Source organism: Phoenix dactylifera, unplaced genomic scaffold (genome assembly GCF_009389715.1).
Source record: "Phoenix dactylifera cultivar Barhee BC4 unplaced genomic scaffold, palm_55x_up_171113_PBpolish2nd_filt_p 000263F, whole genome shotgun sequence".
NCBI lineage: Eukaryota > Viridiplantae > Streptophyta > Magnoliopsida > Arecales > Arecaceae > Phoenix > Phoenix dactylifera.
In genome coordinates, this window is record NW_024067753.1 from 184,182 (window position 1) to 256,270 (window position 72,089).

General features: G+C 39.1%; 1 protein-coding gene and 1 long non-coding RNA gene across 5 annotated transcripts; both read left to right on the plus strand.

The window, feature by feature from the left end:
• The first annotated feature begins 785 nt into the window (after positions 1–785).
• On the plus strand, positions 786–8,221 carry LOC120105337. Its single transcript, XM_039117708.1, has 4 exons — positions 786–917; positions 3,413–3,444; positions 4,215–4,339; positions 7,253–8,221. Coding segments are annotated over exons 1-4 (297 nt in total). The 5' UTR covers positions 786–915; the 3' UTR covers positions 7,391–8,221.
• A 15,959-nt stretch (positions 8,222–24,180) lies between these two features.
• LOC113463501 lies at positions 24,181–33,116 on the plus strand. Of its 4 annotated transcripts, none has more exons than XR_003387833.2 (5): positions 24,181–26,124; positions 26,295–27,209; positions 27,295–27,507; positions 29,821–31,221; positions 31,360–33,116. It is a non-coding gene; the product is annotated as an uncharacterized LOC113463501 (long non-coding RNA). The 4 variants fall into 4 exon arrangements; XR_003387835.2 differs by having other exon boundaries at positions 31,190–31,221; XR_003387834.2 differs by having other exon boundaries at positions 27,290–27,507; positions 29,821–33,116.
• The last annotated feature ends 38,973 nt before the right edge of the window (positions 33,117–72,089 follow it).

Here is a 72,089-nt window from a genome sequence, read left to right on the forward strand (position 1 = left end):
ATTTGCATGTGGGGATTGATTTTGTTATGCCATATGAATCAACTGTTTAACCTTCTAAATTACTTTGGTCATGCAGGTCCACTTATATTTTTTCTCTGTTCTCTTATTCCAAGAAAAATGCATCTTGATCTTTTTAGTGATGCTTTGTCAGAACATACATTACTGCCTAGTTGCCACAATTAAGCTCAAAGAAAGTCGAATCTCAATTGTATTAGCACCTAAAATCTTATAGAATGAGTAATCTCAACTTAAGCAAAACTTTCTTTCTGCTTTCTAAAGATGGCTTTCTGGGAACTTATATTTTTGCTGATAAAAGTAAATAATAGGCATTTGTATAATGGATTCTTATGTTCTGCATATCATTGTGGAATACGTTCATATGAGTATGTCTATTGATTTTTTCCCTGGTTTTGTAGTCTGTGCAGGTCATTTTGTTAGTACTAACTACATCAAGCACTATGCACTTCGTAATGCATAAAGTGACAGCTGACACTATTAAAAATCTTTTCTCAACATGAGTTTTACTTATGTGCGTTCAGTCATGTTTGCTAGGTTTGTTGATCACATAATTCAATCATGCCATAATATTTACATTGTCTATTGCAAATTTAAAACTTTCAGAAAATATATATGATATACTTCATATATACTCCAAACCTCATTATTCGAGTGAAAATATACTTACGCTATACTTGCTGCGTAGATTTATGCCTCGGGTTTAGATAATATTAGGGCGTTTCTCCCTTTGATTTTTTTATTCTTGTATCTTCTTAGGATACTGTGACTTTTTATGCTTGCTTATTTCAAGACAAATACATGTGGACCTGGAAGACTCTTGTGGAATGAATCCTCTGCATGTGGCTGCTGGTTGTGGACAAGAATCTACTACAAAGATTTTGTTGAATCACAAAGCAGATGTAATGTTCTATGTTCCATTATCATCAATATGTCTTTGATGTTCGTTTCCATGGTCAAAATTCTTTTGCTTATTACGTGGACTATATCACTATCTCTAGTTTGAATCATCTAAATTTATGTGCTTGTAAGCAGCATATTTCTGTAGATGTGTGGAATGAATGGGGGATACATCATTTTTTTAACTGAGGATCTCAAGACTTCAATCAATGCTCATGATAGAACAAGTAGACAATTGGATTGATCTATATGGCGTATTGTTTCATGATTACTGTGACTTATGCCAAATTTTCTTGCTCTGCCACGGTGCCACCAGTTTTCCACAAATTGTTTGTCACCACATCTTACTTCTCCATCATTGTCTCTTTCCTTGAAAATGCAATTCAATGCTTGAAACCTTCATCCTCCTACATATTGGGAAATACGCATCTTCACAACTGAGGTAGCTTTCAATTTTCAAACATATACTCCTAGTCCTAAAGTAGGGTTAAAGCTATAGTCTAAGAAAGTCAATTAAGCGCATTGGAATTGAGGTGGATGAAGGCAAATGAATTGTAGTTTATAGATTATGCTCATTTGGCAACAAAAGGAAGCTGACTTTCCAAAAGAGCATTTTTGGTGCTAGTATGCTTTTTGGGGTTAGTGTTCTCCTGTAATTGATGGCAGAGTTGTATTCTTGAGATTGAATATGAAAATCAAGTTGTATCCAGGTGCTTGCAAGTTATAATATTTGGACCTTAAAGATGAAACATGAAGGTCTGTGGCAAATTTATAGTTTGTGGGTCATTTCGCAGAAAAGTGTGGTCCTTCCTAGCTGGTCAACATGGATAAACGCATACAACATCCGAGGCTGGAGGCAAGTTTTATACTTTTTTGTCCGTTAAAGCTGAAGAGAACAAGAATGTTGACATACAAGATGATTGAACTACTAATAAAAACATGTATTTGTTATGCACATGTGATTCAAATCATTGAAAAGCTTACCATATAGGCTTTTCAGTGTGTTGTGATAGGTCATTCAAATTTGAGCTTGTATCGAGGTAATAATTAAAGTTTGAACATAGTTGGAACAATTTTTGGGTCTGATACAGGAAACAACTATGTTGGCTATAACTTTAACATGGATTTCTTAATTTGACCCACTGGAATTAACTTAAATTCATGTTTTTATTGGATATATCTCCTACCCCTTTATGGAATCCAATACAAGTTTAGTGGGATAGGTTTATAAATTCAATCGGTGACAAATGACTTTTATAATTCAACTCAAGGTTTTTGATTTCTTTTCCTTTGTCCCTCTTTTCTTTCTTCTTTTCAGCTCAATATAATGAGAATGACAAATTCATGAAGGTACAACTGATATTCTTGTATTTTTTTCAATTAAATGAAGTATCAGACTTTTCACTAAAATTCTTAGATGAGGCATCACATGCCTCCTCAATTTATTCTTCTTCATTTACCTAATTCATTATTCCACTCTTTTTATAGATCTTTGCAATGATGTTATCTGATTTCTTGATTTTTACATAAATTGTTACTATTAGGTAGGACCTCGTAAATAAGGATGAATTAAGTCAAAGCATTCCGAAGGCTTTATCATGAATAGAAGATAAGGGTAAGGCCAAGTGCTTCACTAATGAGAATTCCACAGAATGTGGTACAACAAGACTCTCTTGAGGCTACTAGCAGAAAATATTGTGATCTCCTTGTAGTTATTTAATTTTGTTTGGTAGTTGTTCCCTTGTATGACTTTCCTTTCTTGACCGACCTGTGTGAGGTATAATTGCCCAAGTTCATGCCTTTGTGATTATTATCATTTAATCATTGACTATATTTTGGTTGACTCATCATTTGATCAAGTATCTTGGTTGATATTTGGCTGATGTGTGGTGCAAACAGTTCAACCTAGTCAAGGCATAATCTTCTTGCTTGTATGAATTTCTGAGCAAAGATAAGATGGCGAGAACAAACTGGTAGACCAACATTAGCAAGCTTGCTAACAAACAGTAATTTTTCCACACCCAAAAAGAAAGTACAATTTCCCAGATCAGCATGAAGCACAAGAAACATGCATTATTGCAAGTGGCTGATAGAATGGGGGTGTATTATTGGTTGCTCCTGATAGATAGTCAGGGTATCACAAATGGCATGAGTTATCAAACTTGCCTTGACAGAAAGAAGTTCTGGTAATCCTTCAGATCAGATATGGTATTTTTTGTCCTATGTGGCAATTTCTCTTTGGGGCTTACTTCTGTTACCATCTTGCCTGTTTTTGCTATTACATATGTAACTAGTTATGTGGAAGGACACGATATATGCAGCATGGTGTAGTTCTTGTACCTTAGACATTATTCTACAACAGAGGATCTTTGTTATATTTTACTTTTGTTGGAGTTATTAGCCATTTTTTTTTTTTACTTCATCTTGCTTCTATATTTCCAGCCCAAGAAGGTTTCACACAATGGCTTTACACCATTGATGATGTCTGTTCTTGCAGGCTCACTGCAATGCATGGAGGAACTGATCGAGGTAAACAAGTTTGTTGGCCATATGTGCTTTAATATCTCATAGTGGGCACATTTCTGGTTTTTGACTGAGGTATAATTGAAAAATCATCTACCATTGATCGGGATCATTGTTTGTTTCTATGAAATTTCTTGCTGATGCTGGATTGCAGGCTTCATGGATTTTGACAGATGATATATCCAGCAAATCTTATTTAGACAAATCTGGATGATATCCAGTAATCACACACCAGTTTCCAGAATTTGCAAATTAATTCCTTTTGCTACGTCTACTTTTGCGTGTACTATCTCATCTTCATTTCTTCTGATTGATATTTAAGGCCTAGAAAGAAAATGTCCACCATGTAGCTGATCCATTGAGCTTTAATATTACCTATCTAAACGGCATGAAGATGATTATATGAAAGTAAGCCTGGATCTTTCATCATCTTAATGACCATAATGTTCACTTAGGAGTGACTACAAAGAACTTCAGGAAATGAAGGAATTAATAAGATGATCTGCTATTCTTAGGATCTTGATTGAAAAAAATTTGGAGAATTTCACACCTTTGGCCTGGCAGCAGCCTGCTTTCTAGTCAAGTGGCTCAGAGAAGCCCTATAAAAGAATCGTCAATGTAATATCATTGCTCATGAAATTTCTCAAACAAATTATAAAATGTGGTAGGACTACAAAAAAACAAATTTTATCGGAGAGAGCAAAGAGACCTCTCACTTCTGAGATGCGAAGAATTTTTCTAAACAATTTATTATGTATTTCTGTTCATGTACGCAGGCGCTGATGTGAATGGTAATATTTCCATTGGAGCAACTCCCTTTGGATTGGCAGCTCGTGGTGGCTTGACTGGGATTATTAAATGCTTACTGAAAGCTGGGGCTGATGCGAATATGCCTAATAAAGTAAGTGCTCATATCTTTGCCTTGTTTATTTTTCTGGCTGTTTTTGGCTCTCTAAAATTCTTATATCAGTTTAGCAGAAGCCACAGAAAGCATACGTGATGATGAACTTCATACTGATAGCAAAGTAAATACTAGCATGTCACACTACTATGCTGTAGCTTTGATGTCATTCTTTCTCTTTGATTGATCCTCACAATGTCCATTCTATGAACTTTACAATGCACGTGGGAACTTTCTCTTTTTATATTGTCATCTCACGAACTTTGCAGCCAACAGGGTTTACACAAGAAATAGATGTCATGTACAACATACCATGAGGTGGTATAAAAGGTAATGGTAATTATTGGCTCTATGAAAAACTGGTGTGTGGTGCCAATTGATGGAACGAAGTCAGCATCATTATTGTCAAAAACTCGAGCGCCAAGAACAATATGTTTTCATTTTTGGGAGACCGTGCGATCTGAATCCTGGATTTTTATCAACAAGGGGACTCCACTTTAAGTTGATTCCTCCTCCCCCGCCCTTTTCCATTTTACTCCTGCAACTCCCTTGTGCTTGAATACCAGCAGATTACTAACATGTTGAGAAACATTGTTGCCCTGTACAGAGTGTACGATGATGTTGCAAGCCTTATGAAACTCATCTTTCTCATGTTCTTTTGCTGCAGTATTTGGTAAGCAACAAGATGTTAAAATCCTTTTCCCTTCAACATCCCCCATTTCAAGTGTGCCAGACTGGAGCATTGATGGAATTATTACTGATCTAAAATCGAAAGTTTCCAAACGACTGGTGTGCAATCCCGGAATACCAGAAGAAAAACTCTACGTAGTTTCCCCACTGCCCCCTACCCACAATCCTGGAAAAAAAGACAGAGAGAGAAAGAAGAAAAGAAAACCACCACTATCTCTCTCATATGTATTATTATCTTACAGATTTCATTCTGAAATACTTGATCCATGCATCAAGGTCTCATTTATATTTACAAAACGGAATACCTGCTTCAAGAAATGATTATTATTTAAGATTTATGATGTCAAATCTTCAGTGGCACATTGCATCAAATTGCATAAATTATTGAAACTGAAAAAGGAAGAACTTAAACTTGATCTTTTTCTACCAATCCAATATTCTGTACTATTTTGAATGCTTACATCTGCAGATAAGGCACTAGAAAGGTTCAAAAGTTCTATTATTTAACTGAGGTCAAAGAAAAATATACATCTATACAGTCTGAACTAGTATTACCTAGATATGTAGCAGTGGGAGTTACAGAATAACAAGTGCCCAACATATTTGTCACGCCCCCGCCTGCGCGAGGCACGTGAGGCACCTAGTGCCCACGTGGGGGCCACATGAGGGGGGACCGCGGGGCTCCCCTGCCAGATATTGTCCGGTTCTGGGGCTTCACGCAAGCGTCCTTCACCCCTCCCCGGTTTTGTTTTCCACCCAAAACGCGTCTGCAGGATTAGGAGACACCCGCCTCATATGCCCAGGCTCTGGAACGAGTCTTTCCGATGTGGGGCTATTGGGCCTCACACCCTTCCCACCATCGGACAAGAGCCGTCCTCGGCTCTGATACCAAATGCAATAGCCCCACATCGGAAAGACTCGTTCCAGAGCCTGGGCATATGAGGCGGGTGTCTCCTAATCCTGCAGACGCGTTTTGGGTGGAAAACAAAACCGGGGAGGGGTGAAGGACGCTTGCGTGAAGCCCCAGAACCGGACAATATCTGGCAGGGGAGCCCCGTGTTCCTCCCTCATGTGGCCCCCACGTGGGCACTAGGTGCCTCACGTGCCTCGCAGAGGCGGGGGGCGTGACATTTGGTATCAGAGCCGAGGACGGCTCTTGTCCGATGGTGGGAAGGGTGTGAGGCCCAATAGCCCCACATCGGAAAGACTCGTTCCAGAGCCTGGGCATATGAGGCGGGTGTCTCCTAATCCTGCAGACGCGTTTTGGGTGGAAAACAAAACCGGGGAGGGGTGAAGGACGCTTGCGTGAAGCCCCAGAACCGGACAATATCTGGCAGGGGAGCCCCGCGGTCCCCCCTCATGTGGCCCCCACGTGGGCACTAGGTGCCTCACGTGCCTCGCAGAGGCGGGGGCGTGACAATATTAGTTTGTGAAAATCCAATGGGAGGCTTTCAAGAAACACTACTTTATATATCTCTAGATAACAGAAGTTATTTGTGATTCTATATTCTTATTAATGATGAAGTATCAAATGTAGCTGTCAATTTCTGTTTCAATAAGTATGATATATGCTTCCTGAGTTAACTTGCCAAAAATGACGAAAAGATACTAATCAAATCATAGATTCTGAAGTCCTTGACTACAGTAGCTACAATAAACATTTACAGAATCAACACGATGCCATTATTACTATTAGAGTCTTAATAATGTTGTCAACTTGCTTACTTTTTGCTGTACAGTTACATATTCATTGCCAAGTTGTGCAGAACCCTGCTTTGGAATACTAGTTGCAGAGTTCTGATTCACATGTGAGTAGGAATGATATGATGGGTTTATAGAGACATGAATACATTTTGGGGAATCTGGTCCAGTGGCTGGTTTCCTAGAAATCTCCCACAGCAAGGGTTTCAAAACAATATTTCCAGATGTGATGCAAGATATTTCTAACTGTTGGGCTTAAGTAGAGGTCAATTTTGCATAGTATTATTGCCTTTATTTGTTATTTCCTTCGAAATTTTCTTATTCTTTAATCGTTTTGTTCATGTACTTGTTCCATTTTATCTTCAACATTTTTCCTCATCAATTTCTAGGTTGTCTCAGGAACATCTTATAAAGTGCCACATCTTTGCTTAACCATTCTATAGGCTATGTCTGATAGTGGTGACTAGTTATTGTATGATAAATTTGATCTCATTTACTAACTCAAATTGACTTAATGGATAGATTAAATGTCAAGATAAAAAGACATTCTCAGATTGGAATGAATGCAGAAGAAAAGCAGTTGGTGAAACAGAATATCTTTCAGCAATGATTTTTTACACTATGGTAATTCCTGAACTCATAACCACTTTTGATACTTAAGCATTTTGTTTGTTGATGTAGTGTTTGAGTGTTTCACTTATATATATTTAGTATAAGATAATGACAGCCCCTTAGCATTTTTTCCTCATTTTATTCTTGATTTGCCTTTGCATTTTATCTTTTCATTGATTGGGCTGGGATTTAGTGAAGTCTCTAGCATGAGCTTTTAAGTTAGGCTGTCCTTTTGTAAACTACAAGTGGTGGTTTTATAGCATGGGTATGGAGTGTAGCATGCTGACCTAGTACCATAGTGGAATAATTCAGAGGCTTGATACAGCACTATACTGACACATGGTACAGTTGTTGTGCCGACTCCAGCAGTGCGCCATATGTTTATGCATGGGTATATTGTTTGAACTGACCTATACAAATAAGCTACTGGAATGGTCCGTGGTACCGAGAATGCTAACATTGGTTTGAAGATTATTGTTGGTTTTACTAGATTACATTAAGGATTCTAAGCTCTTTTTTGTTTTATGTTAGTGATCCGTGACAATACTGAAATTGATGCACAATAAAAATGGTAGAAGCAAACAAGATTATGGAAGAAATGAGAATTTTGAGATAGATGTATAATAAAACTAGGAAGGAGAAAGTGAGAAACAAGACTACTGTAGGAGATATAGGATATCTACGTGTGGTAAAGAATCTGTGTTTAGAGAAAGTATTTATCAGCATATAGTGTTTTGTACCCCTTAGTTCCCGTTTTTGTTGTAATATGTCAACCATTTGTTGGTACAAGACTGCAAGTATCATAAATTCATTTTCTTTTAGGTTACTTCTTTAGTATGTCTATGGGAAGGAGTAGCACATTGTTGGCCAAGAAGACAACCCAAGAGGGGGGGTGAATTGGGTTTGGATTAAAGCCGACCAATTAAAAACTATGATTAGTAATTAACTAAATCTATTGCAAGCAAACTAGTTAAGTTACTAGATGAAGTGAATGAAGAGAGAGAGAGAGAGAGTACAGCAGCCAACACAAACACAAACCAATTTATAGTGGTTCGGAGCTAACCCTTGCTCCTACGTCCACTCCCCAAGCTTCACTTGGGAGTTTACTATAATTCCTTGGATTACAGCCGGTTGTTTTACAAGTTCACAACCCAACTTGTTTTCGCGAGATCACAGCGAACTCGGTCGGTTTTCATAGGCTCACCGACTAGAACCACCCGATTGTTTTTTCGGGATGACAATCGAACCCTTACACTGTTGGTTTTAACCTTGGCTCACCAACAAACCTTACAACCCTTGATTCAATCCCCTGATTGAATCAAGTAAGAAAATAATTTGGAAAAAGTTACAAGGAAAGCTTCTTAATAAGCAAATATTAACCAATATGAATAGAGTAGAGTTAGAAGCCCTCACACAGATTTTGGAAGAGGAAGAAGGGGCTTCTCGAACTCTGAGTCTTCTCTTTGAGTGCACTGAAGATCTGATGTCAGAGGAAGAGCCTTGAATGCGAAGGGAAGACTTCTAGGAATGTATTGAATGCGTTTCTTCCTTCTTTTGCTTGTCTTTTCTCTCAATAGACTCTTGGTAGATGGAAAACACTTAATGCACAAATGGAGTAACTCTCTTCGTGTCTACTACTGTTCAATCAGGCTATTTAAACAGTCCCACTTGAGAAATAGCCGTTAGACACTGATTTATGGCGGTTCTGCACAGTCTGCACCTCCTGACAATGTATCCGTTGGGGTCGGAGTCGACTCGCTCGATCTGGAGTCGACTCGGCTGTTGCTGGAGTCGACTCTTGCTTTACTGGAGACGACTCGCCCACTGTACAGGATTTGAATTAAAGTGCTGTCCCGTTCTGGAGTCGACTCGGCCAAACCTGGAGTCGACTCGCCAATATCCGGAGATGACTCGGCACTTTTGGAGACGGCTCGTTCTCAGGGTTCCAGAGATCTATATTTCTACATTTCTTTCTCGAGTCGACTCGGATCATCTTGGAGTCGACTCGGCTCTCAGAGCCTGAAAACTGATCCTCTGTCTTTGGAGTTGAACTGCCTTGGAGTCGACTCGGATTATCTTGGAGTCGACTCGGCTCTCATAGTCCGCAAAGTGATCCTCTGTCTTTCGAGTTGCACTGCCTCGGAGTCGACTTGTACTTTGTTGGGGTCGACTCGGCTGACTTGGGGTCGACTCTCGTATTCTCGGAGTCGACTCGTTCACAGAGTCACTTTGTTTGGTTTTCTGCCTTTTAGTCTGCTTTCCTCTGAGAGTCGACTCTTGCATGTTTAGGAGTCGACTCGCCAAACTTCGGAGTCGACTCGTAACCTTCTGGAGTTGACTCGGTAACAGAGTCCAATAAACCATCGTTCTGTCTTTCTGTCTGTTACCCTTTGGAGTCGACTCGAAACTGTCGGGAGTCGACTCGGCAAGCACTGGAGTCGACTCGAAATCGTCGGAGTCGACTCGGTGACAGGGTCTGAAATTCATCTTTCTGTCCTTCTGTCTGTTCTCAGTCGGAGTCGACTCGTAGTGTACCGGAGTCGACTCGAGCTTGTGCCAGAACCTCTGAAACACTTGGAGTCGACTCGCAAGCTTCACTCGAGCTTCAGATTTTGGCTTAATTGTGTTCAACACTTAGCCAAATAAAGTTGAACAAAAGCTCGATGCTCTTAAAGATAAATTCACATATATTTGTCTGAAATACTAGATTGAATTCATTAGTACAACATGAAATATATTCAAATGCTTTGAGCTCATCAAAATCAAATAGGGGTATAACCAATCACTCCACAATCTTTCCCTTTTTGATGATGACAAAACATTGAGTATTTGTAAAGTGAATTTCTCAACCAAAAGGTGATTTATAGTAAATTTTTGAAATAAATTCAAATGTCTAGTCATTTAATTTATCCAAAATTGAAAGGTATGAATCAGTAAATCCTGAAATTAGAGCTCCCCCTTTCATTTGGAATTATATAAGCCTTCATATCATGCAATCAATTGTTTGGCTTATATGTGTTTAATGAATTTGCTTTAAGATTTCAGATTCTCCCCCTCAACATATGCATTCAATTTTGTTTAGGTTCTCTGAATTTTCTTTTAATGTCATGAAGCTTTTGAGCTTAAATTTTTACTTTCAGAGAAAAAATCTGTTAATTTGTTCTTGAGTATGATTCAACTAATCTCCGAATATCCCTTGAATAGATTCTGGAGATTACTCCTTGAGGAGCTCCAACAGAGAGATAATGAGCCTCGAGGTATCGAATCCACTAAGAACAAATTACATTTCTTTTTAGGTATCGAATCCAACAGAGAGACTGTACATCAAAAAAGAATACACTAAGGTTTCTTTGTAGTGGAGGATGTGGCTCCCGTACTCAGTCTAGTATGTTTCATGACCATGCTTAGCCCCTCAGAGACGTTCCCTAGTTGTGCGATGATTTCTGAGGTGGCCCTAGACTGTATCGAAGTGAACTGTGTCAGACTTTCTTGGAGGGTGTCAAGTTTGGAGATCAAGGCATGTGCTAGCCTTTCTGCACCCTGACTTTGGCTACCAAGTTCATTTCTGATGCTGTCTCGCATCTTCCTCGTGTCATCCTTTACGTCGCTCATATTCCAATATTGAGCTTGGACAAGGCTCCTGATGTTGTAGATTTCCTCCTTCAGGTCTGCAACCATCTTGGACACGGCTGCTAAGGAGGGAACAACTTCAGAGGAGGGAGTACTGAGTGGACCTCGGAGCTCTCTCAGCAAGTCATCTCTCAGCTCCCTCACAATCTCCTGTCTCATCTCCCGGAGTTGCTCAGAGCTGATCCGGACTTCCAGGGGCTGCTGAGGTGGTGGTGCAGTAGAGGGTCCAGCTGAAGTGGATGGGAATGATGGACCAGATGTGGAAGGAAAAGTGGGAGGAGCTATGTAGTGGTCCTGGTCATGATCAGGACTAGGTGAGTGATGAGTGGTTGGGTCGGATGGAGTGGATGAAGAAGTTTTTCTAACCCAGACATTGTCTACTTTATGGAACCCTATTCTGTGGAGAGTCCCCTCACCCATGTGATCAGTATTTCTAAGTGAACGAGAGGGTTCTCCCTCAGAAATAGGGACCTCTAACTCCCTAAAGAAGAGTGTGAATAGCATGCCATAAGGGAGACTCAATCTAGGTATATCTAGGGGTTCACAGATGTATTTGTAGATGAGTTTTGGGAAGTTGATGGGAGTGTCTTGGAGAATGTGGAACATCAATGCTAGGTCTCTCTCGGAGATGAAGTCAAACCTACCTGTTTTGGGAAAGAGAGTCCTAGAAATGATACTTAGGAGGAGCCGCATTTCAGCTGAAAGCTGATTTGCAAACACCTCCTCTATTGAGGATTGAGGTGGGCTCCCTAAGACAGCCGTAAGGGCCTTAGTCCTATTATGGGGATGAGTAGGAAAAATCCCCTCTCGGGAGAGATGGAGGATTCGAGCAATGAAGTCCTCCGAAATAAAAACAGGGACACCTGCTACGGTTCCGTGGATACCACCACTACCTCGGGCTACAGTCCCATAAAATTCCCTAACTAATCCTGGGTAGGTAGGGAGGTCTAAAGAACAGAACAACTCTAACCCTTGAGCCCTAAGATGATGCCCTAGGGTGAACCCTTCGTGGGAGAGGAAGTCAAAGTTGACTTTCCTCCCGGTAGAGATTGCCCTCCCGGTGCATGGACGCGAGGGAACCGGCCTAGGCGGGGAAGGAACCGAAGGTGGTGGCCTCATGGGTTCGTTCCGTGCCTTGGACCGTCGCTCGGCGCCGCTCGCGGAGAGAGGTCTCTTCCGGCTCGGGACAACGACTTTCCTACGCATTTTGACCTACAAACCGAGGGATGGACAAGAGAAATGGAAGAAAACTCGAGGGAGAGGACCTAGAACGGGTCGGAGACGAGGTCGGAGACGACTCTAGGGCTTTGGAACAGTGGCGGCCGAGAATAGAAGTGAGGAATAAACGTTTCGATAGGGTTAAAAATCGGATTCCTGACCTCGAGTCGACTCCGATAAGTCGCGAGTCGCGAGTCGACTCCTAAATATACGCGAGTCGACTCGCCCACGAGCCGACTCTAAAAATCTATTCGAGTCGACTCGAACTCTGGCACATAACCAACAAACTTGTTATTACCGTGCCAAAGGAGAGAGCTATGGACATATCTAAGATTTAAGAACTGATTTGATGACCATAGATAAGAAATCCTATCTCTAACATAAGCTAATTATCAAAATCAATCAATTAGAGGGGAGTATCATAAGAATGGATCAATCACTCCTAACCCTCTTCTAAGAATACAAAATCGATCTTCACATAAGGATTTAGTGAAGATATCAGCAAGTTGATCATCAGTGCAAACAAATTCAAGCATTACATCACCATTTAACACATGATCTCTTATGAAGTGATGTCTTATCTCAATATGTTTAGTTCTTGAGTGCTGAATTGGATTTTTAGTTAGATTTATGGCACTTGTATTATCACAATTTATGAAAATCTTATCTTGTTTAATGCCATAATCTTCAAGTTGTTGCTTGATCCATAAAATTTGAGCACAACAACTCCCGGCAGCAACATATTCGGCTTCAGTCGTAGATAGTGCAATCGAGTTTTGTTTCTTGCTAAACCATGAAATTAAGTTTTCTCCTAAAAATTGACAAGACCCGCTGGTGCTTTTTCTATCAAGTTTACAACCAGCGAAGTCTAAATCAGTGTACCCTATTAAATTTATGCTTGATTCTTTAGAGTACCATAGACCTATGTTTTTTGTTCCTATGAGATATTTAAAAATTCTCTTAACTGCAATTAGGTGTGATTCTTTAGGATTAGATTGATATCTAGCACACATGCATACACTAAACATAATATCAGGTCTACTTGCTGTAAGATATAGTAAAGATCCTATCATACCTCTATACAGCTTTTGATCAACTGATTTACCTGATTCATCTTTGTCTAGTTTGCATGATGAGCTCATGGGGGTGCCAATTGACTTATTTCCATCCATATCAAACTTCTTTAGCATTTTCTTGATGTATTTAGCTTGATTGATGAAAATCCCTTCCTTGGATTGTTTGATTTGAAGTCCGAGGAAGTAGTTCAATTCTCCCATCATGCTCATCTCAAATTCACTCTGCATTAATTCAGTAAACTCTTCGCAAAGGCGATTGTTAGTAGCACCGAAAATAATATCTACATAAATCTGCACTACCAACATATTTTTGTTTTCCTTTTTCAAAAATAGAGTTGTATCAACATTTCCTCTAGAAAATTTATGGTCTAATAGAAATTTGCTAAGTCTTTCATACCATGCTCTAGGGGCTTGTTTTAGACCATAAAGTGCTTTATTTAGTTTATAAACATGATTGGGGTATTGATGATTCTCAAAATCAGGAGGTTGTTCTACATAAACTTCCTCATTAATATACCCATTTAAGAAGGCACTTTTTACATTCATTTGGAATAATTTGAAATCTTTATTGCATGCAAATACTAGTAACAATCTAATTGCCTCAAGTCTAGCTACAGGAGCAAAAGTCTCATCAAAATCTATACCTTTTTCTTGATTATAGCCCTTTGCTACTAATCTAGCCTTGTTCCTAATCACAATTCCATTTTCATCAAGTTTATTTTTGTATATCCATTTAGTTCCTATTATTGGGTATTCAGTGGGTCTTTCAACCAAGTTCCATACTTTATTTATTGTAAATTGGTTAAGTTCCTCTTGCATAGCATTTATCCAATTTACATCACTCTCAGCTTCTTCTATGTTTTTAGGTTCTAAATATGAAACAAATGCAAGATGATTATTTAAGTTCCTAAGAGAGGCTCTAGTTCTAACACGTTGAGATTGATCATCTAAGATTAATTCTTTAGGGTGACCATGAGCATACCTCCAAGCCTTAGTAAGCCTATGATCAACAATTGCCTCTTGGTTTGTTGATGTATCTCCAATCTGTTTCGGTTCATTTTCTTGTAATGTCATATCATTCATCTTTTCCTCAAGTATCCCTGCATCATCATCAAAAGCTACTCTCTTGCTAGAAGAGACATCATTGGTATCATCAAAAACAACATGTATAGACTCTTCAATAACAAGGGTTCTTTTGTTGAAGACTCTATAAGCTTTACTTGATGTAGAATATTCCAAAAAGATACCTTCATCAGATTTGGAATCAAATTTGCCTAAGTTATCTTTGCCATTATTATGAATGAAACACTTACACCCAAAAATATGAAAATAGTTTACTTTGGGCTTTCTATCTCTCCAAAGTTCATAAGGTGTTTTCTTTATAATTGGTCTCAATAAAACTTTATTTAATATATGACATGATGTGTTGATGGCTTCTCCCCAAAAATACTTAGGGAGGTTACTTTCACACAACATGGTTCTAGCCATTTTCTCTAGGGTTCTATTCTTTCTTTCCACAACTCCATTTTGTTGTGGTGTCCTAGGTGTAGAGAAATTATGAGTTATTCCCTTTTTACTACAGAATTCATCAAAAAGATGATTTTCAAATTCTGTTCTATGATCACTCCTAATAGCTATAACTGAAGTATTTCTTGAGTTGGTTACTTCCTTATGAAATTTCTTAAATACAGAAAATGCTTCATCTTTATGAGCTAAAAACATGACCCATGTGTATCTAGAAAAATCATCTACAATGATAAGACCATACTTGTTTCCACCAAGGCTGGTGGTTCTAGTTGGTCCAAAAAGATCCATGTGAAGTAGTTCAAGGGGTCTTGCAGTAGAGACACAATTTATGGATTTAAAGAAACTTCTAGATTGTTTGCCATATTGACATGCTTCATAAATTTTATTTTTCTCAAATTTTAGCTTTGGCAAAGCAATCACGGAATCTCTTTTAACTAATTTAGATATTGTATCCATGCTTGCATGACCTAATTTACGGTGCCATAACCAACTTGCATCACTAACCTTAGTATCATTAGCTACTAAGCAAGGACTATTTTTAGCAAGATCTTCAAGATCTACTACATAGACGTTACCACATCTAATTCCTTTAAATACTAAGCCATTGTCAATTGAGTTGGTTATGATGCATAAAGATGGCTTAAACAAAACATCAAAAACTCTATCACATAATTGACTAACGCTAAGTAAGTTATGCTTAAGACCATCTACAAATCGTACATTATCAACGAAGGTTGAAGAGGTGATTTGTACTTTACCTATACCAACGATGTGACCTTGGTTATTGTCTCCAAAAGTCACAGCACCTCCCTTTTTAGGCTCTAGGGTGAAGAATTGCTCCTTGTCACCCGTCATGTGTCTTGAGCAGCCACTATCCAAGTACCAACAGTTTTTGTCGACCTTGGCTGCAAGATACTCCTACACAAGAAAATCATTCAATTTTAGGTACCCAAGTTTTCTTGGGTCCTTCAAGGTTAGTAATGTTGGTTTCTTTTGGAACCCAAATTTTTTTAATCTTTTTTTTAATTTCAGGGCTTTTGTGGTTACACACATTGGCTATATGTCCTACTTTACCACAACGAAAACAAGTTGCATTTCTGGTTTTACTTTTTCCGGCTTTTACAAAGAAGTTTTTAAGAAATTTTTGTTTGTTGTTAGGCTTATACCCTAAGACGGCTTTACTAAATACAGCTCTTTGACTATTAAGTATCATGTCTAGTTTTTCAGAACTAAAGGTAAACTTCTCAACTATAGGTTTATACTTTTCAAGTTCTTTTGTTAAGTTTAGTTTTTCTATTTTTAGTAAATTTAGATCTTTTGTACAGTTATCTTTTAGAGTTCAGTTACTGTTTTTAAGTTCTGAAACTTCCTTAGTTAGTCTTTCGTTATCTTTATTTAAGGTATTAGTTTTTTGAGTTAGCATTTGGTTGCTTGTTTTAAGTTCTAAGTTTTCTTTGATGATAGAATTCTTGTCCTTAATTAATTTATCGTACTTATGAGTGTGAGATAGATTAGTTAGTTTTAATTTTTTATTTTTAAGGTTTATTGTCTTATATTTTTTCATTAGTTCATTAAAGGCATCATGCAATTCATCAAAGGTAAAATCTAAATGTGTTTCAGATATTACCTCATTATCATTTGCCATGAAGCAAAAATTTGCTTTTTTCTCTTGTTTCTCATCCGATGATGATGAAGATTGATCGGAGTCTGTCAAGGTGGAGACAAGAGCTTTCTTCTTTTTGTATTTTCTGCCCTTCTTCAGCAAAGGACAGTCGATTCTGAAATATCCCGGCTTCTTGCATTTATAGCAACCGATTTCCTCACTTTCCCTTTTCTTACCTTTGTCCTTGTTGTAAGAACTTGAGAAACTTCTCTTTTGATGAAAGGACTTCTTTCGGTTGATGAATCTTCTGAACTTTCGTACAAGAAATGCCTCATCTTCATCTCCCTCATTGTCTTCTTCTTCACTGCTGCTACTGCAAGAGGGATTCTTGTTAGAAGAAGTAGACTTAAGGGCAATTACCTTTTTCTTGTGGGAGGACTCTTCTTCACTGTGTTGTTTCATTGTGAGCTCGTGTCATCAAAGATCCAAGGAGCTCTTCGAGTGCCAGCTTGTTCAAGTCTTTGACTTCTTGGATCGCCGTTACCTTGGCTTCCCATGACCTTGGTAAAGATCGAAGAACTTTCCTGACAAGGTCACTGTTAGTATAACTTTTGCCAAGGCTTTTTAGGCCATTGACGATATTAGTAAATCTAGTAAACATGCAAGTGATAGTTTCATTAGATTCCATTTTGAATAGTTCATACTTATGAACTATCATGTTTATTTTGGATTCCTTGACTTGATTCGTGCCCTCGTGGGTCACTTCAAGTCTATCCCATATCTCTTTTGCAGAATTGCAAGTAGATATTCTATTGAATTCATTAGGGTCTAAGGCACAAAATAGCACATTCATTGCTTTGGCATTTAGTTGTGCCTTCCTTCTATCACTATCATCCCAATCTTTTTCAAGCTTGGGTATAGAAATGTTATCTACACAGATAGAAGGAATATATGGTCCATTAACTATGATACTCCAAACATCATAGTCTTGGGCTTGGATAAATATCCTCATTCTAGCCTTCCAATATATGTAGTTAGTTCCATTGAAGAATGGAGGCCTATTGGTGGATTGCCCCTCACTAAGAGAAGATCCAAAAGGGGTTGTCATTTTAATTTTTTACTCTTTTAATATAAGAGCTCCGGCTCTGATACCACTTGTTGCCCAAGAAGACAACCCAAGAGGGGGGTGAATTGGGTTTGGATTAAAGCCGACCAATTAAAAACTATGATTAGTAATTAACTAAATCTATTGCAAGCAAACTAGTTAAGTTACTAGATGAAGTGAATGAAGAGAGAGAGAGGGAGAGGACAGCAGCCAATACAAACACAAACCAATTTATAGTGGTTCGGAGCTAACCCTTGCTCGTACGTCCACTCACCAAGCTTCACTTGGGAGTTTACTATGATCCATTGGATTACAGCCGGTTGTTTTACAAGTTCACAACCCAACTTGTTGTTTTCGCGAGATCACAACGAACTCGGTCGGTTTTCACAGGCTCACTGACTAGAACCATCCGATTGTTTTTCCGGGATCACAATCGAACCCTTACACTGTTGGTTTTAACCTTGGCTCACCAACAAACCTTACAACCCTTGATTCAATCTCCTGATTGAATCAGTAAGAAAATAGTTTGGAAAAAGTTACAAGGAAAGCTTCTTAATAAGCAAATATTAACCAATATGAATAGAGTAGAGTTAGAAGCCCTCAAACAGATTTTGGAAGAGGAAGAAGGAGCTTCTCGAACTCTGAGTCTTCTCTTTGAGTGCACTGAAGATCTGATGTCAGAGGAAGAGCCTTGAATGCGAAGGGAAGACTTCTAGGAATGTATTGAATGTGTTTCTTCTTTTGCTTGTCTTTTCTCTCAATAGACTCTTGGTAGATGGAAAACACTTAATGCACAAATGGAGTAACTCTCTTCGTGTCTACTACTGTTCAATCAGGCTATTTAAACAGTCCCACTTGAGAAATAGCCGTTAGACACTGATTTATGGCGGTTCTGCACAGTCTGCACCTCCTGACAATGTATCCGTTGGGGTCGGAGTCGACTCGCTCGATCTGGAGTCGACTCGGCTGTTGCTGGAGTCGACTCTTGCTTTACTGGAGACGACTCGCCCACTGTACAGGATTTGAATTAAAGTGCTGTCCCGTTCTGGAGTCGACTCGGCCAAACCTGGAGTCGACTCGCCAATATCCGGAGATGACTCGACACTTTTGGAGACGGCTCGTTCTCAGGATTCCAGAGATCTATATTTCTGTATTTCTTTCTCGAGTCGACTCGGATCATCTTGGAGTCGACTCGGCTCTCAGAGCCCGAAAACTGATCCTCTGTCTTTGGAGTTGAACTGCCTTGGAGTTGACTCGGATTATCTTGGAGTCGACTCGACTCTCATAGTCTGCAAAGTGATCCTCTGTCTTTCGAGTTGCACTGCCTCGGAGTCGACTCGAACTTTGTTGGGGTCGACTCGGCTGACTTGGGGTCGACTCTCGTATTCTCGGAGTCGACTCGTTCACAGAGTCACTTTGTTTGGTTTTCTGCCTTTCAGTCTGCTTTCCTCTGAGAGTCGACTCTTGCATGTTTAGGAGTCGACTCGCCAAACTTCGGAGTCGACTCGTAACCTTCTGGAGTTGACTCGGTAACAGGGTCCAAAAAACCATCGTTCTGTCTTTTTGTCTGTTACCCTTTGGAGTCGACTCGAAACTGTCGGGAGTCGACTCGGCAAGCATCGGAGTCGACTCGAAATCGTCGGAGTCGACTTGGTGACAGGGTCTGAAATTCATCTTTCTGTCCTTCTGTCTGTTCTCAGTCGGAGTCGACTCATAGTGTACCGGAGTCAACTCGAGCTTATGCCAGAACCTCTGAAACACTTGGAGTCGACTCGCAAGCTTCCGGAGTCGACTCGAGCTTCAGATTTTGGCTTAATTGTGTTCAACACTTAGCCAAATAATCTTGAACAAAAGCTCGATGCTCTTGAAGATAAATTCATATATATTTGCTTGAAACATTAGATTGAATTCATTAGTACAACATGAAATATACTCAAATGCTTTGAGCTCATCAAAATCAAATAGGGGTATAACCAATCACTCCACACACATATCCACTGACATCATGTTTTTTTGGCAAAAGCATAAATCAAATAAGCTAATTTGAAGAGGATCTAAGTTCTCATATCTTCACAAGTTGATAATCCATGACTTAAATTGTTCGGGTATTTGAAATTCCGCTCCTATAGTCATCTAACAGTCGAACCATGGATCAGTGACTTGCCTCTCCACTCAAATGGGTGGTTATGAGGAGGTTTTCTTGTTCAGCACAGGCTTCGGAATTTTGGGGGCCAACGCCTTGACTATACCATGTTGGTCTTGTTTGAAAAAAATCTCATATGTGACATGATGCCTCAAAAAAGGGATAAGTTGCATTCTTGCCTTGAAAGATCAACATAATTCCATGAAAAAGTCAGCTTTCAATAGTAAAGTAATTTGTTTCCCTGTCAGTTTGCTGCATTCCAATTCGACAACAATGTATTACTACTGTGTACAATCATTGGGGTTGGTCTCTGGTCATTAATTTTAGAACTTTCCTCTATTACAAATGTGGTAATGAAAATGGATAAATAAATGTGTTCTCATTGTTGGGACGAGTTCTCCATGTGTTAGTCTTGGGTATTACATTTTGGTAGAGAACGAGAAAGAATGTATATCTTGAATATCTTGAAAGAACTACAGTTGAAGTATTGCCTGAAGATATATGCATAGACAAAATGCAAAGTTTGGGTTCAGCCCGTACCGAACCGGTGCCGATAGGCACCGGTACGGTACAGCATATAGAAACCGGTGCCGACAGGCCCAAATGCATTTTTTCCGCGCGCCCATGCTCAGGGAAGAGCGCCTGCGCGTGGGGCAGCGAACCTCGCGCGTGGGGAAAAGTGCCCACGCGGGCTCCAGTACCGGTGCGGACGCGTGCGGATGCATAGTGATTTTTTTTTAAGCACATCAGAAGCAAATAGCTGTTGTCTTGCCAGAATTTCAAGGAAATGGAATATATATTTCTGTTTATTTTCTATTTATGCTTTTAACATGCCCGAACAAAAAAAGATCATGCCGCCTTACTTTGATTTCATTAAAACATTACAAAGTAATTGAAATGCACCATTAAGAATTTTTTGGAAATGTTAAAAATTAGTTATTTCAACAATTTTTTTGCATATATTTCCTATAACCACAAAATCACAAGTTACAATTTACATTTGGTATCTTTATGGTTTGCTAGCTTGTATTTTCCATTTTTACTTTTCAGTTTCTGGTTCTTTTTAGCAATATTTTAGACTCGAGATTCAGGTCTGACAACCATACATGGCAACCCAAAAAATGAGTTTACTAAAAACTTGTGCAAATATAAACCAGTTGTCTTCTATCAATTTTTAAGATTTCCTAATCCTTTTTGTAAATTTTAAATTTGAGTTGAAACTAAAACTATAATTTTTAAAAATTGAACCCATCGACAGAATTGTAGTAAGATCGTAAACTAAGCTTTTAAACTTTGCATGTAATGAATTGGTTTTCCTTTCTTTTATGGTAAGGAGTTTGTAAATAATTGGCATCTGTCATATATGAAATTAATTCAAGACATCCCTTGCCTTTGTGTCTTAATAACTCCATTTTTTATATGAGTTTGTACTAATTGTCCATGTTGTGATCTTGCTAATTGTGCTTACTGCAAGGAAACTATAGAAAAAGCTTTTGGAGAGAATTCTTAGAATTTTATTATTAGTTTGAGTCCTAGATGTTCCAATTTAATCATCCATTTTGAATACAAAATGTCCTTCGTAGGGCTAATAGAAGAGTACTGTACGATATAAGAGTAGTTATGTATGTTTAAACCCCTTGTCAATAATGGTAGCATGACATGCCTTACTTGAAATCATTCACTTGCCTGGTCTAATTGTTTGACTCGTTGGATGTCAAATGACAGCACTTTTGTCATGTTTTAATATTGATCAACGCCTTAAATCTTTTTTGCAAATATTCGAAGGAAAATGATCATACATAGGCTCAACATAGTTTAACGTTATCAAATATATAATTGCAAGGTCCATATTTTTCCTACTTATTATCTTTTTCTTTTCTTTTTTAATATCTAATTTGATATATCTGGGCTATCTAAATTGCATTCAAAAGCATGATTAGATATTATGCTCGCCAAACTAATGTAAACAACACGATACATGTAATTGAATAGGATATTATATCTTAGACTTTTGTATACAATCAAGATAGAATGACTAATTAACATGGAGGATTTGAAGTATATTGACATTTCCATAATATTAATGATCAACGTTTTCTCAACTATTCATTGTAGCTCCATTGGAAATTTTATTATTTATGATCCTCTATTGGTATGGCTAAGGAAGCAGCCTTAACCATGCCATTAACAAATGGTGACATCCGGCTTTAGCCTTCTTGCTATCATCAGATAATAAATAGAGATTTGGAGAGGTGGGCTCCTGGGTTCAAGGTGCCAGCTGACCATTTTGATAAATCCCACTTGGTATTCACAAGACTAGGAAAAGGTCATATTACAGACGATTACATGAAGTCCCTTGTCAAAACCCTTGAAATATGTGGTGTTAACTGCATTAAGGCTCTGTTTGGGATTGTTGTTGATAGTAGAGGGTTAGCTAGTTGAGCTTTTATCAAAAAACTGTTTGCTATTTGGTAATTACATTTAAAATGCCATAAAACTTATACGACTATTTGGTAACCAAATTAAGAAAGTGCTTTTAGCATGACTAATTGACAATAAAGAATATTGCGTAGTATTATATAGTATAATATAATATATTATTATATATTAAAATGTTATTGCATAAGTATAATAATATGACATGATATGATGTAACATAATATAATATAATAATATATTATTTAATATTAAAATATTATAACATATTAAAATATTATTTTATAGTATAGTACAATATAATATAATAAAATATTATTATAATATAATCTAATATAATATTGTATGGTATTGTACTATAATATAATAAGAAATGATATAAAAAAATTTAATTATATATTATTATATTATTATAATATTATAATACAACATAATACAGTACAGTACAATACAATGTGCTAGCTTGGGTATTTTGGTAACTACGATAATTTTGTTAAACCAAAAATAACTTTTCTATATCGGCCTAGTGGAGCTTTTAGGGAGAAGCTATAAAATGGAGTTTCTCCTAGGTAGACATTTTTTAGATTTTCAGTGAATTAGAAAACACTTCAAATTTTTTTGCCAAATGCTACTAGATGGCTCAAAAGTATTTTTGGAGGGTCAAAAGGCATTTTTTGGCTCTCCAAAAGTGCTCCCAAATTAGGCCGAGTTAATTTGGCCGCAAAATTTGCTCCTTGAATATGGTGGAATATGTCAAGGTTGTCAACAAACTTAACATATGTTGATTTAAAATGTGCTACATCCACTACCTTAATATTGAAAACAGGGGACAGTAGGGGGATATGGGTGGTGTTCTCAGCAGTGGAGTGGGATGAGGGATATGGAGGGTAGGATGCAAGAGTGGTGGTAGAGAAGAATGATAGGGATGGTAGTGCCACTGATGGTTGTCAAGGAGGCAAGCATCGTGACATGAATGGCATTACAGGAGCGAGTGGTAGTCTCCATTCTTGTTTCCTATTTCAAGTCTTGCTATTGGATGCAAAAGAGATAAATAATCTCTTGGATGAACATGTAGGCTTCACTAAAACATTGTGAATGAGATATCTGAGGCCCTAACCTAAGATCCTCTACAATGTGTGTTTTGCACTATACAAAGTTGTATAGCTCTGGATGGCTGTCACATCATCCAATCACAGAGACGGAAGGCTATCAAAAAAAATATTAGTGTATGACATACCCAATGCGTCGTATATGCCACACAATGCCTATCCTATTTGATAGTCATCCATCTTTGTGATTGGATGGCATGGCAGCCATCCAAGATTGTACCACTCAATGTTGTACATCACGCATTGCAGAGGATCTGAACTCGTGAGGCCCCTATCATTCAATATATAATGTATACCTTTGACTTAAGAATCTGATTTTGGTGATCGAAAAAAATATTAATAGCTCTCTTCCGTGCACCAACACCCCTTATGAACAACTGCAACTCCTAGGGTGCATGTGAAGGTCCTCAGGGATACAGATAGACATATGGTACCACTATGGATCCTAGTTGAAGGAGCAGTTGGAATGTCTTCAATGATCCGTATATGTTGTTGTTTCCACATCCATCAAGACTAATTGATGTCATACTAAAATCATAGTCCATAGGCCTTAGCAATATCTTTTAAATATTTAATTTAAGCATGTATTTTTTAATATTTTTAAACTGAATAAAAGGGTTTAGAAAGTTCAAGGTCTTGCTCAAAGCTCGAATTTTGAGTAAGTACCGAATTTGGGCCTGAAAGGCAGGCCCAAATTAAACGGATTAAACGGTTAAGCATTGCCATCTTCTCATCAGGAGGGCTTGTGCGGGTGTGAGGATATATCATGTGGCAACATGGCTTTTTATGGAGAGACAAAGGTCTGTAGAGGTGCTACTGTCATATCAAACTAACTGCAAATATATTTCCTAGTGTCAACTAGGGATTTTCTTTCAATATTCGGGTGATACATAAACACGTGTTAGCTTGCAAAAAATATTGCGTGGGCAATTCACTGGTCCTGTAGTAGATGAGGCATGAGCTCAAGCAGCATAGAAGGGTGCACTTGTTGGCATTAAAGTTCCGAAAAAATATTTGGGTTGTAACTTAGACCTATTAAACTTGGCAGCCAAACCCTACCTAGATCTGTAGAGGTTTGAGTTGAGACCCAAACCGGAATCCCAAACTTTTAGATAAGTAATGGGTCGGGTCAGTAGATGATCCAACCTTATTAGGCATGATTTGATTTATTGGTTTAGAATCATTGATTGGGTTTGAAAAATGATCTATTTGGTTGTTGGTTTATGTCATTGTTTCTTACATGATCTAGGATCAATTTGACATGATCTTATATAATGAAATATTGGATGATCTATCATTGCTTGATTTGATCTAACCCAAAACTCGATACTTACAAACCTATCATTCATAGGTTTGTAAGTTAGGGGCTATAGCTAGCACTTTGTAAGTTGAAGTCATAGTGAAGATTTAAACCAAATCCTAGTCAATGACAATAGTATTAACAATAATGATATTAGTGTAAACAATCTGCACTAAAACTCTCTTTTAGCATTTTCCATATATTAATTTTTGTAACTTTTGGTTGCCCTAAGAAAGATAGAATGAATTATATGGATATTTTAATGAATTTAAATATAATAAATAATGTATAATTCTTGAATATTACATCATACTCGAACTTGATATGGTTTGGATGACTCAAAAGTCAAAAAAAATTCTATAGGCAGCTGCACATGAGCGGCAAATGACAAGGTTCTATATCTAAAACTATGATCAGATAAAAATTTGATTAACTCATGATCATGATTACCTTGTTCCAAATCAAGCTTAGTTACATGACTATTTTATATTAATCATGTCAAAGCCAAGAAGTCCAAGCAGAAATTTGGTCTTAGATATGGGTCGGATTGGATGTTGCTTTGTGGATGGGGTCAAATCTTTGTGTTTTTTAGCCGTCCTTTTCATTAAACAAGTAAACCAACCTACATAACTTGTTTAATATATGGGTCGAAGTAGGTTAAATGGGTTAAGCGGGTTTAAACGAGTTAAATGAGTTTTAAACAGAATAAGTGGAACTCAAGTGAGTTAAACATGTCTTAAAGAGATCAGTCACGTGATTTGATCCAACTATTAAATGGATTAAAATAAGCTAAATGGATTAGAACTTCAAATCACTTATCATTTGTACATTAACTAATGATTCTTGATCATCAAGACTGATCAAATAAAGTGAGGTTCCCTTCCATTTCGGAGTTAGATTGGAGAGGGTCGGTTAGCCAGTCATGGCCATTCACGGAATTGGAACAAAGTCAAAGAAATCAGCTCCATTATGCACGGACAGGATATTGTTTGTTCTGGTGATCCTATGTTCCGAGCGGGAAAGCATGATCGAACGGCCCACATCAATTCTCCCTCCATACAGCCTCAATACCCTCCGTACTATAAATTTTACCCCCATTCCCTCGTCTCCCCTTGTCTTCCCATTTCTGCATCACGTCATGGCATCCGATACCCAACAATACCCAGGAGACGAAGAGCCAAGAAATCGAAAAACGAACCCCTTTCCCCCACTCCAATCTCCTTCCGCGGTACAAACCCTAGCTCCCATCTCCTTCAATCTCCTCTTCTGACACCGTTTCTTGATCTCTCTTCTCCATTCACTTCCAGCTCTGGACTGGCCCAAAGAGCTCCTCGAAGCTTCTTCCCATGGAGATCTCCCCGTTCTCAAGCGTACTCTCCGACCTTTCTAGGGTTTCTTCTTTTGGTCAGGATTCGATCTTTTGATCTCTTTTTTTGTTGTCACCCTCTCCCTATTCTGATGCAGAGGCGGTAGGAATGCTCGATGATGGAAGGGATTCAGTCGCAACCATCAGAGATGTGGAGAACGAGCTTGGCTGCGGAGCTTTCCATTTAGCTGCCATCGATGGGCAAAAGGAAGTGTGCAAGTATTTGGTTGAGGAGATCAAACTCGACATTAACTCTCTGTCCGACAAAGGTTTTCTTCTTCCTCCTTTTCTTCCTTCGTCTTCTTGAGCGGAAAATTTTGTATTATTGATTTGATCTTTTGGTATACGATTGCTTGTTATCATGATGCGAATTCTTGCGTGCTCAAGAACTCGCTTTTCTGAACTTTGCATTTTTTTTTCAATAATCCTCCTTTTTCAGATGAAACTCCAATTTACCTACAACTTTGCATGGAAAGCACGAGACCGCCACCTATCTTTTTCATCATGGCGCCAATCTTGCTATACAGAATAAATCGGGGATAACTCCTCTGCACCATGCCGTGGAAAAAGGTTTTTGAATTTTTCTTCATGGTCTTGGTGAAATACTCGTTATGGAAATTAAAAGGGGTATTTAACTTTGCAGATTTTATTTTCATATGCATCATAGGCTTTCTTTTTTCTATATGCTTACTTAAGTTGATAGATTCTTAGATATAATTCCTTTTGTCGTGTACTTGTGATTTTTTTTTTCCATCCATAGTTTGGTGGACGTTAGCTATAGCAATCACTTAAAATAGTTGTTCGTTGGAAATTTCCATCCATCTCTTGAACTTATTTTTCTGCTATAATCTTGATCACATTCATCACTTAAATTATCAGTGGTCTTACAATGCATAATACTAGTGGCAATGATTCTAATTGTGCAGTTATATAATTATTGATGAACTGTTCAACAAGAAGCTTTATGTTGGGTATTTAGCCCCAGCTTTGTTTTGGCCTGTTGTACTTGTAGTGTTGTCTCAGAAGCAGTAATATTGCATCTTGATTCTCTTTAATTGTGGTCTTCATGTTGACATGATATTTTCTCCTCTTTTCCTTTTAATGATCGTTCAAGTTGCCTAAACTGCAATTATGTCTATTTTCGTTATAGGCTTCACATCTAGGTTTCCAGGAAGTTTATTTAGAAAGAATGATTAGTGGAGTAAAAGATATTGGTCCTTTGAATTTATTTAATTTTGCAGATTTAAAGCTGACACTTGCTTTAAAATCTTGTTCTAAATAAAATGTCTGGTGAAGAGTACAGACAAGTGGTTTGATACAGACGCCAGAACCTGTGGCAGATATTGCTTCTTTGGTAACAACTGTTAATTATAACTTATTGTTTAACATAGCTTGTATAGAGATGGCATGCATACTGAATTTCTTATATAATAGTGCAGGAGATGGACAACTACCTCTTGAAGGTACAAGGAAGTCAAACCTGAATCACATGCACTTAATCTTGGTTCTCATAGATGCAGCAGATCTTTTGGATTGATATAGGATGAAAATTATGTAAATAATGGATGGGGGACGAAGAGATGAAAGAGCAAGGAGATCGGGAATATAAAAGGATAGGAAAAAGAGGAACACCAACACAATCAAGAAGAAAGGTAAAGAAAATTTTACATACAAATTTCAGACATGCATTTACTAACTTGTTAAGTGTATGAATGGTGGATATTCAGTAAATATTTTACAAAAATCTAGCTACTTATGCTTCATTTGCCATTAATAATCTGATCAGATTACTTGTACAACTAAGGTAAATTGGTGAAAGAACAAGCAGGTGGATGAGTTGAATGCACATGCCTCAATTAGTATAAATCTTAGGATCTATACTAGAAATTAATATGATTATCTTAAAATTCAAATTTTATTAAGAATGCAAAGCTGCTTTTTTGGAGTTATGAATGTGGGGACACGTCCATGTACGTGCATACTTGCGACATACAACATACACATGCATGTGCATGTTTTATTTGTGCATATCTACAGCTATATGTTTACATGCATAGGTTTGTATTTGCTATATGTTTACATGCATATGCATGTATTTATTTGATCTTTATCTGAGATTTTTATTCAAATGCTGTCTATTTAGCAGCTGAACGTTAATTTTGCAAAGCACATCAGACTATCATGAGAATTAGCCATGGCCAAAGGTTTGGTATTGTATATACAAAAGATGTTCATTACATGTGTGGGGACTGAAAGATAGGCTCAATTGCAAAAAAAAACAAACAAAGTTGGCCACGGGGGGTTGATATTTTAAGAAAGCAAGCCCAACAGCCTCATGCTTGGAACCAGCTGGAAAAAACTAAAGATTTAACATTAGATGGTTAAGCAGTTTTTTGATATAAAATTTTTCTTGAGAATGTCACAACAGTTCATGAAGCATTGAAGTTTGTAGCTTGGCAGTTAATATAATATTATATTTACATTCTAAGGGCTACCTATAGTTCTACATGTTGAATAATATATCATAAATAATATTTGACTTGTGAAAATATATTCTTCTAGATTTAGAATGCTGAAAGCCTGAAACATTAAGAAAAATGGATAATGAAGGGAAGAAAAGCTTTTTCTACCAAACAGCCAAGATTGCTTTATTGATAGAATTATACATCAGGCCAGATTGGGTCCACGATGCAATGGCTAACCTGTTAACCTACCATGACACACTTATATCAAATCTAGCATACTTAGTCTGATACTTACCCAATTAATCTATTGACCAATGTCAACCCACTAATTTAACATGTATTGAATCTGTCGCTATACATGATATTCCATATATGCAACTTTTTGTATATAGTAGTTAGTGTCCACACACAGTTAAGCATGTTGGTGTAGAATCACATTCAAGTTTGGGTCATAACTACCTAACCTACTCATTAAATGGGTCGATTCACATCAAGCAGGTCCAGTCTATAAACTTGAAAACTGCCCATTTGCTGAACTGGTTAGCTGGTCCAATTTGTTTATGACCCAAACCTGCTGTTGCCATATCGAAACGTGCTAATGTGATCCCATGTTGGCCAATCGGTTGAAGGGTTGCAACCCTTATAAACATTTCTGAAACTAAATTCTACTATTTACTTGCAAAACTTCAAATAACTAACAACAACATGTTAGTCAACCGACATTATCTTCCTAAGTGCCTTGAAATATCTATTTGCATGTGGGGGTTGATTTTGTTATACCATATGAATCGACTGTTTAACTTTCTAAATTACTTTGGTCATGCAGGTCCACTTATATTTTATCTCTGTTCTCTTATTCCAAGTAAAGTGCATCTTGATCTTTTCAGTGAGGCTTTGTCAAAACATACATTTCTGCCTAGTTGCCGCAATTAAGCTCGAAGAAAGTCGAATCTCAATTGTATTAGCACCTAAAATCTTCTAGAATGAGTAATCTCAACTTAAGCACAACTTTCTTTCTGCTTTCTAAGGAATGGCTTTCTAGGAACTTATATTTTGCCCAATAAAAGTAAATAATAGACATATTTGTATAGTGGATTCTTATGTTTCTGCATATCATTGTGGAGGTCATTTTGTTAGTACCAACTACATCAAGCACGATGCACTTCGTAATGCATAAAGTGACAGCTGAAACTATTAAAAATCTTTTCTCAACATGAGTTTTACTTATGTGAGTTCAGTCATGTTTGTTGATCACATAATTCAATCATGCCATAATATTTACATTGTCTATTACAAATTTGAAACTTTCAGAAAAAAAATATATAATATACTTCGTATATACTCCAAACTTCATTATTTGAGTGAAAATATACTTACGCTATACTTGCTGCATAGGATTATGCCTTGGCGTTAGGTAATATTAAGGCGTTTCTCCCTTTGATTTTTTTGTTCTTGTATCTTCTTAGCATACTGTGACTTTTTATGCTTGCTTATTTCAAGACAAATACATGTGGGCCTGGAACACTCTTGTGGAATGAATCCTCTGCATGTGGCTGCTGGTTGTGGACAAGAATCTAGTACAAAAATTTTGTTGAATCACAAAGCAGATGTAATGTTTTATGTTTCATTATCATCAATATGTCTTTGATGTTCGTTTCCATGGTCAAAATTCTTTTGCTTATTATGTGGACTTTATCACTACCTCTAGTTTGAATCATCTAAATTTATATGCTTATAAGCAGCATATTTCTCATATGACTCAGGGAGACATCAGTGTCTGTAGATGTATGGAATGAATGGGGGATACATCATTTTTTTTTAACTGAGGATCTTAAGACTTCAATCAATGCTCATGATAGAACAAGCGTGTAATTGGATTGATCTATATTGTGTATTGTATCATGAATATGTGTTTGTATGTCCACATATATATGACTGTATAAATAGATAAAAAATGGAGAACTCAAGCAAACTAGATGAAATAACTTGCCAAAATTTTCCTACTCTGCCACCAGTTTTCACAAATTGTTTGTCACCACATCTTACTTCTCCATCATTGTCTCTTTCCTTGAAAATGCAATTTAATGCTTTAAACCTTCATCCTTCTCCATGCTGGGAAATAGTCTTCTTCACAACTGAGGTAGCTTTCAATTTTCACACGTACTCCAAGTCCTAAAGTAGGGTTAAAGCTATAGTCTGAGAAGGTCAATTAAGCGCATTGAAATTGAGGTGGATGAAGGCAAATGAATTGTAGTTTAGAGTTGGCAACAGAAGGAAGTTGGCTTTCCAAAATAGCATTTTTGGTGCTAGTATTCTTTTTGGGGTCAGTGTTCTCCTGTAATTGATGGCAGTGTTGTTGTCTTGAGATTGAATATGAAAATCAAGTTGTATCCAAGTGCTTACAAGTTATAATATTTGGAACCTAGAGATGAAACATGAAGGTCTGTGGCAAATTTATAGTTTGTGGGTCATTTGCAGAAAAGTGTGGTCCTTCATAGCAGGTCAACATGGATGAACGCATACAACATCTGAGGTTGGGGGCAAGTTTCATACTTTTTTGTCTGTTAAAGCTCAAGAGAACAGGAAGGTTGACATACAAGATGATTGAACATATTTGGAACAATTTTTGGGTCTGATTCAGCAAACAACTATGTTGGCTATGACTTTAACATGGATTTCTTAATTTGGCCCAATGGAATTAACTTAAATTCATGTTTTGATTGGATATATCTCCTACCCTTTTATGGAATCCAATACAAGTTTAGTGGGATAGGTTTATTCATTCAATCGGTGGCAGATGATTTTAATAATTCAACTCAAGGTTTTTGATTTCTTTTCTTTTTTTCCCTCTTTTCTTTCTTCTTTTCAGCTCAACATAATGAGAATGACAAATTCATGAAGGTACAACTGATATTCTTGTATTTTTTTAAATTAAATGAAGTATCAGACCTTTCACTAAAATTCTTAGATGAGCCATCACAAGCCTCCTCAATTTATTCTTCTTCATTTACCTAATTCATTATTCTACTCTTTTTATAGATCTTTGCAGTGATGATATCAAACTTGCCTAAACAGAAAGAAGTTCTGGTAAGCTTTTTGGATCAGATATGGTATTTTTTTGTCCTATGAGATAATTTCTCTTTGGGACTTACTTCTGTTACCCTCTTGCCTGTTTTTGTTATTACATATGTAATTAGTTATTACATATGTAATTAGTTATATGGAAGGACACGATATATGCAGCATGGTGTAGTTCTTGTACCTTACACATTATTCTACAACACAAGATCTTTGTTATATTTTAGTTTTGTTGGAGGTATTAGTCAATTTTTTTTTTTACTTCAACTTGCTTCTATATTTCCATCCCAAGAAGTTTTTGTCCAATGGCTTTACACCATTGACGATGTCTGTTCTTGCTGGCTCACTGCAATGCATGGAGGAGCTGATCGAGTTAAACAAGTTGGTTGGCCATATGTGCTTTAATATCTCATAGTGAGCACATTTCTGGTTTTTGACTGAGGTATAATTAAAAAATCATCTACCATTGATCGGGATCATTGTTTGTTTCTATGAAATTTCTTGCTGACGCTGGATTGCAGGCTTCATGGATTTTGACAGATGATATATCCAGCAAATTTTGTTTAGACAAATCTGGATGACATTCAGTAATCACTCACCAGTTCCAGAATTTGCAAATTAATTCCTTTTGCTACGTCTACTTTTGCGTGTACTATCTCATCTTCATTTCTTCTGATTGATATTTAAGGCCTAGAAAGAAAATGTCCACCATGTAGCAGAATGGAAGTTCTTTGCTGATCCATTGTGCTTTGATATTACCTATCTAAACAGCATGAAGATGATTATTTGAAAGTAAGCCTGGATCTTTCATCATCTAAATGACCATAATGTTCACTTAATTAGGAGTGACCACAAAGAACTTCAGGAAATGAAGGAATTCATAAGATGATCTGCTATTCTTAAGATTTTCATTGAAAAAAAATTGGAGAATTTTACACCTTTGGCCTGGCAGCAGCCTGCTTTCTAATCAGGTGTCTCAGAGAAGCCCTATAAAAGAATCGTCAATGAAATATCTTTGCTCATGAAATTTCTCAAACAAATTATAAAATGTAGATGGACTACAAAAAAACAAAATTTATCAGAGAGAGCAAAGAGACCTCAAACTTCTGAGATGCGAAGAATTCTTCTAAACAATATATTATGTATTTCTGTTCATGTATGCGGGCGCTGATGTGAATGGTAATATTTCCATTGGAGTAACTCCCTTAGGATTGGCAGCTCATGGTGGCTTGACTGAGATTATTAAATGCTTACTGAAAGCTGGGGCTGATGCAAATATACTTAATAAAGTAAGTGCTCATATCTTTGCCTTGTTTATTTTTTTGGCTGTATTTGGCTCTCTAAAATTCTCATATCAGTTTAGCAGAAGCCACAGAAAGCATACGTGATGATGAACTTCATATTGACAGCAACGTTAATACTAGTATGCCACACTGCTATTGCGTAGCTTTGATGTTATGCTTTCTCTTTGATTGATCCTCAAAATGTCCATTCTATGAACTTTACAGTGCACGTGGGAACTCTCTTTATATTGTCATCTCACGAACTCAGAGGGTTTACACAACTAATAGATGTCATGTACAACATACCATGAGGTCAAGGTACACAGAACCGACCAAACCGATGTACCGGTACTGGTGCAGTACCAGTTCTGGCCAACCGAGAAAAAGAAATATTCCGCGACATGCGTGCGTGGATTTGTTTTACACAGAGCGTTTTTAAATTCCACTCTGTGGCATTAAATAACCGCGCGTCTACGACATACGCGCGCGCGGATGCGTTTTAGTCACAAAGTGTCTTTAAATATCACTATGTGGCATTAAATGCCCACACGGGGCTGCGTGGGTTCGTGCCCACACGTGGTGCTGCATGGGCTAGCTGCCCTATACGGAGAATCGCACGCGAGCGCTTGGAACCGCGTGCGGGCGTGGTTTCCTGCACAAGGAATCACGTGCGAGCGCGAGCGTTTCTTGCTCGTTGGTGCGCTGCCCCGCGCGTGGACTCCTTTTTTTTTCTTTTCCTTTTTTCTTTCCTTCTTCTTCCTCCTTTCCAAACTCTCTTCCTCTTCTTTCTTGATACATGATGCCTTTCATTGCTGCTCCATTGGAAATTTTATTATTTATGATCCTCTATTGGTATGGCTAAACAAGCAGCTTTAGCTATGCCGAACACTTCATGGTTGCCCATGGCAGCCCCCAGTAGCAACAAAACAACTGGAGGGGTCTGGGGCCGTCAGGCTGGGCGGTCGTCGGGTTGGACCGCCCCCCCCTGTGGTTCGAGCTAGCTCAGGGGGCTGAGCAAAGATCGGAGACGCCCCCCCCCACCGAATCTTCGAGGTGGAACTGGCGGCGCTTGAATCCTGCTTCTCACGGGTGGCAATGGTGTCGATGTAGTGATTGGAGTGGGCGAGGTCGGAATGGGAGGAGAAGGCGGTGATCGCAAGGAGTCTGAGGAGGCATCTGCCGCCGGAACTGGTGGCTCAGGAGATCAGAGGCAGGCCAAACTCTAGCACCCGGTGGATGTCGTCCCAATGGTGGAGGGCCTCATGATGATCCGGTTTGGGATCGGAGAGGAGCGTGCGACGGTGCTGGTGACCGGCCCATGGGTGGTGGCGGGCCAGCTTGTAACGATGGAGTGGGAGGCTGATGTCACCCTGGGAACCCAGATTGTGAGCCAGATAGTGGTCTGGGCTAGGCTACCAGGTCTCCCCTGAAAATTTGGGATAGCGCCTCCATCTTCGAGATCGTGGCGGTGGCGGGGCGGCCGGTGGAGCTTGACAGCTTCTCCAATGAGTGGGTGGCAGATTGGGTACGCCCGGGTGCGAGTGGAGTTCGAAGCCGGTAAGCCCTCGTTACTTAGTTCTTTTGTCCAGGAAAGCTTGAAGAGATTTTGGCAGGCCTTCAATGAAGACCTGCCAAGTCTCTGCTTCCTCTGCACCCACATCGGGCATGCGTAAGCGAATGCCGGCTCCATGGGTTGGAGAAGAAATTGGATCCGACAGCTGCCGGCGAGTCAGGTGGAGTTTCGGAGTGGGCGACAAGTGGATCAATAGGGCAGGGGCCAACGGTTTTTGTCCCATGGATGGAAACAACTCGAGCTCGGGTGCAACGGGGCGGCGACGCTAGGGTTGGCACGCGGATGAAGATGACTGAGATCGCTACCAAGTTGGCCCGGGGCCAGTCTCCACTGACTCGGTGCTGAGTCCGGCCAAGGAGTGGTCGTCGGCGCCCGAGTCTTTGCCGAACTTCGAGGGCTGGCAGAAGCCTAAGAAGTTAGCCTGCGACTTAGCCTGAGTTGACTTCGGGTCGCACTCGGCCGAACGGTGACCGAGCCCAAACTCGGGGGCTAGGCCTAGGCCCGAACCTCATTCCGAGCTGCGGTCGCGGGCCTGAATGCCCCAATGGGCCAACTTGAGGAGCAGGGTGGCGCAGGCTAGGCCTAAGCCCATGGCGGCAAGGAGGGCCCAGTTCCGGCGGGCTTGAGAAGTGGGCTTGGCTCAGTGAAACGGGTTTCACTAGGCCAGGAGCCCAACGAGGAGATGCGGGGCCAACTGGCCAGGTGACCACGGGTCGGCCCAGGCACTTGCGAAGCCCTTCGACCCTGCGACCGCTGTGCCACAGGTCTTTCCAAGCAGATGGTCGGGCGGGCGGCGGTGGAGGAGGTGGCGCCGACAGGCAGAGGGCCTCAATAGACCCCGGCACACGACGAGGAGCGCCGGCACGCGACGGGGCAACCATGCAAGGGCTACCGCCGCGGGTGGCAGCTGACCAAGGAGGGGAACCGGACGGGAGGGAGATGAGCAGGCACCAGTCGTGCCCAGAGGAGGTTGGATCCAACCCAAGCCGGACACAAGAGACCTGGGCATGCGAGCATAGGTCCATGTTAGAAGAAAGCTTTAGAAGCCAACGTGGCTGATGCATATTTGTAATCTGGGTATAAATTTGTAATTTGACTATTATTAATTAATAAGATTGGGCAATTTATTATTCATTAATATTTGTATATGTCCATGAATCATCCAAGAAATTAATAAGATGATGACACATATTCTAAAGGAGTTGAGAATTTGAGGCATGTGTCATTAGGGATTAATTTCTAAATGCTTTTGATCGATGGATCCATTACGAGGAACATTGATCGATCCATTGAGATTAGTGCACATATCACTTAGTCAGATGGATGAGTCTCGAGTCCACAGTGTAGGAACACTGGAGTGATTGTACAAGTACTTATTAGAGAATAAGTGTACTGAGCGTGATCAAAAAAAGTAGTCACATAGATGTCTATCTACTTGTTAGTTACCACTTATACTGTAGTTATATGACTGGTCCTTTGACCTACGATGCTTCAGCCATTCACTATGAGGTTGCTGTAGTTTGACGAGCATGTAAACTTGGGCCCTAGCCATTTGGGTCTTTGTGGTGTGGATTGGCTGCAATAGGTTCATTTTGGAATGGGGTTGCATCTAGATGGGATCTATCGACCTTGATAGATTAGGAGTGATCCTATGTAATTTATGAGACTAAGTTCGATAAATTTCTGGCCAGGTATTTTGAAGAGTTTTCTATATCTCGAACTGAAAGTCGAATAAATTTGACATATGACGGACGATGTGGTTTAACAAGTTATCCATAATCTCCATCCTGTCAGAATCTATGATAGATGAACTGTATCATACGCTAACTGCACCTAGAGCTTCAGACATTTCATTCTGCTAGGTTGCCACCACATACTGCTAGGTGTCACTAGTGAATTGTGAGACTCGAATGCATTCACTTGGTGATTAGTGAATCCTAAGAGTAGAATTGAAATTGTTTCAGTCCATTGAAAAGAGTTTCAGTGATATTGAGATAGGGATCTCATTATGTCTCACTACCAAACAGAATGGAACCTACGGGGTCACACACACATAGAGAATTTGATTAGTCAAATCATTATAATTGTGATTTAGAATCACAATTGGTGTCAATTATCAATATGATTGATGATTGAATTAACCCACTAAGTGTTTGTTAGTTAATGGAAGAAGAATTAAGTGGAATTAATTGCAATTGGATTGCAATTGGGCTGATTTGATGAGCCAAATCAAATTGGGTTCGACCCAAATTGAGTTTGGGTCATGATTGGGTCAACCTTGATTAGATCAGGGTATATGCCATAAGTCGTGTTCACACTATGCGAATTTTAAAGGCCACATGGCATCGTAGGATGAAAATGCATGAAGTCGTGTTCACACTATGCGGACTCTAAAGCCCACATGGCATCGTATGATGCATGGCGCCCCATCTAATTCTCCTAATATGATTAGGAGTTAGTCTAATTAAGAGACAAGTCCTAATTTGATTAGGACTCAACCATGGCGCCATGAAAAAGGTCCAAGCCCAATGTTATTAGGCTCAAATCTCTAGATCCAAGGATATATGTCATGCATTGATTTGAGGTGCCACCTAAGTGGATTCTAATCCACTTGATCATGCACCATGGATATTTGGCATTAATCCAAGGGTGGGCGGCAAAGGTAAAGTTTATCTCTGGTCATGATAAACCCTAAGCTACCTATTATAAATAAGGGGCATTGGACGTGTGTGAAGGCATTGGAAGCCTCTTCTTCTCCACGCCTCCTCCCTCTCGCTCTCCCTCTCCTTCTCTTCTCCCACGGCAACAAGGAGGAAGTATTCTTCCTCTTCCAAGGTGGTATTGAAGCGTGAGAAGAGAAATGAGAAGAGCCAACACGCCAAGAAAATAAGGGGTTCTTTCCTTCCCACGCCCAAGCTTCTTCCTCCTTCTTCACGGCAACAAGAGGGCTTCTTCTTCCTCTTCTTCCATAGAAGCAAGGCAAGGAAGATGCAAAGATCTACAAGTGGTTGCATGCTGAAAATTAAATAAAAAAACTTTTTCAAAACCCGTGGCTATACCATCACTTAATTAAGTGTAAGTTTATGAAAATTCAGATCATTGCATTATTCTTAATTATATATTAATTACAAAGTTTCAGTTTTTAAAACTTATTTTTAGATCTGAGATTTGCAATTAATCATGTTTAATTTAGATTTAATTCATATTTAAATCTTAGACGATTATGTTCGCATATCACATAGACAAACTAATATGAATTAACTTAAACAACATACATCATATGCATTTGTTTTCAGATTTGATTTGTTATACAAAATCAGAAAATAAATGAATCATAAATTTCATTTAGATCTAATCTATACAAGTTTATGATTTCAGATTTATTCATGTTCTCTATATCAAATATACTAACATGAATATACATCACATGCATCCAATTTTTCAGATCTAATTAATCATGCATAAACAACAACTAAATCATTCATAAAACTACTTTAGATCTAATTTAAACATATTCGTGAAAATGCAGCGAAAAGATCGAATTAAACATTTTAATTCTAGCATGCAAAAGAGATCATATCTCAAATATAAGGACCGTTTAAACAATTATGCAAAAACAACCATGATGATTAACATAAGTTTTGAAAGGAACAACCCTAGTTAAGTTCTAAACTTAACTAAGTTAGATTCAACTAATCTCTGAATGTGTCAATCAATCTCCGAATGCCCATTAAATAAGATCTGGAGATTACTCCGTGAGGAGCCCCAATAGAGGTATGAACCTTGGAGAATTGCACCCTATCAAATATTAGCACACAATTATCTCTAGATTCATACCTTTATGAAAACAGAGACAAATGGATCTGATGCTCGAGCTTCGCAGCCACACAATCGTCTGGCCTCTACAGATGATGCACGCGAAGCTCCGGATTGATCTTGTTTCTGCGGGAGTGCTAGCTAGCGCAGAACACTGTTTTGGCTGAAGATCTTTCTTGTTCTTGAAGTCACCAACACTTGATGCTTCAGGAAGGAAGAAGATGGAGGATTTGGAGAAGAGGAAGAAAACTTCACCGCCTCTGAAATCAGCAAGGGATGCACCACCCAAGAACACTTCTCAAGGGACCCTAAAACCTTAGGACGAAAATGGAATGCAAATACATCTTGTTTTTGTGTGTGTGACACCCCTAAGAAGACACCTTCTTATTGTTGCCCCATTCCACATTCTCCTCCACTTCCCACGCCTACAATTAGATTAGTTAGAGAACCATTGGGAGGTGGGTGGAGTTTGAATTCAAAATTCAAACTCAAAGGGAAGTGGGCGAGTGGGGTGCATGACATGTGTCATGGCGCCATGAAGTGAAAAGATTTGATCTTACCAAAACTTTTCATGATCTCATCCCTTCATGTCGCCCCATCAGATGAAGCTTCTTGATATTTGCCACATGTCCCATGCGCCATTAGTTTGAATTTAAATCTTAATCTCATTAAGATTAGTTCAATCATGGCGCCATGCTTGAGACAGTGATATGTGGACTTTGAGGTTCGAACGATTCGTATCAAACCCAATCCAATTGTGTTAAGTCCCATCAATAAGGCAAGCTCAATCTCCTTGGGTTGAACCTAATCCAATTAGGTCAAACCCTGTTTAAGCACAATCCTCTAGGGTTGAACTTAATCCGATTAGGTCAAACCCTGATGAAGCCCAAATTGAATCCAATTCAATTTGGCTCATTCCGATTCCAATTACTTAATCAAATTGAGTTCATTAGCAATCTAATTGCTAATAAATCTTCAAATAATTACTTTAATTATTTTATAGCAACATTTTACTTTGGATAATTTGTCAATCGAATTAATCAAATTGTCCTTGGATGGTTCTTAATCGTCCATCAGCCTTTATGATCAACCTTGAAAACTTCTATGCGTGTGACCCCATAAGTTCCAACCTAAGCCGGTAGCACAGGAATAACTTCCTATACTAATCGATGTGACCATATAGCAATGGTACCCGACGTCCGGATAGGCCGAATATATGCGAAGCAATATTTTGGAACCCTGGACTATGGTTACCGTATAATTCATCCTTATGACTTCTAATGCCAGGATGACATCAGAGTTCTGTCAACTCTATAATAGTACATTCACTCTGTGATTCAACTTTAGAAATCCTATGACTCCTAACAAGGGTTATCCTGGCCAAGGTTATGCTAAGTTGAATGCAAGGGTATTATCTCCTATCACTAGAAGGGGTCAATTCCATCTTGACTCACACACCGACTTCGCAAGTACTTGACTGCATTTAGTAACCTTTCATCCCTGAATTAGAAATTCAGCTAGTCCGATGCTAAAGTATAGTGAGTTGTTTGCTAATCAGGTCTGAGGGACATATATACCCATATCCACTCGAAACATCTCTCGACAGCAGAGCATTCCGGAATGGTCATATTTAGTAAAGTGTACTCCGATACTTCATCTGTGTGATATATCAGTGTCTCTACACTTTTTGGTTAAGAGGATAACCAACGTATATGGCATACAACGACCTAGTCTTGATAATGCTGTCGTCTTAGTAACAGCACATCATTTGGTTGTAAACTATTTTAAGGACTCGTAGATAAATCCTCCTTTATCATAAAAGAGTCTTAAGGACTTCATCACATAACAAGAATTCATTTGAAAATGTATAAATAAAATGATGAATAATACCAAATAACATTTTATTAATTAATCAATTGATATACAAATTCAATCATCAACAGGCTAATGATTGACTTTTAGGATATAATTGTTAGAAGTATGCCCTAGAAGCCAATTTGGCTGACACATTATTTTGTTCTGGGACATAATTTTATACTTGACCTAATAATGAATTTATTAGGATGAGCTTTCTTTTCATTCATGTTCTTATGTGTCCATGAATCGTCCAAGGAATTAATAAGATTATGACGCATATTCTTAAAAGTTGAGAATTTGAGGCATGTGTCATTGGTGATTAATTTCTGAATTGCTCCTGATCGATGGATGCATCACGAGGGACGGTGATCGATCCGCTGAGATTAGTGCACAGATCACTTAGTCAGATGGATGAGTCTTGAGTCTATAGTGTGGGGACACTGAAGTAATTGTGCAAGTGCTTGTTAGAGAACAAGGGTACTGAGCGTGACCAAAGCAAGTAGTCACTTGGATGTCTATCTACTCGTCAGTGACTTACTTAATGCTGCAGTTGTATGAGTGGTCGTTTGACCTGCGATGCTTCGGTTATTCATAGTGAGGTTGCTATAGTTTGACGAGCACATAAACATGGGCCCTATCCATTTGGATCCTTGTGGTGCAGATTGACTGTAGTAGGTTCATTGTAGAAGTAGGGGTGCATCTAGATGGAATCTATCGACCTTAATAGATTAGGAGAGATCTTATGTGATTTATGAGACTGAGTTCGTAAATTCTTGGCCAAGATAGTTTTTGGAAAAAGAGTTTTTCAATCTCGAACTAGAGTCGAATAAATTTTACATATGACAGATGATGGGGTTTGATGGATTATCCATGATCTCCATCCTGTCGGGATCCACGATAGAGGGACTGTATCATACGCTAACTGCACCTAGAGGTTTATCTATTCCATTCTGCTGGGTTGCCACTACATGCTGCTAAGTGTTACTGATGGATTGTGAGACTCAGAGGCATTCACTTGATGATCAGTGAACCCGAATGAGAAGAGTTTGAATTGTTCCAACCCATTGAAAGAAGTTTCAATGATATTGTGATAGGGATCACAATATATCTCACTATCAGACAGAATAGAACCTATAGGGTCACACACAATAGAGGATTTAATTTATTTAATGGTTGGATTGTGATTTGGAATCACAATAGTTTGTAATTGTCAATTTGATTGATAATTGGTTTAACCCACTAAGAGTTAGTGAGTTGAAGAAGGAATTAATTGCAATTTGATTGAATCAATTGGACTTAATTAATTGGACTCGATCTTATTTGATAAGGTTCAAGAGTCCTACTTGAAGTAGGACTCCTAGAGTTCTAATTAGATTAGGACTTCAAATTATTAGAGTCCTACTTGGAGTAGGATCCCTAAAAGTCCTAAATGGATTAGGACTAAAATTATATGAGTCTTCTTAGATTAGAATTTCTAGATTCCTAATTAATTTTGGTCAAATAGATAAAGATGACTCCTAATTAGATTAGGATTCATGTGAATCAAATAGGGAGACTAATTGGGTCCTACTTAAATTAGGATTCAATGAACCAAGGACCACCTAAATTCTAATTTGATTAGGATTAGAAGGAAGGGGCTCTTCCCCCTCCCTTCCTCGGATGCTCTCGGGTGATGGTGTGCGTGCAGAGGGCTAAGCATGAATTTCAAAAATTTTATGCGGAAAGAATGGGTTAAACATTTTAACCCAAAACATGCTTGATATTTTTAGATATTTTGACTCTGGCACCAGTCGAAGGCAGTTTTCAACTGCACGTCACAAGTGGCGCGGGTTCAGTCCCAATACATAGGTGACACCCGCGCGTGCCTATCAAAGCACTCATCATATGAGCCCCTGGGTGGAGAGTCACGCTTCGTCACACGATCACGCGTGAGAGTTTCCGAGAATCGGATAGTCTCCACTAATCCTTGGCTTTGACACCAAATATCACAAAGCCCTCAGACCCCGAGGATTGTGTGAATCAAATAAATATGCATAAATCACAACTTCTTGTGATTTGAAGATTGAGATCATGTCTCAACCATAAAAGAGATCAGATCTCTTACCTTTAGAAGGAGGTTCCTTTCAGGATGCTTCGCAGCCGCACAAGCGTCCGGCCTCGATGACTCGTCCATGCAAAGCTCCGGAATGATCAGCTTTCTGGAGAGTGCTAGCTCGCAGGGAGGCAGAAGGTTGGCTGAAAGGGAGAAGAAGGAAGAAGATGGACCTTCACAGCTCAAGAACTCCTTCTTGGGCTTTCACCTTCAGAGCTACTCTCTCCTCTCACTCTCTTTCTCTGGTGCTCTTCATGTCAAGAAGAAGGAAGAGGGGTGGCCTATTTATAGGCCAAGAAGAAGGTGAGGTGTCGCTATGAGGTGTCCTGTGAGGTGTCCTGCCAGGACACATGTCACACATGCAAGAAAAAGAGGAGTCCTGCTCCGCCACGTGTCACGCATGCAAAGGGGTGAGGTGGCCTGGAGGGTGATGTCATGGATGACCTCATGAAGCAGATGAGGTCATGGATGACATCAGGAGGAGTGTGAGGTGTCCAAGCCCGCCACATGTCACACATGCAAGCAAAAGAGGTATCCTGCTCCGCCACGTGTCACGCATGCAAGCAAAAGGTGTCCTGCTCCGCCACATATCACGCATGCAAAGGGGTGAGGTGGCCTGGACGGCGATCGGGATGTGGGTCCCAGATACAGTATGTGGGTCCCACCTAAGCAGGACGTGGGTCCCACATACCGTATGTGAGTCCCACCTAAGCAAGACGTGGGTCCCACATACAGTAAGTGGGTCCCACATAGGGAAGGAAGTCCTAGTCATACTAGGATCATAATTGATTTTAATCCAATTTGACTCAAGCCAAATCTGATTTGGTTGGGGGCAAATTAGATATTTTTACCAAACCAATTTTGGTGTCAGTTACGGTTTTACCAATTTCAAATCATATTTGAATTTGGTCAAGCCCAATCTCTATTACTCAATCAAATTGAGTCTAATCAGTGATCCAATCACCAATTAACTTCTCTAAGCAACAATTTCTTAGGGCAATCAGTCAATCACATTGACTATTTTACCTCTAAACGATTCTCAATCGTCAATCAGCCATTTGATCAATCCAGAAACTTCTAAGTGTGTGACCTCACAGGTTCGAACCTAAGCTGGTAGTACAAGAACACTTCCTGCACTAATCGAAGTAACCATCTAGCAATGGGATCCGACGACCGGATAGGCTGAATAGATGCAAAGCAACATTCTGGAACCTATGGACTATAGTTACCGCATAATTCATCCTCTTGACCAGAAAATGTCCAGGGTGGGTTCAGAGTCTGTCTACTCTGAAATGATCCATCCAGAAATATGTTTCAATTCAATAAGTCAAGTGATAGTGATTTGACTTTTTCTGGCCAGGGTACTACTTAATTGAAAACAGAAGGCATTCACCATTATTTCTAAGGGAGGTCAATCCCATCTTGATCTGCAACTGACTACCACAAGTACTTGACTGGACCCAGAAACCTTTCATCGCTGGATTAGAAATTTAGGTAGTTCGGCACCAAAGTACAGTGAGTTGCTTGCAAGCCACCGGTTGCAATCTTAGGTCTAAAGGATACATATACCCATATCCACTCAGAACAACTCTTGACAAGAGAGTCCATTAATTGGTCACGTTCAGTGAACGTACACTACCATTCACCTGTATACCATACTAGTATCTCTATACTCTTTGGTTTGGAAGACAACCAACAAATATGATACACAATGACCTACGCCCGATAATACTATCGTCCTATTAATAGTATATCATACGGTCATGAACATTTAAGGACCTGTGTGACAAAATCATATTTCATTACACAAAGCAGTACTAAGGACTTCACCACATCAGAGTTTGTGAAGATGTTCTGGTGATGAATAAATACCATGTTATTTATAGTTGATTCAAATACATTTACAATCAACAATTGATTGGATTTAGGACACAATTCCCAACAATCCCACTTAACCTAAAGCCAATCAGTACAGTATCGTATACCTATCTTCAAGTAATGATGGTCAAACTCCTTTACACTGAGGGCCTTAGTGAAGGGGTCGGCTAAGTTATCCTTCCTGTCAATCTTTTGAAGATCAATGTCATCTCGTTCTACTATCTCACAAACAAGGTGATACTGGCGCAGAATGTGCTTAGTGCGCTGGTGTGCCTTTGGTTCCTTAGCTTGAGCGATGGCCCCAGTGCTATCACAGTATAGTGGGACTGGTCCATCAGCGGAGGGTGCAACTCCGAGCTCAGCAATGAACTTCTGCAGCCACACAGCTTCCTTCGCCGCATCTGATGCTGCAATGTACTCCGTCTCGCACACAGAGTCCGCTATAGTAGTCTGCTTGGAACTCTTCCAACAGATAGCCCCACCATACAGGGTAAAAACAAATCCAGACACACTCTTGCTATCATCACGATCTGACTGGAAATTGGAATCAGTATATCCCTCAAGTTTCAAGTTAGAATCTCTATAGACCAGCCACTTATCCTTAGTATTTCTCAAATACTTGAGGATAGTCTTTGCAACTTTCCAGTGGCTCTCTCCTGGGTCAGATTGGTACCTACTCACTACTTCTAGTGAATATGCCACATCTGGTCTAGTACATGTTATAGCATACATAATAGATCCCACAGCAGAGGCATATGGAATTTTACTCATACGCTCTCTTTCTTGAGGAGTTGTCGGGCAATCTCCTTTCGAAAGAGTGATTCCATGACCTAGCGGAAGATAGCCTTTCTTGGAATTCGTCATGCTGAACCTTTTTAGCACGGTTTCAATGTACATAGATTGGGACAGACCGAGCAACCTCCTAGATCTATCTCTATAGATCTTCATCCCAAGGATGCAGGATGCTTCTCCCAAATTCTTCATGGAGAATTGTGATGAAATCCATATTTTTACTTTCTGTAGTCAGCGATGTCATTCCCTATTAGGAGAATATCATCCACATATAATACAAGAAATAAAACTACCATACCATTAGCCCATTTGTATATGCAAGGTTCCTCTTCGTTCTTAACGAAGCCATAAGTTTTGATAACCCTGTCAAAACGAATGTTCTAACTCCGAGATGCCTGCTTTAGTCCATATATGGACTTTTGCAGCCTACACACCTTAGACTCATCTGCAGAAATAAAACCTTCAGGCTGTATCATATACACCTGTTCCTCTAAATCTCCATTTAGAAAAGCAGTTTTAACATCCATCTGCCAGATCTCAAAGTCCAGATGGGCCGCAATCGCAAGCATGATCCGAATGGATTTCAGCATTGCCACAAGCAAAAATGTTTCGTCATAGTCGATACCATAATGCTGACGAAATCCCTGGGCAATCAGACGGGCTTTATAGGTTTCCATCTTTCCGTCTGCGCCTCTTTTTCGTTTGAAAATCCACTTACACCCTATGGGTTTAAATCCTTCGGGTGGGTCAACCAATGTCCATACATCGTTGATCTTCATGGACTCCATTTCAGATTCCATAGCTCCAAGCCATTTATCAGAGTCAGACCTTTGCATAGCATCCATATAGGTGACGGGATCCTCATCGTTCTGATCGAGACTAATGGGATCATCGTCCTGGACCAGAAAACCGTAGTATCTATCCGGTCGATACGGTACTCTACCCGATCGCCTAACGGGTGCAACCTCAATGGGTTCTGAGTTTGATCCAATCAAATCAGACTCTAACGGTTCAGTTCTAGTTGTCTGATCCTCTACCTGTTGAACTTCATCAAGCTCAACCTTATAGCTGTTCGTTCTTTCACCAAGGAATTTCTTCTCCAAGAAGACAGCTCTATTGCTGACGAACAACCTTTGTTTATTAGCCTGGTAGAAATAATACCCTTTGGTTTCTTTTCGATCAAGTTTTGAATGACTTTCTAGTCAGGGGTAGCCGACAAAAAGATATTCTTCCGACCTAGCTTCCAGTTTGTCTGCTTTCAAATGACGGACGTAGGCTGGAGACCCCCAAACTTTAAGGTGAGAGAGTACAGGCTTTTGACCGGTCCATATCTCATATGGAGTTTTAATTACAGATTTACTGGAAACTCTATTAAGAATATAACAAACGATCTCAAGTGCATAACCCCAAAATGATAAGGGCAAAGCTGTAAACCCCATCATGGACCAGACCATGTCCAACAGAGTCTGATTCCTCCTTTCAGTCACACCATTATGCTGCGGTGTTCTGGGAGGGGTCCACTGAGAGAGAATCCCATTCTCCTCCAGATATGTCAAGAAATCACTGGAGAGGTATTCACCACCTGAATCAGATCGAATTATCTTAATACACTGTCCAGTTTGTTTCTCTACTTCATTACGGTATAATTTGAACATTTCAAATGATTAATACTTGTGTTTCATAAGAAACACATACCCATACCGAGATAGGTCGTCGGTAAATGTAATGAAATAGCTGTATCCACCTCTTGCACTAGTGCTCAAAGATCCACATACATCCGAATTTACAAGACCTAATACAGCACCGGTTGGTATACCTTTTCCAGTAAAAGGCGACTTGGTCATCTTTCCAAGAAGATAAGACTTACAGGTAGGTAATGATTCATAATCATTAATATTTAAAATATCCAGTGAGGCCAACCTATTGATCCTGTTCTTGTTAATATGACCTAGCCTACAATGCCAAAGGTAGATATCAGAGACATCATCAGATCTAGGCGTTTACTTGTAGTGTACATTACACTAACAGGTTGTAACAATACATAAATGCCATTGTTTAATCGTCCATTGATTATTGTAACACCATTCATAATGATATCACAATAATCCTTCTTTATACAAATTTCATAACCGTTTAAGGCCAAATGACCAACGGAAATGACATTCATTAAGAAACTAGGACAATAGTGACATTCACCAAGGGCAATTATGTGAGAATTTGAAACAATTTGAATATTACCTAATGCTAGAACTGGAACAGTTCTTCCATCTCCAACATTTAGGAATTTCTCATTGTTACCAAAATTCTCAATGACTTGCAGTCCTTTCAACGTATTACAGATATTAAAAGGACTTCCAGTATCCAATACCCAAGTCATAATATCACATACAGAGAAATTATAAGGTGTTATCATATAACCACCTTGACCAGCAACTCTTTGCTGATTTCTCTCATTAGCACTCGAGTTAGCCTGATTCTTAATCAAAGGTCTAGTCGGCTCATCACTATCCAATAGTGATAGGGGGAACTTATAAGAGGACATTTCTGCATAAAGGACAAAACCAAGGCCTTATTAGTAAATGAATCAATTAATCTAAAGACATTGATTTTAGTCTAAAGATCCTCCCACTATTTTATACGAATCAGGAACCTCTACCTCTAATCCGAAGAATTACTCTTAATTCTTTAGTGGGCACTAGAATCCAATAGGCTACACCTGGGCCCGGCTTCGGTCGGTATCAACCCAAATACACCTAAAGATAGGTTCATAACAAATTGTTTCAACTAAACAACTTCTAGTGATCATTTTGCCCCAGGAATCACTTCAGCAGGCGTATATCGACACTACTGAAAGTTCCGGTTAGGTCCAACCATTAACATGTAGCAATCAATGCAAACTATCTAATAGATGGTCAAGCCCGACTTTGGCCGGTATCCAACCGGACCACCCATTCCAATAGTTGCAACTGACTCATCATTATTGTATAACAATTCCAATAGCTGATACGCACCAGTGCGCGCACGCGCCTCCAATGTATATAGACGCATTGGACTCATTTATCACACAACTAATGGGAGGCTATGACGTGGTCATCTCCATTAACCATATCATTTTATGGACCTAATAATTTAGAGGATTTTTATAATAAAAAGCTGACTCAATCCAAATCCTTCCACTGACTTCATAAGTCAGGTATCATAGGAAATAGATTCAAGTCAGTGCACCTAAATCAGTTCAACTGATTTTCTTACAGGCATGGGTCAATTAGAGTCAATCAGAAATCTGATCAAAAGAGATTCACCAAGATGGCCAGGTAAGTGAGATCAGCGGAAGGGTATGCCATTAACTTGACTGGACCGAAACCCAGCAAGTAGCTCCCAATTAAAAACCTACTGATTACAGTTGCCTTTGACACCAACTGGTTTATCAATTTCAATTCGATCAATATCATAACTCAAGCTCAACCATGAAGCCTAAATCAACATCCATTTAGTCTAATCAAAAACATGGACTTGATCAACTACAACTATTGCAAAGATCAAGAGTAATCTTGACCCAATCTAAGAAACAACTTTAATTAGATTAGATCAACTACTCTACCAAGTTTGATTTCAACCATTGAGTCCAACTCAATTGGATTTGTTTTAGCTAACCCATTACCCCATGAATTATGCAATGTCTTAGATGTTCAAATCACATTTAAAGTCTAGGATCTATATCATTACTTAATTCATAATTAAGTATATTGCATTATTCATGTCTTATCTTTGTTTTGCATGCTCCATAACTTTAAATTCTTAAAACACTTTTAAGATTCAAGTTAATCATGCAAACAAACATGTTCATTCATCATATGAATAACATAATGAAATAACATAATCAGTTTACATCATATGTAAAAGATCACATCTTGCATAAATATTTGATATCACAAAGAACCTGGACGGGCTCTGATACCATTGATGGTGTGCATGTAGAGGGCTAAGCTTGAATTTCAAAAATTTTATGCGGAAAGAACAGGTTAAACATTTTAACCCAAAACATGCTTGATATTTTTAGATATTTTGACTCTGGTACCAGTCGAAGACAGTCTTCAACTACACATCACATGTGGCTCGGGCTCAGTCCCAATACATAGGGTGACACCCGCGCGTGCCTATCAAAGCACTCATCATATGAGCCCCCGGGTGGAGAGCCATGCTTCGTCACACGATCACGCGTGAGAATTTCTGGAAATCGGATAGTCTCCACTAATCCTTTGCTTTGACACCAAATATCACGAAGCTCTCAGATCCCGAGGATTGTGTGAATCAAATAAATATGCATAAATCACAACTTCTTGTGATTTGAAGATTGAGATCATGTCTCAACCATAAAATAGATCAGATCTCTTACCTTTAGAAGGAGGTTACTTTAAGGATGCTTCGCAGCCGCACAAGTGTCCGGCCTCGATGACTCGTCCACGCAAAGCTCCGGAATGATCAGCTTTCCAGGGAGTGCTAGCTCGCAGGGAGGCAGAAGGTTGGCTGAAAGGGAGAAGAAGGAAGAAGATGGACCTTCACAGCTCAAGAACTCCTTCTTCGGCTTTCACCTTCAGAGCTACTCTCTCCTCTCACTCTCTTTCTTTGGTGCTCTTCATGTCAAGAAGAAGGAAGAGGAGTGGCCTATTTATAGGCCAAGAAGAAGGTGAGGTTTCCCTATGAGGTGTCCTGTGAAGTGTCCTGCCAGGACACATGTCACACATGCAAGAAAAAGAGGTGTCCTGCTCCGCCACGTGTCACACATGCAAAGGGGTGAGGTGGCCTGGAGGGTGATGTCATGGATGACCTCATGAGGCAAATGAGGTCATGGATGACATCAGGAAGAGTGTGAGGTGTCCAGGCCCGCCACATGTTACACATGCAAGCAAAAGAGGTGTCCTGCTCCGCCACGTGTCACGCATGCAAAGGGGTGAGGTGGCCTGGAGGGCGATCGGGATGTGGGTCCCACATACAGTATGTGGGTCCCACCTAAGCAGGACGTGGGTCCCTCATATCGTATGTGGGTCCCACCTAGGCAGGACGTGGGTCCCACATACAGTATGTGGGTCCCACATAGGGAAGGAAGTGCTAGTCATACTAGGTTGATAATTGATTTTAATCCAATTTGACTCAAGCCAAATCTGATTTGGTTGGGGGCAAATTAGACATTTTCACCAAACCAATTTTGGTGTCAATTACGGTTTTACCAATTTCAAATCATATTTGAATTTGGTCAAGCCCAATCTCTATTACTCAATCAAATTGAGTCTAATCAGTGATCCAATCACCAATTAACTTCTCCAAGCAACAATTGCTTAGGGCAATCAGTCAATCACATTGACTATTTTACCTCTAGACGATTCTCAATCTTCAATCAGCCATTTGATCAATCCAGAAATCTCTAAGCGTGTGATCTCACAGGTTCGAACCTAAGCCGATAGTACAAGAACACTTCCTGCACTAATCGAAGTAACCATCTAGTAATGGAACCCGACGACCGGATAGGCCGAATAGATGCAAAGCAACATTCTTGAACCTATGGACTATGGTTACCGCATAATTCATCCTCTTGACTAGAAAATGCCCAGGGTGGGTTCAGAGTCTGTCTACTCTGAAACGATCCATCCAGAAATATGTTTCAATTCAATAAGTCAAGTGATAGTGATTTGACTTTTTCTGGCCAGGGTACTACTTAATTGAAAACAGAAGGCATTCACCCTTATTTCTAAGGAAGGTCAATCCCATCTTGATGTGCAACTAACTACCACAAGTACTTGACTGAACCTAGAAACCCTTCGTTGCTGGATTAGAAATCCAGGTAGTCCGGCACCAAAGTACAGTGAGTTGCTTGCGAGCCACCGGTTGCAATCTCAGGTCTAAAGGATACATATACCCATATCCACTCGGAACAACTCTTGAGAAGAGAGAGTCCATCAATTGGTCACGTTCAGTGAACGTACACTACCATTCACCTGTATACCATACTAGTATCTCTATACTCTTAGGTTTGGAAGACAACCAACTAATATGATACACAATGACCTACGCCCGATAATACTATCGTCCTATTAATAGTATATCATACGGTCATGAACATTTAAGGACTTGTGTGACAAAATCATATTTCATTACACAAAGCAGTCCTAAGGACTTCATCACATCGGAGTTTGTGAAGATGTTCTGGTGATGAATAAATATCATATTATTTATAATTAATTCAAATACATTTACAATCAACAATTAATTGGATTTAGGACACGATTTCCAACACCGAGATCCGCATCTCGGATGGCCGGGATGCGCGACCCGGATGGACGGGACTCGCGTCCTAGATGCCCAGGTCGCGAGACCCATTTTGGCCTAACTTTGGTGCGGCTCCTCCTAACTTCTAGGAGGAGTCCACGCCTAGGGCTTCAATTAAAAAGAATAAAAAGGGGGGCAGCCCCCCTTGGGATTATTCTTGGTGGTTCTTTTTAGGCGAGCGGCCTCCATCTCTCCCTTCTTCTTCTGCCATCTGCAAGGCACAAAGAGGGGCAGCAAGCATGGAGTCTTCTTCTTCCTCTTGGTCAGCTACATGGAAGAAAATAAAGAGAGGAAGGTGTTCCTCTCTTCCCTCCTTCTTCATCTATGGTAAAGAAAAGGCAAGAAAGTGTTTCTTCCTTCTCCTTCTTCTTCCTCTTGGAAGCAATCAAGAGTTGATTGCTTGGAGGAGTTCCAACCATCAAAGAGGGATCTCTATAAGGGAGCTAGCACCCCGGTGAGATCATGACCTTGATCGATCCAAATTTTCGTGTGGATATCCGTAGAGGCCGGACGCTTGTACGGCTTCAAACGAATCCAATTTCCACGGTCATCAGATAGCGGTAAAGATCTACCCTTTCAAAGGTAAATATTTAATCTTTACAATTATTTTTGTAGATCTGAAAATTAATCAAGTAATTAATTTTAATCTATCCTTTAGATTTTATAATATTCTGAGTTAGAGAACTCCGAATTTTTTTGAAATCTACGTTTCTAGGGACGTTCATGAGATAAACGACCTCGTGCGTGTATTTTCGCTGCGGTCTTCGCAACGCGTGCAGGGGTAACCCGACAGTGGTATCAGAGCCGCGTTTATGGGATTTAGATTAAATTTGATAGGGTTGATTAGGATTTAATTAAGATCTGAAAAATTTATATGCTTGCTGAAATTTCTGCGTGCTGAAATTTCAGATTTCAGCATACAGATTTTTGTTTGGAAAAACTAGATCTTGCATGATTAATTTTAATTACAATGATATTGCAATAATTAAAATCATATCTTGCATGATCAGAATTTCAGTTGATGGCATATTTAATTAAAATTTTCAGATCTGAAATTACATAAGAAGTATGTGATAAGATTCAATCAAAGATTCATGATCATAAAAGATAAATTTCTATTTATGCCTAAGCTTAAAAGGAAATTGATATTTGCATGATATGCATAAGATATGATCAAATCATAGAATCATGTTTATTAAAGGATAATTTTGTTTAGGATTGTGCTTAAAAAGAAAATTAATATATGCATGAGATGTATATATATGTTAAGCAATGTTTACATGGGATGTAAATAAAACCCAAATAGGTTAGTTCATTTACATAAGATGTAAACATATAACATATGAAAGGGTTTCATGTTCACATAGGATATAAACCTAAACAAATATATCATTTACATAAGATGTAAATGCATAACATATGAAAGGAGTTTTATATTTACATAAGATGTAAACCCTAATCGAAACCTAAATCGATTAAAACCTCCTCAATCAGTCGAGAGTGAATGATACATTGAGCTAACCATATTTGATTAATTGTTCTAATTGGTGTCTAGGAAAACATTAAAGGTGGTTACTTAATTAGGACCTTACTCTCTGAGTAAGGGGACCTCCCACCTGCTTACCTGGCCAATTGATCGATTACCACCTATGAAGAGCTCAAAGTTGGAATCACTAAGACTAGATTATCTAATATTAAGTTTAGAGGTCTTCCACCATAGTAGAGCTGCTAAGGTCTTTCCGGCATTGATTTGTCTCGGCTGGATACAGTAGGCACGTTGCATTGGGGGACTGGACCTCTCTATTGACATGAGATGTAGTGGGGGTAAAGATAGGGTTGGGGGCTCCAATAACTGTTAGGTGAGGACCCAATGACGGCTTTATTTCTGCAGGATATATAGTGGGTCTGACTTAACCAAGAAACGGGGCCAATAACTGTTAGGTGAGGTCTTTATGACTTGGAGACCAAGTTGGCTACAACTTGCTTGAGGAGCATTGTACAAGAAGTTGTACACTCATCGTTTATATGTCATCAATAACTGGTAGGTGAGGTGACATGTAAATTGGTGGGACCGTAGCACTCCACTTGAAATCTAGAGTCGCATGTTTCCGTTTCTCTACCGGAGGAGTGTAAGAGATTCGAGAAAATAGTGGGAGGTGTTTGTTTTAAATGTCCCTAAAATAAATAGAGTTCAAGTACAAAATTCTAATTAGAATTTTTACTCTCTGAGGATTATAAAGTCAGCTTCCAAACTCTTAACTCATATCCTAGAGAATAACTGTTTGACCAAACTCAATTATAAAGACTGGCTCAGCAATTTCAAAATAGTTTTGAATTGTAAGAAATTAGGGTATATGCTAGACCATGACATCCCCGTGTTACCAGTCCGTCCGATCACTGATCAGCGTAAGACACATGACAAGTGGACGAACGATGACAATAAAGTTAGGTGCTACATAATAGCATGAGAACATGAAGATTGCCAGGACATTTGAATCACTTGTAAGAGTTGTAGGGTGAACAAAGTCGCGCAGCATGGTTTGAAGTGTCCAAAAAGCTCTTCAAGGCCAAGATACGCGAAGGGCAGTCTGTCCATGATCATGGTCTAACCATGATAAAGGACTTGGAGGAGTTTGAGAAGCTCGGCATGGCCATGCACAAGGAATTGCAAACGGATTTGATCCCGCAATCCCTTCCAGCTTCATATGAACAGTTTATAGTGAACTATCATATGAACAAGACTGTATGCACCAAAACAGAATTGTTAAATAAATTGGTAACTACCTTAGGGACCTTGAAGAGTTCAAGGAGCATAGTTCTCGCTGTCGAGTTGGCTTCTACTTCCAAGAAAGAGTCTACCTGGAAGAAGAAGAAGCCCGCAAAGAAGCAGAAGACCGAGAAAGAGCCAAGTAAGAAAGTTCCAAGAAAAAGGCCGATTGCAAGGAAAAGTGTTTCCATTGCATTATGAACGGACATTGGAAGAGGAACTGTCCTACATACATGAGAAGCATAAAGAGCAAGAAAGGGTGACACACCTTCAGAAGGTATGTCAGATATGCTCAGGATACTTAAGTACTGTCACCTGCTGCTAGCAGAAATTTGATTTCTGTATCTTGTTTAGCACAGGAAGATTTTTATAAGATTGTTGTTCCATTTATTTGAGAAATAAATTGGTTCCATGTGGTTTTATGATTGACAGTCTCTATCACTTACATTTCAATGTATCTGTGAAATTATTTGAGCAAATAGTGGGTACAATAGGATCCAAAAGATCTAGTGATGAGATAAATTTAAAGTATTTGTGGCACCTCAGGCTTGGCCATATAGGAGAAGACAAAATAAACAAATTAGAGAAATATGGGCTTCTGGCTCATTGACTTCCGAGTCATATCCGATTTGTGAATCCTGCCTTCAAGGAAAGATGGCCAAATTACCCTTTGTAGGACACGGGGAGAGGTCCACTGAAATACTTACCTTAGTACACACTGACATGTGTGACCCATTTGATGTGCAGGCTAGGGGTCATAATTTTTACTTCATTTACCGATGGTTACTCACGGTATGGATATGTGTATGAGACACAAATCTGAAGCTTTTGAAAAGTTCAAAGAGTTCAGATATGAAGTAGAAAAACAAACAGGAAAACTCATTAAGGTTCTTCGATCGGATCGAGGAGGTAAGCATCTTAATAGAGAGTTTCGTGATTATCTCAAAGAGAATGGTATAGTTTCATAATGGACTTCTCCCAGTACACCTCAGCTCAATGGGGTGTCAGAGAGGAGAAATCGGACCCTATTGGATATGGTCAGGTCCATAATGAGCTTCACTAATTTACCCTTGTTTCTTTAGAGAGATACCATATTTCAGCTATTTACATATTGAATAGAGTTTTCTCTAAAATTCGTACCTACCACACCATACGAGAGATATGGCATTGGTAAGAAGCCGAATCTTGGTTATCTTAAGATTTGGGGATGTCCGGCCCAAGTCAAGCGACAATAGGCGGACAAGTTAGAGGATAGGACGATTAGTGCTCGTTTTAATGGATATCCTTAAGAGTTATTAGGATACAATTTTTCGTCCCACGAGATCACAAAGTGTTTGTGAGTCGACATGCTATCTTCATGAAAAATAGTTTTTTCTTGATAAAGATAGTGGGAGGAAAATTGAGCTCAAAGAAAAAGTCTCTGAAGAGCAACGAGCCATTGTGCCTATAGAACCTATTCATATCGAGCCAGTACATGCAGTACCTCCTCCACCTCGTAGATCTAGTATGATCTCCCGTCCTTCTAAAAGGTACTTAGGTATGCTTACAGAGGATGTAGAGAAAATGTTCCTCATGGAAGATAGGGATCAAGGTATGGATTCCAATACCTACAACGAGGCGATGTTAGACATCGATTCCAAGAGATGGCTGGAAGCAATGAAGTCAAAGATTGACTCTATACATTCCAACTAAGTCTGGACCTTAGTAGATCCACCAGAAGGTATAGTACCTATTGGGTGTAAATGGATCTATAAGAGAAAATTAAGTTCGGATGGTAAGGTAAAGACCTATAAGGCAAGGCTAGTGGCGAAAGGTTATAGTCAGTGCGAAAGCATTGACTATCAGGATACCTTTTCACCTGTAGCCATGCTGAAGTCCATTCGAATATTGCTCGCTATTGCAGCAAATCATGATATTGTGATGGTGATCACAAGGTCTGTAAACTGCTAATGTCCATCTATGGACTAAAGCAAGCATCTCGGAGTTGGAAAATTCATTTCAATGATGTAATCAAATCGTTTGATTTCATCAAGAATGAAGAGGAACTATGTGTTTATAAGAAAGTTAGTGGGAGGGCTATTGTATTTCTTGTATTGTACGTGGATGATATCATTCTTGTTGGAAATGATATTTCCATGCTAACTAAGGTCAAGGTATGGTTGTCTAAGAAATTCTCCATGAAAGACCTTAGGAAAGCATCCTATATTTTGGAAATTAAGGTCTATAGAGATAGATCTAAGAGGATGCTTGTCCTATCACAGAATATGTACATAGAGAAAATGCTGAAGAGGTTTGGTATGGAAATCTCTAAAACGAGATTATTACACCTTAGGCATGGGATAAATCTCTCCAAGAAGATGTGCCCCAATACATCTGAAGAGATTCAGCGGATGAGTAAGATCCCTTATGCTTTGGCTATAGGGAGCCTCATGTATACCATGCTATGTACACGACTTGATATAGCACATGCTGTGAGTGTCACGAGCATATATCAGTCAAATCCAGGCCATGAGCACTGGATAGCTGTGAAGAACAGTCTTAAGTACTTGAGAAGAACTGAGGACATGTTCTTGGTCTTTAGGAGAAGATCAGAGTTAAAGGTAGAAGGATACACACATATTGATGATAGAAAGTCTACATCAGAATATGTGCAATAGTGGTTCGGTAATTTAGAAGAGTTCTAAACAACCGATCATTACAGATTCTATCATGGAAACTAAATATATCGCCGCCTCTAAGGGTGTAGTAGAAACCTTCTGAATCAAGAATTTTATTGCAGAATTAGGTATAATGTCATCAGATGCCATAACACTATACTGCGATAAAAATGGCACCATAGCACTTGCTAAGGAGCCAAGGTCTCACCAGAAGTCTAAGCACATAGAGCGGCGGTTTAACCTGATACGCGACTACCTCAAAAAGAAATAAGTAAAGGTACAGAGAGTAGACCCCACAGAAAATGTGGTGAACTCATTTACTAAGCAGCTAAGTCAGCAGAAAATTGAAGCATATTTTGAGAAAATGTGGCTTAGATTTATGGCTAATTGGCTTTAGTGCAAGTGGGAGATTGTTAGAAGTATGCTCTAGAAGCCAATTTGGTTGACGCATTATTTTGTTCTAGAACATAAATTTATACTTGACTTAATAATGAATTTATTAGGATAGGCTTTCTTTTCATTCATGTTCTTATGTGTCCATGAATCATCCAAGGAATTAATAAGATTATGACGCATATTCTCAAGAGTTGAGAATTTGAGGCATGTGTTATTGGTGATTAATTCCTGAATTGCTCCTGATCGATGGATCCATCACGAGGGACGGTGATCGATCCGCTGAGATTAGTGCACAGATCACTTAGTCAGATGCATGAGTCTTGAGTCCACAGTGTGGGGACACTGAAGTGATTGTGCAAGTGCTTGTTAGAGAACAAGGGTACTGAGCGTGACCAAAGCAAGTAGTCACTTGGATGTCTATCCACTCGTTAGTGACTTACTTAATGCTGCAGTTGTATGAGTGGTCGTTTGACCTGCGATGCCTCGGTTATTCATAGTGAGGTTGCTGTAGTTTGACGAGCACATAAGCATGAGCCCTATCCATTTGGATCCTTGTGGTGCAGATTGACTGCAGTAGGTTCCTTGTAGGAGTAGGGGTGCATCTAGATGGAATCTATCGACCTTGATAGATTAGGAGAGATCCTATGTGATTTATGAGACTGAGTTTGTAAATCCTTGGCCAAAGTAGTTTTTGAAAAAAGAGTTTTCCAATCTCGAACTAGAGTCGAATAAATTTTACATATGACAGATGATGGGGTTTGACGGGTTATCCATGACCTCCATCCTGTCGGGATCCACGATAGAGGGACTGTATCATACGCTAACTGCACCTAGAGGTTCATCTATTACATTCTGCTGGATTGCCACTACATGCTGCTAGGTGTCACTGGTGGATTGTGAGACTCAGAGGCATTCATTTGATGATCAGTAAATCCGAATGAGAAGAGTTGGAATTGTTCCAACCCATTGAAAGGAGTTTCAATGATATTGTGATAGGGATCACAATATATCTCACTATCAGACAGAATAGAACCTATGGGGTCACACACAATAGAGGATCTGATTGATCTAATGGTTGGATTGTGATTTGGAATCACAATAGTTTGTAATTGTCAATTTGATTGATAATTGGTTTAACCCACTAAGAGTTAGTGAGTTAAAGAAGGAATTAATTGCAATTTGATTGAATCAATTGGACTTAATTAATTGGACTCGATCTTATTTGATAAGGTTCAAGAGTCCTACTTGAAGTAGGACTCCTAGAGTTTCTAATTAGATTAGGACTTCAAATTATTAGAGTCCTACTTGGAGTAGAATTCCTAAAAGTCCTAATTGGATTAGGACTAAAATTATATGAGTCCTAATTGGATTAGGATTCCTAGAGTCCTAATTAATTTTGGTCCAATAGATAAAGATGACTCCTAATTAGATTAGGATTCATGTGAATCAAATAGGGAGACTAATTGGGTCCTACTTAGATTAGGATTCAATGAACCAAGGACCACCTAAATCCTAATTTAATTAGGATTAGAAGGGAGGGGCTCTTCCCCCTCCCTTCCTCGGATGCTCCCGGGATCCGCATCCCGGATGGTCGGGATGCGCGTCCCGAATGGACCGGACTCGCATCCCAGATGCCCAGGTCGCGAGACCCGTTTTGGCCAAACTTTGGTGCGGCTCCTCCTAACTTCTAGGAGGAGTCCACGCCTAGGGCTTCAATTAAAAAGAATAAAAAGGGGGGCAGTCCCCCTTGGGATTATTCTTGGTGGTTCTTTTTAGGCGAGCGGCCTCCATCTCTCCCTTCTTCTTCTTCCATCCGCAAGGCACAAAGAGGGGCAGCAAGCATGGAGTCTTCTTCTTCCTCTTGGTCAGCTACACGGAAGAAAATAAAGAGAGGAAGGTGTTCCTCTCTTCCCTCCTTCATCCATGGTAAAGGAAAGGCAAGAAAGTGTTTCTTCCTTCTCCTTCTTCTTCCTCTTAGAAGCAATCAAGAGTTGATTGCTTGGAGGAGTTCCAACCATCAAAGAGGGATCTCTGTAAAGGAGCTAGCACCCCGGTGAGATCATGACCTTGATCGATCCAGATTTTCATGTGGATATCCGTAGAGGCCGGACGCTTATGCGGCTTCAAACGAGCCCAATTTCCACGGTCATCAGATAGCGGTGAAGATCTACCCGCTCAAAGGTAAAGATTTAATCTTTACAATTATTTTTGTAGATATGAAAATTAATCAAGTAACTAATTTTAATCTATCCTTTAGATTTTATAATCTTCTGAGTTAGAGAACTCCGAATTTTTTTGAAATCTACGTTCCTAGGGACGTTCATGAGATGAACGACCCCGCGCGTGTATTTTCGCTGCGATCGTCGCAACGCGTGCGAGGGTAACCCGACACCCTAGCCTCCCGGATGCACTCCGAAGCCATGATCCCAGCCTCCCGCGCACGATCCAGCCGTCCGCATCATGGCCATTTCCTCCTTCGTTTCAGCATCCCGGATGACACGCCTTTCCCCTATCGATCACGCACGCCGGATGTTCCCTCTTCCGCATCTCATCCCAAGCATATGCAATCGGCCGCCCGTGATTCCTCCCCAAATTTCAGCACCCCGCGACTATAAGAGGAGGGGAGGAGAGGCCATCGGAAGAGGGGGCAGGTTCTCGGCTGGTTCAAAAGAAAAAGAACCAAGAACAGGGATGCTCTGTTCTTGGAAAGAAGAAAGAAAAAAAAAGGGTATTTTATATTGAAGTTCCACCGTGGGAGAGAAAGGGAGAGAAAATATAATTTTTTTATTTTTATTTTATTTTTATTTGCAAAAGAAAGAAGCATTAGGCTTCATCTTCATTTTTTTTACTTCTGTAATCATTTCTTGTCATGAAATCCATCATTTTTCTTTTATGAAATACGTGTTTAAGTTTCAGTTCAATTTCTGCAATTTATTTTATGCATTTTAGAATTTTTAGTTTTAAGATAACTTTAAAATTTTTCTTTGCTATTCGATCTGCAGTTTTCATTTATATTATGTCTTCAGGAATCGACTCCTACTCTGCATTAGAATTCACTTGCAAGTTTTCTTTCTTCCCTTTGTTAATTTTCAAATAAAAAAAAACATTCACTGGTAGACTAGAGAATCATTCAACATCCTCGAAGTAATATTCTTTTTAATCAAAAATCGGCTTTGAATCCGAGTGAAAGTTTTGATTTTTATGCAACTCCAATCGCCTCCTTGTGGATCGACCTCTTACGACCACTATTCTTCGAGTAGAAAAAGTAAGAGTATAATTAAATTAAACTTTGTTTGTCGGTTCTAACAACGATTTGTTTAGCGTATTTTTAGGTAAACAGAAATCGAACAACAAAATTTTGGCGCCGTTGCCGGAGAGGCAAATCGAGAAGCAAGAACGATTATGAAGATCAAATCGAATTTTGGATTTCCAGAGTGAACGCACTCCGGTAGTAAGTTTTTTTATTAATTTTTCTTGTTTTGATTATTTTTAGTTAATAATTTCGTAGTTATTAAATTCTGAAATTTGAAATTTGGAATTTAAAATTTTGAAAAAAAATAAAAAAATTCCAAAATTCTAATATTTAAAAATTTAAATTCAAAATTTGAATTCTAAAATTTGAAATTTAAAATAAAAAAAAGAAATTGCTATTAATTGATAGGGTGCAATCTCTCGAGGTTATCATACCTCTATTGGGGCTCGTCACGGAGTAATCTCCAGAGCTTATTCAACGGGCATTCGGAGATTGACTGACGTATAAGGATTAGTTTACATTCAAGTTATTCCTATATAAAAATTTAAATAAAAAAACATAAAATTTAAAAAAATAAAGAAAAATAATATAAAAATAAAAATAAAGAAAAAAGAAAAAAAATTTTGCTTGCTCATTTAATCAGTACAACCTAATGACATTGCATATACTTTAAAAAAATCATTGATTATTTGCTGCATTTAGTATTAAGCATTTGCATAAAATAATTTAAGGGTAAAATCTATTAAAAAGATAAGGTCGGAAAGTCATTACCTATCCTTAGTCCAAAAATCACCACCTTGCATACATATTCTAAGCCAAATTAAATTAAAATCAATTAGACGTTGGCCTTAGGATTTTTGAGCTCAATTAGGCTCTTGGAAAGAAGCTGCTGAAAGCCACTCCAGTGAAAATTTAGTAATTGCTGATGTCTAGAAAAGTTTTACAACAGTGAGAACTGTTACGAGTATTATGGTACTGATGTATCCCATCTGGCATCACCACACACCTCGGGACTTTTCTGGTCACTGGTTACTGGATCGCTTAAGTGGTAAGCTCAAGCTTAATCTGGAAGGAAGATTAGGAGCTGTCTAATCTAGGAGAGAATTTCAAAAAAAATTTAACCGATAAATCTCTGTGCAACTAGATTAAAAGCTACTAAACCTTATTTAATCTCAAGATTAAAGAGTCAATCCGTTGTGTGGTGTTGATTGTGGTCATCTTGGTCTAGCCCTTCTTCTTCTTTTTTAGGATTTCGTTTAGGAGTCGAGTCTAATTAGTTGTGGATAATGTATGCATGGTAGAAGGTCATTAAAGGGTAAGTTAACACCATTTAACCTAGAGGTTGAAAAAAATATCGTCACATCCTACGAATTATTGATCAACCACCAATCTCTACAATGGGTGATCATATTAGAACCCTGAATGAATTATTCGCTCTTGTATCCGCTAGTCCACCTACATGTATAGTGTTGCCAATAAATAACGCAGCCCAATTTGAAATTCGAGCTGCGACAATAAATATGCTACCCAAATTCCATGGGTTTGAAAGTGAACAACCCTACATTCATCTAAATAAATTCATTACAATTTGTCAAACTTTCAAAAATCAAAATTTAGATGAAGAAAGTGTAAAATTGAGATTGTTCCCAATGATCTTAGAGGATCGAGCCGCAGTGTAATAACCCCAAAAAAAAAAATTATCTAAAGAAGGATAGAATAGTCCTTAAAAATTGATATAGAGGTAAAATTGGAAGGAATCAAAAGTTAATGGCATAACAGTAGATGCGTTGAAGTGTTAGGGGCAAAATGAGAAGGAATCAAAAGTTAATGGCATAATTGTAGATCCGTTGAAGTGGCAAGGGCAAAATGAAAAATTTTGGTGTTTTGATGTGACTTAAATGGGGTTTGGTTGGCTGAGACGTTGGATTTGAGACAGAGAGGGAGAGGAGGTCTCAGGCGCGAAGGAAGGAAAGAAAAGAGAAGAAGAAGAAGAAGAAGAAGAAGAAGAAAGAAGAAGAAGAAGTGTCGGTCTCCTTTCCCTCGATGCAAGGACCCAATCCTCCGAAGAGAAAGAGGTAAATACCCATTCCTACCTAGTTCCTTAATAGAATTGATGCTGTAAAGAGGTTAGATAAGGGTTTTAGAGGTGGTTAAAAGACAGGAAATCGGAATTCTACAAGGTTCTTCCGAGACTGCGGAAAATCTGTGTCGAAGTTCTGATTTCAGCAAATTGTTTCGGAGGTCAAACGGCCTCCGATAGTAATGCATGTTACCTCTTTGGAATCTCCCATGAGTGTAGAATGTTAGGTAAAAATTTTATAAAATTTGGAGTTTGAAAAGTGGATCAAACCCAGGATGAAGTGACCGGCTGTCGGTACAGGTTACTGTTCATCCTGGAGGGGAAAATAAGGGATTTCATGCCATAATAGGGTATTAAGCCTAGATTAGGCTAAGGGGGACCTTGTACTCATGCAAGGGAGTCCCTAATACACATAAATGGTGATTTAATTAATAGAAAAAAAAGAAAAGATTTAGAGAAGAGAGAGTAAGACTTCAACAAAGTTTTTCCGAGACTGCGGAAAAACTGTGTCGAAGTCCCAACTTCGGTGAATTATTTCACCAAAGTTTCAGATTTCCTAAAGTTAGAACTGGAACTAATCTTCCATCTCCAACGTTTAGGAATTTTTCGCTTTCTCCAAATCTCTTATTGACCTAAAGTCCCTGTAATGAATTGCAAATATTAAATAGACTTTCAATATCCAATACCTAAGTCGAATAATCACAAACTGAGAAATTATAAGGTGTTATCATATAAGTACCTTGATCAGCAACTGATTGCATCTTTTTTTTTTGCCTGTTCGGATCAAGAGAGGCAATGTACTGAGGACAGTTCCTCTTCCAATGCTCTTGCTTCTTATAGTAGAAGCACTCTGCCTTACTTTAATCAGCCTTCATCTTCTTGGTCTGACTTGGCTGAAATGACCTAGCACGTTGTACCTTTTTCTTTTGATTCTTATTTTTCTTCTCTTTCTTAAAGGGACGACACCCTCTGGAAGAACCTCCTACTAAATTCACTGATTCTTTTAAGAGCTGGTGATCCTTCTCAAATGTCTGTAGTAAACCCAACAATTGGTAATAATTTACTGCATGTTTCGTCATACGAAAATGAGTAAGGAATGGGCGGTATGATCCTAGCAGGAAATTCAGTATCGCATCTTCCCCAATTGATCATGTAGGAAAAATCCAAGAGTGCCTAGGCGCTCAATTAACTCGATTATGTACAATACATGATCGGTCATCGAGGCCCCATCCCTCATCCGGGCGCTGAAAATAGCATAACTAGTTTTGTGCCTTTCAACGTCATCTGAAATGCCGAAAGATTCATTCAACACTTGAACAATTTCTTCCGGCTGTGCATTCTCGAACCTACGACTGAACTCGTCGTTCGTCGTAGCGAGCATAATGCACTGGACAGTGATACGGTCACTGAGCCACTTCTAATAAGTGTCTCTGACTGTACCCCGTGCATTAGCAGCGGGCTGCTCAGGTGTCGGATCCGTTATCACATAAAGGATCCGTTCATGCTCTAGCACAATCTTAAGCTTTCTAAGCCAGTTGTTAAAGTTAGGTCCTGTCAACTTGTCATTATCCAATAATGAATGCAGCGACAAACTGGTGGTCATTTCTGCATGAAAAGAAAATCGGCTATTAGTATATGAATTGACAAAGCCTAAAAACTTAAACTTTAGTTTAAAGGTTTTTCTACTATTTTTATACAAATTGGTAGCCTCTACCTCCAATTCGAAAAATTACTATTAACCCTTTAGTAGGCACTAGAATCCATTTGATCACATATGGCCCGAGTGTGGCTCGGCTAGCCCATGTCCATCAATAGGTAGATTTTTAACCAATTGTTTCATCCTAACAATATCTAGCGTTAATTTTGCCCCAGGCACCTCTTCGGCAGGTGTGTGGCGCCTCCACCGAAAGTCCTGGTTAGGTCGAACCATTAACATGATAGGGTTCAGTATAATCTACTAATAGATGACCAAGCCTGAGTGTGGCTCGGCTCACTTGATCGCTTATTGAAGGTATGCTCAACTCATCATATATTGAATGACAATTCCAATGGCCGATAAGCACCAGGCGTGTGGCGCCTCCAATGATAATCGAACCATTGGTCCCATTATCACCCAACTTAATGGAAGGCTATGACCTAGTTATCTCCATAACTATTTCATTTTAGGGACCTAATAATTTTAGAGGATTTGATTCAATTGAGAAAAGAAGAGAAGAACCGGTTAATTTAGATCATCCCACTGACTTCATCAAGTCAGATTAATAAGAACTAGATTCAATCTGGTTAAGGAGGTACCTAAATCAGTCAGATTAATTTTTCTTAAAGGTATGGGTCAACTCGAATAATTAAGTGATCTAATCAAAATGTGATTAACCATGTTAGCCAGGTAAGTGAGATCGGTGGAACGGATATGCCATTAACTCGACAAAGACGAATCAGTGCGAGTAGCTCCCAATTAAAAATCATTGGTCAAAACTGCCAAACTTACCTTAGACACCGACTGGTTAATCAATTTTGATTTGATTACTTAAATGACTCGGGCTCAACCTCTAAGCCTCAATCAAGTTCCATCTTGGTCTAATCAAAGATATCGAATTTGATTAACTACAACTATTGTATTTGATCTAGAGTGTTCTTGACCTAATCTAGTTACTACTTAATTAGATTTGATCAATTAACTCTAATTAGACCATGTTTGATTCTAACCCTAGGTCTAACCCAATCTTAAGAACTTGATTTGAGTTAACCCAAATGCCCCAAGAATTATTCAATGTCATTAAATTGAGTTCACAATTCTAGATCTAGATTTTCATCATCACTTAATTCTTAATTAAGTGTAAGTTTATGAAAATTTAAATCATTACATTATTCTTAATTATATATTAATTACAAAGTTTCAGTTCTTAAAACTTATTTTCAGATCTGAGATTTGCAATTAATCATGTTTAATTCAGATTTAATTCATGTTTAAATCTTAGAAGATTTATGTTCATATCACATATACAAACTAATATGAATTAACTTAAACAATATGCATCATATGCATTTGTTTTCAGATTTGATTTGTTATACAAAATCAGAAAATAAATAGATCAGAAATTTCATTTAGATCTAATCTAAACAAGATTATGATTTCAGATTTATTCATGTTCTCTATATCAAATATGCTAACATGAATATACATCACATGCATCCAATTTTTCAGATCTAATTAATTATGCATAAACAACAACTAAATCATTCATAAATCTACTTTAGATCTAATTTAAACATATTCATGATTACAGATTTAATTGCAATGATTAAAACGGATTTTAATCAACATTTTGTGGTTCATCTTCAAAGATCGAACTCAATAGCACCCCTACACGCCATAGGAGATCCCATCGAATGGAAAAGAGGATGATGTTCTCTTCTTTCTCCTATGTCCGGACGGCCTTTATGATTGATCTATCATATTACTTTACAAGAAGATAAACAAGTTTTAAAACATAAAAGTTTAAATAGAGAACCTGGCTCTGATACCATTGCAAGGATCTATAAGTGGTTGCAAGCTGAAAATTAAAAAAAAAAAAACTTTTCCAAAATCCGTGGCTGCACCTTTTCAGGTTGCCTATGTACCCCTTCAAAAGGGAGATCAAGCCATATATAGTTCTTATATTTTGAAAACGCAGCGGAAAGATCGAATTAAATATTTTAATTCTAGTATGCAAGAGAGATTATATCTCAAATATGAGGACCGTTTATGCAAAAACAACTATGCATGATTAATGTAAGATCTGAAAGGAACGACCCTAGTTAAGTTCTAAACTTAACTAAGTTAAATTCAACTAATCTCTGAATGTGTCAATCAATCTCCGAATGCCCATTGAATAAGATCTGGAGATCACTCCGTGAGGAGCCTCAATAGAGGTATGAACCTCGGACAATTGCACCCTATCAAATACTAGCACACAATTACCTCCAGATTCATACCTTTATGAAAATAGAGACAAATGGATCTGATGCTCGAGCTTCGTAGCCACACAATCGTCTGGCCTCTACGGATGATGCACGTGAAGCTCCGGAATGATCTTGTTTCTGCGGGAGTGTTAGCTAGTGCAGAACACTGTTTTGGCTGAAGATCCTTCTTGTTCTTGAAGTCACCAACACTTGATGCTTCAGGGAGGAAGAAGATGGAGGATTTGAGGAGAGGAAGAAAACTTCACCACCTCTAAAATCATCAAGGGATGCGCCACCCAAGAACACTTCTCAAGGTACCCTAAAACCTTAGGCCAAAAATGGAATGCAAAGACCTCTTGTTTTTGTGTGTGTGACACCCCTAAGAAGACACCTTCTTATTGTCTCTCCATTCCACATTCTCCTCCACTTCCCACGCCTACAATCAGAGTAGTTAGAGGATCATCGGGAGGTGGGTGGAGTTTGAATTCAAAATTCAAACTCGAAGGGAAGTGGGCGAGTGGGGTGCATGACATGTGTCATGGCGCCATGAAGTGAAAAGATTTGATAAGTGGGGTGCATGACATGTGTCATGGCGCCATGAAGTGAAAAGATTTGATCTTATCAAAACTTTTCATGATCTCATCCCTTCATGTCGCCCCATCAGATGAAGCTTCTTGATGTTTGCCACATGTCCCATGCGCCATTAGTTTGAATTTAAATCTTAATCTCATTAAGATTAGTTCAATCATGGCGCCAAGCTTGAGACAATGACATGTGGACTTTGAGATCCGAACAATTCGGATCAAACCCAATCCAATTAGGTTATGTCCCATCAATAAAGGCAAGCTCAATCTCCTTGGGTTGAACCTAATCCAATTAGGTCAAACCCTGATTAAGCACAATCCTCTTGGGTTGAAGCTAATCCAATTAGGTCAAACCCTGATGAAGCCCAAACTGAATCTAATTCAATTTGGCTCATTCCGATTCCAATTACTCAATCAAATTGAGCTTATAAATCCTCAAATAATTACTTTAATTATTTTATAGCAATATTTTAGTTAGGATAATTTGTCAATCGAATTGACCAAATTATCCCTGGATGATTCTTAATTGTCCATCAGCTATTATGATCAACCTAGAAAATTTTTATGCGTGTGACCCCATAGGTTCGAACCTAAGCCGGTAGCATAGGAACAACTTCCTGTACTAATCAATGTGACCATTTAGTAATAGTACCCGACGTTCGGATAGGCTGAATATATACGAAGTAATATTCTGGAACCCTGGACTATAGTTACCATATAATTTATCCCTATAACTCCTAATGTCAGGATGACATCAGAGTTCTGTCAACTCTGTAATAGTACATCCACTCTGTGATTCAACTTTGGAAATTCTGTGACTCCTCATAAGAATTATCCTGGCCAAGGTTATGCTAAATTGAAGACAAGGGCATTATCTCCTGTTACGAGGAGGGGTCAATTCCATCTTGACTCACACACCGACTTCGCAATTACTTGACTGCACTCAGTGACCTTCCGTCCCTGAATTAGAAATTCAGCTGGTCCGGTACCAAAGTACCGTGAGTTGTTTGTTAATCACCATGGTGATCTTAGATCTGAGGGACATGTATACCCATATCTACTCGAAATATCTCTCGACAGCAGAGCATTTCGGAATGGTCATGTTCAGTGAGTGTACTCCTATACTTCACCTGTGTGACATATCAGTGTTTTTACACTCTTTAGTTAAGAGGACAACCAACGTATATGGCACACATCAACCTAATCTCGATAATGTTGTCGTTCTAGTAACAACACATCATTTGGTCGCGAACTATTTTAAGGACTCGTAGATAAATCCTCCTTTATCATAAAAGAATCCTAAGGACTTCATCACATAATAAGAGTTCATTTGAAGATGTATAAGCAAAAGGATGAATAATGCAAATAATATTTTATTAATTAATCAATTTATATACAAATTCAATTATCAATAGGCTGACGATTGACTTTTAGGATACAATTTTCAATAGAAGATCCATGATGAAAGCTTACTCCCTCCTTCTCTATCGCGAGCAAGGTTGAAGAAGAAAGAGTTCTTTTTCAAGGAGGTAAGATACTGATCTTCTTTTAATATTTTTGATAGTCATGAGAGATCTTTGCAAGGAGCTAGAACTCTGGTAAGATCTGATCTCAGATAGTTATTGAGGATGATAGTGTTATTTTGATGATTAACAAGCAATAATCAAGAGTATGCTACAAGTTAATTCGATACTTCATTTATAAGTCTGTTACTCTCAGTATATTTGTATAAATGCATTTCATTGTTTATTTGGATGAATCTAACCTTGAGTTGCAGCAAAGTATGGATTGAGTCGACCCCAAGGATGATTGGGTTGACCCTGGCACATCAAGAAAGCATTTGGCATACTTCTGCAAAAATGGCACAGATGAACAGTAAGTTGGGTCGACCCAAGGAAAGCATGAGTCGACCCAAACTTCAAGCTTCTCAAAGACTCAGGAAAATGGTTCTCTGGAAACACTGAGAGGGTCAACCTAAGAGGAAGTTGAGTCGACCCAAGCTTGAGTCGACCCAAACACTGAGAGGGTCGACCCAAAGATAATGACAGAATACATGACAGAAAAGGTTCTCTGGAAACCCTGAGAGGGTCGACCCAAGTGGAAGTTGAGTCGACCCAACTGAACCTTGAGTCGACCCAAAGAAATGTTGAGTCGACCCAAGTGAAGGAAGGCTGAATTGCAAGTTTCTGTGGTTCTGAGAGGGTCGACCTAAGGAAAGGTTGAGTCGACCCAAGTGAAAGTTGGGTCGACCCAAGGACAGGTTGAGCCGACCCAAACACGGGCAGAAGCATAACGGCTAGTTCTGCAGAAGTACTTTTTGTCCTTCCAACAGTGAGTAACGGCTAGTTTTTGAATTCTAACTATTGGGGCTAGTCCAATGGATGAAGGAAACTATTTAAAGTGGCACTATTCATTAGAGAGAACATCCTTTTGCAAGAATATCAAAGAGTACACAAGAAAGACAAAGTGCCCTAATCTTCTTCATCCAAGTGCTTCATTCAAGAGTCAAAAGAAAGTGGTTGAGCAGATTCCAAGAGTCATTAAGAGCTCCATCCACCCTTGAAGAGTGAAGCATCCTTGACAAAGAAGAGAGAAGTCACATCAAGCGATAACTATTCTCTAAACTCTTCTTTGTAGATTATATTGTTATATTTGCTCATCTAGGAGCTTAAATCTTCTTACTTTGGTTATTAAACTCCTTGTAAAGATTAGTTGGTTAGCCCGCAAAACCAACGGTATAGGTTGATTGGTGAACCCGTAAAACCAATTGTAAAGGTTCGTTGGTGAGCTCGAAAAACCAACATAGGTTCGTTGGTGAGCCCGTAAAACCAACATAGGTTTTTGGTGAACCCGGAAAACCAAAGTGTAAAGGTTTTTGGATTGTGAGCCCGGAAAACAATCCAACTGTAATCCGCGGGATTATAGTGAATTCCCAAGGGGTCGCTTGGGGAGTGAACGTAGGTGCTAAGGAGAGCACCGAACCACTATACTTCTTGTTGTTTGTATTGTGATTTGTTTAATTCCACTAACTCATCATTTAACATAAGTAAGATAGTTAAAACTAAGAGAAACCAATTCACCCCCGCCCTCTTGGCTTGTCACCTTGGGCAACAAGTGGTATCAGAGCAAGGTGCTCCAATAGTACTTATTGATCTCACAATCAAGAGTTAAAAATCATGACAACCCAAGTGGGATGTTCTATGAGTGAGGGGCAATCCACAAATAGACCTCCTCTATTTAATGGCACAAATTACACATACTGGAAAGCTAGGATGAGGATATTCATTCAAGCTTTAGATTATGAATTATGGTACATTATCACTAGAGGACCTCACACACCCACACTTAATATAGAGGGCACTATCATACCCAAACCAGAAATGAATTGAAATGAAAGTGATAGAAGATTAACACAGTTAAATGCAAAAGCAATTAATGTACTTTACTGTTCATTAGATGTAAGTGAATTTAATAGAATATCTACTTGCGTCTCTGCAAAAGAAATTTGAGACAAACTTGAGGTCACTCATGAAGGGACTAATCAAGTTAAGGAGTCAAAAATAAACATATTAGTACACAAGTATGAATTGTTAAAATGGAATCCACTGAGTCCATAACTGATATGTTTACTCGTTTTACTGAAATTATAAATGGGCTTAAGAGTTTAGGAAAGTCTTATACTAACTCTGAATTGGTGCGAAAAATTCTCAGGTCTCTACCAAGAGTTTGGGAGGCCAAGGTAACTGCAATTCAGGAAGCTAAGGACCTCAACACACTGCAATTAGAGGAACTTCTAGGATCACTCATGACCCATGAGTTGACCATGAGGCAAAATTCAGAAGATGAGGTCTGAGGATGATAGTGTTATTTTGATGATTAACAAGCAATTATCTAGAGCTTGCTATAAGTTAAATTGATACTTCATTTATAAGTTCATTACTCTCAGTATATTTGTTTAATTGAAAATATATATATGGTCTTGTTCATTTGGATGGATCTAATCTTGAGAATGCAGCAAAGTGTGAATTGAGTCGACCCATAGGTTGATTGGGTCGACCCCGGGACTTAAAGGAATCATCTGGCACACTCCTGCAAAAACAGCACAAATGAACAGTGAGTTGGGTCGACCCAAGGTAGGCATGAGTCGACCCAACCTCCAAAGAACCTCAAAATGCAAAGGAAAAATGCTCTCTGGATTTACTGAGAGGGTCGACCCACACAGTGGTTGAGTCGACCCAAGCTTGAGTCGACCCAAACCCTGAGAGGGTCGACCCAAAGGCAAGACAGAAAGACAGACAGAAAATGGTTCTCTGAAATTACTGAGAGGGTCGACCCAAGAAGAAGTTGAGTCGACCCAAGTGAACTTTGAGTCGACCCAAACCCTGAGAGGGTCGACCCAAATGGAAGACAGAAAGACAGACAGAAAATGGCTCTCTGGAATTACTGAGAGGGTCGACCCAAGAAGAAGTTGAGTCGACCCAAGTGAACTTTGAGTCGACCCAAAGAATGGTTGGGTCGACCCAAGTGAAGGAAGTTTGAAATTCATGTTTCTGTGTTCTCTGAGAGGGTCGACCCAAGGAATGTTTGAGTCGACCCAAGGCCAAGTTGGGTCGACCCAAGGACAGGTTGAGCCGACCCAAACACGGGCTGAACAGTAACGGCTAGTTCTGCAGATGTACTTTTTGTCCTTCCCAAGGCATGTAACGGCTAGTTTTTCAAATCTGACGAATGGGGCTTGTCCAAGGAAGGTTGAAAACTATTTAAAGGGGCACTATTCATCAGAATAAACAACTTTTGAGTGGAAAATCAAAGAATACACAAGAAAACCAAAGAGCCCTAATCTTCTTCATCAAGAGCTTCATTCAAAAATCAAAGAAAGGGATTGAGCAGATTCAAAGAGGCATCAAGAGCTCCTTCCCCCATTGAAGAGTGAAGCTTCCTTGACAAAGAAGAGCCAAGCGACTTCAAAGCGATAATTTCTTTCTAACTCTTCTTCATTGCTCATATTGTTCTATATGCTCATTTAGGAGTTTAAATCTTTTCTTTTCATTTGTTTGAATACTTTGTAAAGGTTCGTTGGTGAGCCCGCAAAACCAACAAAGGTTTTTGGTAAACCCGGAAAACCAAAGTTGTAAAGGTTCGTTGGTAAGCCCGCAAAACCAACAAGGTTTTTGGTGAACCCGGAAAACCAAAGTTGTATAGGTTCGTTGGTGATCCCGTAAAACCAACAAGGTTTTTGGATTGTGAGCCCGGAAAACAATCCAACTCGCGAGATTATAGTGAATTCCCAAGGGTACGCTTGGGGAGTGGACGTAGGTGCTAAGGAGAGCACCGAACCACTATATATTGTTGTGTTTGGATTGTGTTTGTGCTTTCATTCTCTCTTGCTTTACTTTC

What these genes read in the sequence shown, in the direction of transcription:
- LOC120105337 (XM_039117708.1), top strand. An exon ending in GCATGGAGGAACTGATCGAG is followed by an intron (nt 3,445 to 4,214) that starts GTAAACAAGTTT and finishes TCATGTACGCAG; the next exon opens with GCGCTGATGTGAATGGTAAT. An exon ending in ATGCGAATATGCCTAATAAA is followed by an intron (nt 4,340 to 7,252) that starts GTAAGTGCTCAT and finishes CTTAATGGATAG; the next exon opens with ATTAAATGTCAAGATAAAAA.